At 36.6% G+C, this 70,914-nt stretch overlaps 6 protein-coding genes and 2 long non-coding RNA genes across 13 annotated transcripts; 4 read left to right on the forward strand and 4 right to left on the reverse strand.

The window, feature by feature from the left end:
• Positions 1-2,773: 2,773 nt before the first annotated feature.
• On the reverse strand, positions 2,774-5,971 carry LOC130462011 (uncharacterized). The gene is made up of 4 exons (XR_008922111.1): positions 5,467-5,971; positions 5,335-5,382; positions 4,091-4,595; positions 2,774-3,153 (listed from the first exon to the last, which is right to left on the reverse strand). It is a non-coding gene; the product is annotated as an uncharacterized lncRNA (long non-coding RNA).
• A 2,826-nt stretch (positions 5,972-8,797) lies between these two features.
• On the forward strand, positions 8,798-9,824 carry LOC110793003 (NDR1/HIN1-like protein 1). The gene has a single exon (XM_021997830.2). It carries the CDS (start codon positions 8,956-8,958, stop codon positions 9,583-9,585), a length of 630 nt encoding a protein of 209 aa, XP_021853522.1. The 5' UTR covers positions 8,798-8,955; the 3' UTR covers positions 9,586-9,824.
• Positions 9,825-17,428: 7,604 nt separating this feature from the next.
• On the reverse strand, positions 17,429-18,722 carry LOC110793002 (uncharacterized). Its single transcript, XM_021997829.2, has 3 exons — positions 18,258-18,722; positions 18,038-18,178; positions 17,429-17,939 (listed from the first exon to the last, which is right to left on the reverse strand). Exons 1-3 carry the CDS (start codon positions 18,444-18,446, stop codon positions 17,643-17,645), a joined length of 627 nt encoding a protein of 208 aa, XP_021853521.2. The 5' UTR covers positions 18,447-18,722; the 3' UTR covers positions 17,429-17,642.
• LOC130461364 (F-box/LRR-repeat protein At3g58900-like) lies at positions 18,452-19,136 on the reverse strand. Its single transcript, XM_056829443.1, has 2 exons — positions 18,624-19,136; positions 18,452-18,511 (listed from the first exon to the last, which is right to left on the reverse strand). Exons 1-2 carry the CDS (start codon positions 19,134-19,136, stop codon positions 18,452-18,454), a joined length of 573 nt encoding a protein of 190 aa, XP_056685421.1.
• Positions 19,137-21,628: 2,492 nt separating this feature from the next.
• Positions 21,629-23,126, forward strand: LOC130461250 (uncharacterized). 2 transcript variants are annotated; one of them, XR_008921667.1, is made up of 3 exons: positions 21,629-22,313; positions 22,407-22,617; positions 22,762-23,126. It is a non-coding gene; the product is annotated as an uncharacterized lncRNA (long non-coding RNA). The 2 variants fall into 2 exon arrangements; XR_008921668.1 differs by having other exon boundaries at positions 21,759-22,313; positions 22,424-22,617.
• Positions 23,127-30,835: 7,709 nt separating this feature from the next.
• On the reverse strand, positions 30,836-31,924 carry LOC110793004 (NDR1/HIN1-like protein 3). Its single transcript, XM_021997831.2, has one exon. It carries the CDS (start codon positions 31,704-31,706, stop codon positions 31,002-31,004), a length of 705 nt encoding a protein of 234 aa, XP_021853523.1. The 5' UTR covers positions 31,707-31,924; the 3' UTR covers positions 30,836-31,001.
• Positions 31,925-52,127: 20,203 nt separating this feature from the next.
• Positions 52,128-58,271, forward strand: LOC110793005 (embryogenesis-associated protein EMB8). Of its 5 annotated transcripts, none has more exons than XM_056828857.1 (7): positions 52,128-52,518; positions 53,963-54,067; positions 55,091-55,166; positions 55,490-55,587; positions 55,683-55,777; positions 56,126-56,179; positions 58,070-58,271. In XM_056828857.1, exons 2-7 carry the CDS (start codon positions 53,983-53,985, stop codon positions 58,175-58,177), a joined length of 516 nt encoding a protein of 171 aa, XP_056684835.1. In that variant the 5' UTR covers positions 52,128-52,518; positions 53,963-53,982; the 3' UTR covers positions 58,178-58,271. The 5 variants fall into 5 exon arrangements, 3 of the variants coding, with proteins under 3 accessions (XP_056684835.1, XP_021853524.1, XP_056684836.1); XM_021997832.2 differs by having other exon boundaries at positions 52,142-52,518; positions 55,024-55,166; XM_056828858.1 differs by lacking the exons at positions 56,126-56,179; positions 58,070-58,271 and adding an exon at positions 55,957-56,010 and having other exon boundaries at positions 52,142-52,518; positions 55,024-55,166.
• A 2,260-nt stretch (positions 58,272-60,531) lies between these two features.
• On the forward strand, positions 60,532-61,907 carry LOC130461365 (uncharacterized). The gene is made up of 3 exons (XM_056829444.1): positions 60,532-61,146; positions 61,237-61,394; positions 61,508-61,907. Exons 1-3 carry the CDS (start codon positions 60,532-60,534, stop codon positions 61,905-61,907), a joined length of 1,173 nt encoding a protein of 390 aa, XP_056685422.1.
• The last annotated feature ends 9,007 nt before the right edge of the window (positions 61,908-70,914 follow it).

A 70,914-nucleotide genomic window follows, 5' to 3' on the forward strand; every position in this document is an offset into this window, starting at 1 on the left:
CTAAATGACATATATAGTTAACTAATTCATCTCACAAGATAACTAATTGTTAACTTACCGTTGATCAAGTGCCTCATCATCCAAGAAACAGAAGTCAATTACTTCTTTTTCCAGTCTCCTCAGACGACCGAGGGTCTTCGAAAATCTCTCCATTAACTCAGATAAGCAGAAGACTTCTTCTGTAGCAGAACCAATGGGAAGACTGCTATAGAAACTCCTAGCTTCTCGTTCAGGTTCAGCATCTTGGGGAGCAACATTTCCAGAACCTTCAACATTTTTCTCAATTGGCCCCTTATCACCAGGCCCATTATCACCAGAACCCTTGTCAGCAGCACCAACATTCTCCTGAATTGGCCCCTTGTCAGCAGCACCATCAACAGCTTGAGAAGGAGCATTATCATCAACAGCATTATTTTCGTTTCTCAAGTGTTCAGCATAGGCAACAATTGAGTCAATTATCTCCAAAAACACAGGATCACTGTATCCTGGACTGTCTGATAATTCTTGTCGCCGACTCTTTAACAAATTTATACGGTCCTTATGGAAACTGGACACAACATATAAATCGCGACAATATATTCTCATTGCCAATTGCAACTCCTTCACACAAAAAAAAAGAAAAATATTAAGAAAAGAAAACAATAGCTAAATAGTTAACTAATTGAATTATCTAAACAATTATATAATTCATGGAAAAAGATAACTATTTGATGGAATACATTAACTAATTGCTGTATAAAGTTAACTAATTAAAGGAAAAGGTTAACTATTCGATGAAATAACTTAACTAATTGATGGAATGATGAAACTATTGGAAAAGTTCATTAAAAAATAAGTTCACTTATAGAGATAAATAGTTAACTAATTGATGAAATAAGATAACTAATTGCTGAAATAGGTTAACTAATTCATAAAACAAGTAACACTTGATTAACTACTTAATGGAAAAAGTTGACTAATTGCTGTAAAAACTTAACTAATTTAAGCAAAAGGTTAACTATTGTGAGATAGGTTAACTAATTGAATAAAAAGGTTTACTAATTCATAAAAAAGGTTAACTAATTGATGGTACAAGTTAACTAATTGAATAAAAAGGTTTACTAATTCATAAAAAGGTTAACTAATTGATGGTACAGGTTAACTAATTGAATAAAAAGGTTTACTAATTCAAAAAAAAGGTTAACTAATTGCAAAATAGGAACTCCTTCACACAAAAAAAAGATAACTAATTGATGAAATACATTAACTAATTGCTGTATAACGTTAACTAATTAAAGGAAAGGGTTAACTATTTGATGAAATAACTTAACTAATTGATGGAATGATGAAAGATTGGAAAAATTCATTAAAAAATAAGTTAACTAATTGATGAAATAAGATAACTAATTGCTGAAATAGGTTAACTAATTCATAAAACAAGTAACACTTGGTTAACTAATTAATGGAAAAAGTTGACTAATTGCTGTAAAAGGTTAACTAATTTAAGCAAAAGGTTAACTATTGTAATAGGTTAACTAATTAAATAAAAAGGTTTACTAATTCATAAAAAAGGTTAACTAATTGATGGTACAAGTTAACTAATTGAATAAAAAGGTTTACTAATTCATAAAAAGGTTAACTAATTGATGGTACAGGTTAACTAATTGAATAAAAAGGTTTACTAATTCATAACAAAAGTTAACTAATTGACAAAATAGGTTAACTATTAAAAAGATTCATTAAATATGAACAAAAATAAATATGAACATTATCATGACTTACATCATCGCAGGTAGCTTGAATTTCAGCATCTGTTTGAGCACTTTCCGGAATTTGAAACTCAATAATCCTGCTTCGGTCAGCTTGGGAATTACCCGGTGCACCTTCCGAAGCTTTAGCAGATGCAGCAGGAGCACCAGAAGCAGCACGAGCAGCAGAAGCAGAAGGAGCAGCAGAAGCTTCAGGAGCAGCAGAAGCTTCAGGAACCTCGAGTTTCAGGAACCTCGACTTTGATAGGGTTAAGACCCCCTAACAAATCAGCAAAAGTCTTAAACACGGGATAGCTGGTTATATCAACCAAAGCTACCCCAAAACCCATCATCTCTTCGGAAACCAGACGTTCAGTCACTTGTTCATCATTCCAATGTTGAACAAGTGGGATTTCCTTAGGGGGACTACACCCCGAAATAACGATCTTTGGAGATAAATTATCTCCAAAAATAGAACACGGCCACCAACCTTTTCATTTTTGACACTCGCTCTCCACCTCTCGACAGCAAACCCAAGCTGGTTTAACACGTATTTACACCAATTTTGTTTCACAATCTGTGAAACATCCTCAACAGCCTTCAAAACCTTGATGTCTAACAACCGGTTAGACGTAGGAGCCAAAAATACACCTATAAAAACAATAAGATAATTACAGAAATCAATAAGATAATATGTTAACTAATTCATAAAAATAGTTCACTAATTAATGTAAAAAGTTAACTAAATGATGAAGAAAGTTAACTAAATGTAAAATAGGTTAACTGATTGATGAAAACAGTAACTAATGGATAAAAAAGGTAAACTAATTATTAAAATGAACTAATTATTAAAATGAACTAATTAATGAAAAAAGAAGAATAATTAATAAAAAAAGGTAAACTAATTAATGTAAATAGTGAACTATAAAGGTAAATAACTTGAGCATGATTAATTTAGAAATTTTTACCTAAAACATATACCACAAAGGCACGTTTAAAATCATCTCCACATTCATCTATTTTCAAAAAAGATTCCAACTCCGTCAAGGTGGGTGCCTGAACAGTTGGTTTCTTGTGGAACTTCTCATTCCATCTTTGAATCATTTCATGGTTGGCATCTCCTTCAACCCGCTTTCTTGGCGTCTCTTGAACATCAAAATCCTTGTTCCATGGCAAGCCAAAGACGTCATAGACATCATAATCATATAACTGAACATTTTGTGTTTCTCCAAACTGGAGCATATGACCAACACAATTAAAATGTTGAAGCAGCCATGGAACAAGGCGTGTGTTGACTTCATGAAGTCGAACACTCAACAAACCACCAAAACCTATCTCTTTAATGGCTTTCACTTTGTTTTCATTCTTCTTTATAGAATTAAGAAGATTAATCAACGCCTCTGGTCTACAATTTAGTTTGTAACCCCTACACAAAACAAAAGAATTTAATTAATGAAAATATTTAACTAATTGCTTAAGAAGTTAACTAATTGAAGAAAAAGGTTAACTATTTAATGAAATAGGTTAACTAACTGCAAAAAACTTCACTATTCATGCAATAGGTTAACTAATTGATAAAATAGGTTAACTAATTAATGGAAAAAGTTAACTAATTGCAGTCAAAAGTTAACTAATTATTGAGTTAACTAATTGCAGTCAAAAGTTAACTAATTAATGTAAAAGGTTAACTAATTAGTGAAAAAGTTAACTAATTAGTGGAAAGATTCTTTTTAAAAAAAGGTTAACTAATTACTGAAAAATATTTAACTAATTGTGTTTAAAGGTTAACTAATTATTTTAATTACATAACTACTTCATATAGGTAAAATAATTTGTTTCAAAGCAAAAGTAATTAATTTAAAAATAAATAACAAATAGTCATACCTATCCAACTAATTAAACAGTGATAAATAACAGTTACAAAGATAGGTTAACTAATTGAAGAAAAAGGTTAACTATTTAATGAAATAGGTTAACTAACTGAAAAAAACTTCACTAATCATGCAATAGGTTAACTAATTGATGAAATAGGTTAACTAATGAATGGAAAAAGTTAACTATTTGCAGTCAAAAGTAAACTAATTATTGAGTTAACTAATTGCAGTCAAAAGTTAACTAATTAATGGAAAAAGTTAACTAATTAGTGGGAAAAGTTAACTAATTAGTGGAAAGATTCTTTTTAAAAAAGGTTAACTAATTACTGAAATATTTAACTAATTGCAGTCAAAAGTTAACTAAATTATGCAAAAATTTCACTAAATGTAAAATAATTTATGATAATTGCAAAATCAATTTTTAAATAGTCATACCTATCCAACTAATTAAACAGTGATAAATAACAGTTACAAAGATAGGAGTTATACCTATCCAACTCTACAACTTCCCCGCCATCTTCCGTATATTCTACTTTAACTTTCGACTTCCACTACAAGAATTTGTATCTTTAACGACAACCTAATTACGACGGGTCAATAATCCCGTCGCAAAAGCTTTTTGCGACGGGGCAAACAACCAAACAATGACGGGAATAACCGTCGCAAATGTCATTTACGATGGGTTTACGACGGATTTACGACGGGATTTCTATTAACGACGGCCCCCTTTTATGACGGGTTCGCGACAGGAAATCCCGTCGTTAATCAACAATTATTGGTCTTTCGCGACGGGATTTTCCGCCGTTAATAGTACAATTTCTTGTAGTGTTCTTTGGCCCCCTTCCAATTTTCCTCTCATCTGCACTCAGCTTTGGACTAGCTGGAATATCTTCAGTCGGCCTTGAACTGCCTTCAACATCTTGACTCGACTTCCCAGCATCGTGATAATCAGATGCTTTGTTTGCATTTTTTGACCTCATTATGTGAACTGAAACTATAAATGAATGTAGTTCAATATATTGCAATGCGCAAATAAAAAGAATGTGTAATGAACATAAGCAGTATAAATAGCAATACAAACAAAACAATTTCATTGTGTAACTAATCGCTTTGAATGTTTCACTAACAGGTTAAAATAGTTAACTAATTGGATTATGCAATTAACTAATTGGTCAAAAAAGTGAACTAATTGCTCAAGAAAGTTTGAAATTAAATAAATTAACTAATTCGTTTAATACTTGATTTATGAATGTCAGAATATGACTAATTGCTTTGAAAGAATAACTAATTGGTAAAACTAATTAACTAATTGATTAAAAAACTAATTATTTATCAGCGAACTTCTAATTGAACAAATTGAACAAAAACACCAAAACAAACTTCAAATTATGAACAAATTGAACAAAAAGAAGGAAAAAGGACAAGAAGCTTCAAAAATATTGTCGAAAATGAAGAACAACCAAAAGTATCACAAATCACAATTACAAAACCCTAAATCACAACCAAAAACAGTAAGAAACAAAAACGAACTTCAAATGATAACAAAATTGAACAAAAAGAAGAAAAAATGACAACAAAACTTCAAAAATATTGTCGAAAATGAAGAACAAATGAAATTATCACAAATCACAATTACAAAACCCTAAATCAAAACCAAAAACAGTAAGAAACAAAACGAACATCAAATGATGACAAAATTGAACAAAAAGTAGATGAAAATAGAAAGAACTTACCGAAACTTGAAGTAAATCGGAAAATATCACAATCACACCTTCAAAACCCTAAATCGAACGAAAAAAAAGAGGATAAATCAGTAAGAACTACACACGAACAAAGAAAAACAAGTGAAAATGCAAAAAACTTACAGAAATTGAAGAAATCGAAGAGAAGATCAAAGAGTAGAAGCTTTCTCTCTCCTGAAATGGAAGAACTCGGCGGTTTCTCTCTCTAAAAGTGAACAGTGATTTGAAAATGGGCAAAAACGTGGGAAAGAAAACCTTTTATACTAAACCCGGAAAAATAACCGTTTTCGACCTGATTCGGATTTGACCCGCGTCCTGACCCGCGTCACGACCCGCGTCACGACCCGCGCTGCCACGTCACCCGTCTGACGCTGTCAGTCAGCCTTATTCAAGTTTTTGTATTGTTTTATTTTGTTTTGTAGGAAATAGCTCAAGTTGGTAGACCTCGGAGGAGATGTTGATAGCGTGAGTACGAAAGTACGATGTCTAGGAGCCATCCACGTTTACAAGGTGTTTACGTTGTGATACAAACAAGAGTTCAAGACAAATACAAGATCACCGGGCAGCCAATACCACGGCGTACCCGTGGCCTACTTTACATCCCACACCCGAGATGTGGCACTCTTCTTTCGATCCCGTATTAAACGTTTAATGGGCTAATTACTAGAGTTTAATAGTTAGCATATTTCTTATTAGATTTAGGTATAAATACAAGTAGTATAGAGGACCTAAATCTTCTTCCGTCAATTTTTATCAGAACTGGAACGCCGCTTGCGAGGGTGTACTGCATTTTTTCATTGTTTGATTATTTTTCGTAGATTGACGTGGGTTGTGAGCTTGGAGTCTGATTTTGGTTCAATTACGTAAGTTTGACCTTGTTTCTTGGTTTTTGAAACAAAATTATCATTCAATTCAAAGCTTAATTAACAAGTATTGTTGCTTTTGCTTATATCGTCTATTATTATTAGTTATGTTCTGCTTAATATATTATTTAGTTTGTTTAATTAATATTAATATGTGTGAGTAGATATATTTATAATTTAGGGTTAAGTAAACCCTAGTCATGATTGATGTATGATTTATTCCCTTAAATCCCCGATTTAATTATTTAATTGTTCTTGCTTAATTGATTGTACAATCTCCAATACTAGATTAGGGATAATTAGTATTGTTATCATTCCATTTTCTTTACCGTAACGGGAGTTGGGTTTTGACGGATTTGAATATTTCAATTAAGGACATGAAATTCTCCACGGGAGTAGGTAGAAGGGATTGTTAGGAATTTATGGTATTGAGTTTAATGTCTCTAATATGCATGATTCCACGGGAGTAGGTCTTGATTGAATATTAGGGAAGCCATTGATACTCGGGAGAGGTTTATGGTATTATATAAGTTTTACCTTTCCTCGTGAATATTTATTTAATTAGTATGGGGTAGGAATTAATCTTTGCATTGGTTATGCTAGTGGTGATACTTAACTCTAGGTGTTTTTAATCCTTGATTTCAGTATTATACTATTATTATTAATTACGTCCTTAGTTAGAATTAGTTTAATTATCTATTCTCAATCGTTGTTTGGTTACTTACTTAGTATTAATTCAAGTCAGTTTAGCTAGTTTTTAATACATTAGTCTCTTGGGATTCGACCCTTACTTGCCCGACTACATAGTTAGGAGGTCTAGTTAGGTTATTTTTGATAGGCACGCGACAGCCTTGTCATTCATAACAACTTAAAAGCGATAGCAGTAAAACAATTCATATAGGAAATATATTTTTTTATTAATTACTCCGTATAAAATAAAAACTCGTATATTTTATAGAGAAAGAGGGTATAGTGTTAAATCTTTTTGCGTAAGTCAATTTTAGATTCTAAAAAGGAGTTAAAGAATGCCTTACAACTTACAAGTATTGACTACCCCGTATATTAGTGTTATTTTCTTTCGCTTTTGTGTAGAATGTAGTGTACGTACGTGGAGCTCCAATCCCAAGGTGACTCCATATTTTTAAAATATTAATTTCTTTCGTTTAGAATCATTTGAAGTACAATTAGTAAGCATGAATCATGTATGTGTAACGTGACAAATTGTTACCTAATATTATTGCTTATCTTAAGCCGGTAGTTAACCATCAATCATAAAAAAAAAAAATCAAAAAAAAAATCAAAATAGGCCATCCAAAACCTTGATTTCATAACATTCTTTGTACTATTTACCAACCCATGATGGCCAATGACAAGGAAAATTCTTTTTAGACACCATATATTTTGTCACTTCTGTCCTATATTAATGATTGAGTTTTCTTACTACGTAAATATACACATCAATAATCAAGGTTAATCTTGCCTTTGCTATATTTTTTTTTTGCGAATAAGCCATAAGGGCGGGAATGAGAATAGATCACAGGATCAGCTGGAATCGGGATGAAACCTCTAACCAACTGATCAGTTATCCCTCACTTTCGATCCTACCTTTGCTAGTGTATAAACAAGAAAAATATTATCAAGTGTGATTATTATGTTAGATTTGTTTAAGCGATCCATACAAAATACACTAATACTGATATCGACTAGAACAAGGCGAGATCAAAATTCATTAGAGGAATATTTTAAATCAAAATTGTATGTTCTTACATCTTCATGTGGAACTACCACCAGGAAATAATACAATTGACTCCAAATAGGTGTGTATTAATAACCACCCAATCTGACCGAATCGTCTTTTTACATCTCTCGTTATATGGGATCCTATTCTTTCAAGGTGCATTTTCATAACACCAATTGTTCATCACCATTTTCTTTTTTTAATGGGTATTAATAACCAAAGACGTCTATTATTTAAAGATCGCGAAAAAATATAAATAATTACACGTACATGTACATCTCTAAGGAACGGGGAAATAATTAGTTCTTAAAGAAGTTTACGTGACATGTGGCGCTCTGCATATTAGTCATTCACTCTATGCGATGTTCACATACATGACAAAAATGTGAAATATGGTTTGCATAAAATTTGAACCCCTAACCTTGTATTTAAAGAATATAGCCTTTACCACTAACACATGATATATTTCATGTTATCATTGCGAAAATAAAAATAATTAAATACAAACGTCATTAATGTATTAACCCGGGGCATCGCCCGGGCCCAAGGATTAGTTATAATTGAAAAGTAGATTAATATAATGGTTTACTCCGTAATAGTTGCAACCTACTATTATGACACCATCTCTAATATTTAAAGGTATTGTAATTTAATTTGAATGATAACTATTACTCCGATCCGTATTATTACTACCCATGTTCCTAACAACCATATATTTTGATGAAGAAGTAAACAAAAGTCCACCATTTATCATTAATTAGTAAACAAAAGTTTAATTTCCGTAGGTTTTACACCCCATACACAGTAGTCAACTGTCAACGTACGTCCTCACCTTCCCCCATCAACCCAAAACTCTCCCTATCTCTCTATATTTATGCTTAGATGTAAATTTCCTCCTACACACACCTTAACAAAAATAACACCCATCACTTAGCTTCATTTCTTAGAAACGTCTCCGCCCTACTAGCCACCACCACCACCACCACTACCACCACCACTAGGTATACCGCGATGTCAGTTAAAGACTGCGGCCACCACAAGGACAAGAAAAAGATCCTTCTTAAGAGAATCGCGGCCGGAATATTGACCTTTATCTTCATAGTCCTCTTAGTAATCCTCATCATATGGGCTGTCCTAAAGCCTTCTAAACCTAGCTTCGTCCTCCAAGATGCCACTCTCTACAACTTCAACCTAACCAGCCCGGCACAACTCACCTCCGTCTTCCAGGTGACCGTACAATCCAGGAACCCCAACGACAAGGTCGGAATCTACTACGACAGGATGCTGACGTATGCGACATACCATGATCAGCAGATCAGCCTACCAACATCAATCCCATCCACTTATCAGGATACTAACGGGATGAATATATGGTCACCTTTTCTACAAGGTCAGTCCGTTCCGATTGCTCCTTACATAGGAGCTCAGATCAATAATGAGCTTCAGATGGGAAGTGTTAAGCTTGTGATCAAGATGGATGGACGTGTCAGATTTAGAGTTGGGTCTTTCGTTAGTGGGTCCTACCGTATCCACGTCAACTGCCCGGCGTATATTCCGATTGGGAACCCGAATATCGGGACTATGGTAGGGAGGAACGCCATCAAATACCAGATTGTCCAGGGTTGTGGCGTTAGTGTGTGATCTCTAGTCATGTACGTGGAATATAATGTCATTATTTTCTCTTTTCTTCATTTCATAAAATTGTATAAAAAAGAAAAGAAAAAGAATACGGGGATCATTTTGCAATTATGGGGGAATTATTGGAGTTAAAGGTGCGTCATTTTTCTTGTTTATAATAATTAATCAATTAGCGATGAATATATTTGTAATTGAAGGCGAAGAGTCTATCTACAAGTGAAGAGAGAGAGAAATAATACGTATGTAGTGTAATCTAGTGGCGGTACGTGGTAGGATGTTTACGAAGAAAATTCTATTGTTTTCAATATGATTTTAAAAGTTGTCAATATGATTACGTTTTGTTATATTAATTTCAAAGATGAACGTTGGCCTTAAGAATTATTGGAAATTAATGTTTGTGGAGTTGCGTATGTGGAGGAATTGAAGGATGCAATGAAAGCGAAAGGAAACTAATGCACGACTTACCGCCCACCACTTCCAAACAAATGAAAGGGCCTACGAGAAGTTTAGGAAAGAATGGAAAATGAAGGCCCGTAAAAATGGTATAGAAATTGAGATAAAATTAATCTTGTATACTATACTAGAAAAGGATAGATCTCATACATATAATAAATTGACCGGCCTACTCGAAATAACATTTGCAGTGCAAAAAACAATTTGCGTAATTAGAAGATGTAAATATCTTATTTATGGTTCTGGATAGATAATAAATAATACTACGTACCTCGTAGCACTAGTACAATTGATAAAAGGAGAAATGGATTGAAAATGATAAAAAAATCGATGTATAAATGATACTACATCCGTTTCATTAAGTAATTTACACTTTGAAAAATGTGTCCAACAATCATAACTTTGATCATAAATTCTCACTAGTACATCTATTAAATAATCATGAGATATTTTGTTAGATTTGTCTCAAAATACATATATAAATATCAACTTTTTATAATTTTTTGTCATACAGAATCGGATATATTAACGGTCAAATATTGCACCGGAGTCCGTACAAATAGTAAATGTAAATATTTTTTTTGAAACAGAGATAATACATATTTTACATTTAAAAGATTAGATAAATAATTTATCCTGTTAAAATTTCACCTTTAGGTAGATAATAAAAAGTTTAAAACCTTTAAAAAGAAAATGAAGTGATCGCAAAAAGGTAGCTAAAAGTGTAGGCACTTTCATAGTTTCATTCATTCATACTCCGTATACACTAAATCACTAATGAAGAAATTGCCTAACTAATTAAGTTGGTCGTTGTAATAGTTGCTCAATTTAAAAATTTTACATGTCTAGCTTTGACCCAATTGGTCGAATAAAATCTCAACATTTAGAAATAGAAAAGAGCTTGGCAAGTTAATTACCCTTAGACACGTTGTACACACTTTTTAGAGGGAGTAACGGAGAAGAAAGGGCGCATCTCAACATGTAATTTCCAAGGTGGCCACCGCAATCGAAGCCATGTGGCTTAGTATAGTTTTCATATGGTTTGCGTTTACTTGTACACTCATAGTATAATTTAATAAAAGCATATAATCATTTTCATATAATTGAGAATTGGCGGGATTCGAATTATTAATATATTAGACGGTTCTTTGATTTTATATACCAACCCCGTATAATATATGGTTAGTAGGTTAATTATTTTGAGGTACAAACAAAGCTAACTAAAATAAACGTTGTATTTTTCTCTTATATGTTGACCATGCCTAGTTGGCTAGTTGCTTATCAATTTGAGTGGTCCATCAACCATCATCAACCAATTGCCAATTAGTAATTGCAACTTGAAAATTATGATTTTCCTCACGTTAGCTAAATGTTGTACGTATGCAAGTGTTCAAGTCCCAAGTAAAGAAAGGAAAAAGAAAGGAAAAGAAGTGAAGAGAAAGAGATTTTATTTTCCTGTGTTTGGTTTAAGGGAAAGAAAGGAAGGGAAGAGAAAGGAAATATAATTTACAGCTTTTAATTTTCACTTTCCTTCCAAATTCCTCCAATTTTATGAGGAAAAGAAAGTGAAAATTTTATAAAGAAATTTTCCTTTCAATTCCCTTCTTTTCCTTCCACTTCCCATAAAATTATTTGTATCAAATACAGGAAACCTTATTCAGCAACTTTTCGGTAAGACGGCCTTACGGGCGCGTGTAGGAAAGACCAGATGAGATAAACACGCGCGCGTGGCCTCACGCGCGGTTTAAATAGAGTTTTTTCTCTCTCCTCTCATTTTCTGCAAAAGCGTCTCTAAACTCTCTGGCTTTCGGTCTCTCTCCTCCAAAGCTCTCTGCCTCTCTCTCTCCTCCAAAAATCGGACACGCCGTCGACTCGTCGGTCACCTCTTTGCCGCCGCCTTCTCCTTTCTTCTCGCCGCCGTTGCAAGATGTGTGAATCTCCTGTAGATCGAAGAGATGATGCGCCATGAAACACGGTGAGCTCCGACCACATTTTTGTAGGCGACAGGGAGGAGATTTTTCTCCTCCACCATGATCTCCTCCCTTTTCCTGAGTTGAGGCGTCATCTGCTTGTTGGACTTTTCCGCCCCCAGATCTCGCGAGATCCACTTGTTTGACGCCAGAAATCGGCGGTGTTAGGTTGTTCGTGTTGTTGTTGTGGCTTGTTGATTGGGATCTGTATTGTCCCTAACAACGTCACGTGCCTTTGAAAGCAACAGAAAGGGGAGAAATAGTGGGTTTGCAGCAAGATATGTTCGTTGAATGTAAATGCTCCAATTGAACCATAAACAGTAGCACTACTTTTTGGTTTCACAGCAATAATAATAGCACTTTTAGTCATTGTCATTAATTAATTGGTATACTGCTAATCATGTACTCTATCATTGATATTGAAACTTTAGTGCATTTTTCTCCATTTTTTAGTTATAAACTTATAATTAAGTTTGTTTTGAGTTAATATTTACTTTATATTGAGTTAAGATTTACTTTGTTTTAAGTTAAGATTTAAATTGTTTTAGGTTTATCTTAACTAATTAGTCTCAGTGATTAACTAATACGAGGTAGGATTCAGTGCTTAACTATTTATTTCAGTGCTTAACTAAGTAGTTTAATTGTTTAACTAATTTAATTCTATGCTTAACTAATTTAATTTCTTAACTAATTCGTTCAATTTCTTAATTAATAAGTTCCAATGCTTAACTAATTGAATTAATTGTTTCAATTGCTTTAACTAATCCGTTCTATTGCTTTAATTAATTGGTTTCATTGTTTAACTAATTCGTTCAATTTCTTAACTAATTGGTTCCACTGCTTAACTAATTGAATTAATTGGTTCCATTGCGTTAACTAATTCGTTCTATTGCTTAATTAATTTGTTTCATTGCTTAACTAATTGAGTTTTAGGCTTGACTAATTGGTTCAGTTTCTTAACTAATTCGTTCTATTGCTTAACTAATTGAGTTTTAGGCTTAACTAATTGGTTCAGTTTCTTAACTAATTCGTTTCATTGCTTAACTAATTGGTTCAGTTTCTTAACTAATTCGTTCCATAGCTTAACTAATTGAGTTTTAGGCTTAAATAATTAGTTTCATTGCTTAACTAATTGAGTTTTAGGCTTAACTAATTGGTTCAATTTCTTAACTAATTCGTTCCAGTTTCTTAACTAATTCGTTCCATAACTTAACTAATTGGTTCGATTGCTTAACTAATTGAATTTCAGGTTTACCTAATTGGTTTCGTTGCTTAACTAAATCGTTCCGTTGTTTAACTAATTGGTTTCATTGTTTAACTAATACGTTACATTACTTGACTAATTAAATTTCATGTTTAACTAATTAGTTCCTTGCTTAACTAATTGGTTTCATTGCATAACTAATTAGTTCCATTGCATAACTAATTGGTTCAATTGTGTAACTAATTGGTTTCAATGATTAACTAATTGAATTTCAAACTTAACTAATTGGTTCAATTGCTTAACTAATTGAATTTCATGCTTAACTAATTGGTTCAATTGCTTAACTAATTGAATTTCATGCTTAACTAATTGGTTTCAATGCTTAACTAATAGGTTACATTACTTGACTAATTAAATTCTAGGTTTAACTAATTAGTTCCAGTGCTTAACTAATTAAATTTCTAACACTTTCTTTATATCTGCTTAACTAATTGGTTTAATTGCTTAACTAATTGGTTCCATTGCTTAACTAATTTGTTCTGTTGTTTTAACTAAACCGTACAATTGTTGAACTAAATGGTTTTATTGCTTAACTAATTGGTTTCATTGCTTAACTAATTGGTTTAATTTCATTGCTTAACTAATTGAATATCATAATTAACTAATTGGTTTCATTGCTTAACTAAATGGTTTTATTGCTTAACTAATTGGTTTCATTGCTTAACTAATTGAATATCAGAATTAACTAATTGGTTTCATTGCTTAACTAATTGAATATCAGAATTAACTAATTGGTTCCATTGCTTAACTAATTGGTTTCATTGCTTAACTAATTGGTTTCATTGCTTAACTAATTGAATTTCAGGCTTAACTAATTGGTTTCATTGCTTAACTAATTTGTTTCATTGTTTAACTAAATCGTTCCATTGGTTAACTAATTTGTTTCATTACTTGATTAATTGAATTTCAAATTTAACTAATTAGTTACAGTGCTTAACTAATTGGTTTCACCGCTTCACTAATTAGTTTTATTGCATAACTAATTGGTTCCGTTGCTTAACTAATTGAATTTCAAACTCAATTAATTGATTTCACTGTTTAATTAATTGATTTCATTGCTAAACTAATTGAATTTTTGGCTTAACAAATACTTTCTTTATATCTGTAAACTTATTAGTTTAATCGCTTAACTAATTGATCTCAATGCTTAAATAATTTGTTTCAATACTTGACTAATTTGTTCCATTGTTTAAATAATTGAATTTCAGATTCAATGAAATAAATTTACCGAAATCATGACAAAAACTCAGAAAATCCAGAAATTTAATACTCCGTATTAACAAAGAAGAATTTATTCTCAACTAAAACCAAATTATCTCGACTACAACTGAATTATTCTTAAGAAAATATTCTTAACTAAATATAACAAATGTGTACCTAGAATGAATTTATTCTTAACTAAAACCTATTTAATCATGACTAATATAAATGATACAAAATTGTTACAGAATTGGATATGAATTACATTTCTTTGCAATTTTGTCGCCCTGCCCTGTCTTACTCCTCTCCATGCCGCCTAGAAACACCTCAGCAAAGCACGACCAAAGCACCTCCTATGCGTGTGCTCACCACATCACCAACAGCAACACATAACCAACAGCAATTCACAATCGCGTCAACTCTAGCAGCCACCGGAATGACAACCAGCACAGCACGCCTAGTGGCGCAAGCCTAGTGTCACAAGCACACACAAACCTTGCGGGGCTTCTGTGTCGCAGCCACCAGAAAACCACCAGTCGGTCCAATTCTTCCATCAATTCAACATAACTAGATCCACCAGCAGTAGCATAGCCAGAGTTCAGAGTTCCTCTGAATTTGGCACCATAACACCTAAAAAACACCGCAATAACATGTCCAATCAATTAATCACATTAAAAAAACAAAATCAATAAAATTAAAATCAGGAGGTTCATCCGACATTGCGAAAAACACCAGAGAAATCAAAAGCAGGAGCTTCATCCAACATGACGGGACACTAGAGAAATCAAAATCAAGAGGTTCACATTGTTTCCCTAACAAAATGGACACAATGTGTAGAAGTTCAACAACATCCAAGTGAGCAATGACCTACGGATTCAAAAATCACAAACACCTGAATCGATCACAGCACCACTAATTCACACGAAATTGCATAAAAGAAATTGCATAGAAATAATAATAAAAAAAAGTCAAAAATAAAAAAACGTAAAAGAACATCATCGATTCACTAAAATTATAAAATCAACCAATTAATCAACAAATAAATTAAAAAACTGAAACTAAAACCAAAAATCATGAGATGAAGAGTTAACTGAGTACTTTGAGGCTTTTACTTCGGCGACAACTCGCCACCATCGACTACTCCACCGCTGCTCAAACGAATTGGCGACGCCGATATCCTTGGTTCGAACCACCGACCGAACACTGATGACGACAACGTCGGCGACGACCGGTGTTCCTTGTTCTTCTTGTGGAGAGGTGAGGAGTTGATGGCGGCGGCAATTTGAAAAAGCTAGGAGGCTGTGGCCGGTGTTAGGTTTTGGCAAAGAGGCGGACGGAGGATAGAGAACAGCTCCGGTTAGGAGGAGAGAGAAAGGGGGAAGGAGAGAATTCAGGAGAGATACGAATTAGGTTTTGAAATGGATGAAATTTAGGTTTTTATGCGACCCGAAATTAAACTAGACCCGTATCCGTATGTATTGACCCGCGAAAATACCCAAGTATGAGGTGGTCTTTCCTGTAAGACCGCCTTATACAAAAGTTTGTAAACCTTATTTTATCTTTCCTTTCTTTTCTTTTCCTTTCAATACCTCCCAACCAAATAAAGCCTTAGTCCGCGTTACTATGCAGGAAGAAGCGAGGTTCGACAAAAACTGATTTATTTTTCTTTGTTTGATTTGTTAAGAGGTCAAAATTATTATCTCTTTTAATTATAGTTTCTTAAAGTGGAAAATATTTTTCGATCTTTTTTGGTAAATTTGTCAAAAATGATCTTTTATAACCCAAATTTTACGAAAAATAACCTTATATATATAATTTTTTTTTTTTGAAATCACACCTTAACATAAATCTTTTTGCGAAAGACAACCTAAGGAAAGTTTCCGGCATTAATTGAGTTTTCCGGCCATTGACTTGCACGTGAGCAACATGTGTGGGTTCATTTTGCCACATTTTCAACATTGTTAAAGTGATATTTATTGTGGCAGTGCTCGATTTTGGTATATTGTGTCGTGTTTAAGGGAAGTTGTTTCGTTTCCACTAAACATGCACGTTTTTACAAGTTAACATGTAAAATGAATCCACACGTGCTGCTCACGTGCAAGTCATTGCCTGGAAAAGCTCATTCTATGCCGAAAACTTTTCTTTGGTTGTCTTTCGCAAAAAAAATTACAGTAATGTGTGGTTTTACAACAAAAAAAAAAAAAAAAAAAAAAAAAAAAAAAAAAAAAAACTCAAACCAAACTGGTTCACTATTAAAAAACCCAAACCGGTTCACAATTAAAAAAAACCCAAACCGGTTCACTATTAAAAAAATAACCAAACCGGTTCATAATTAAAAAAAATCAAACCAATTCATTTATTTTTACTTCAAAGTCAAAATAGTAGCTAGTTCCCTCAAAAAAAAAAAATAGTAGCTTGTTTGGAAAATAGAATTTAAAAGTAGCTATTTTGATAAATAAATTTGTAAAAATAGCCATATTGATAAAAGGCCCATAAAATCAGTTGTTTTACACAGGAGCACTAACTTGTAAATCAGTTATTTTAATAAATTCAACTCAATCTTCTAAAATTACGTGTCGGTCAAAGTGCATCTCAATAATATAGTACGTTGGAGTTTAGAACAGTGAAGTTTACGACAAGGTTGCAGCCGGCTAAGCTGAAGATGGTGAGAGATGAATTGGTTGCGTAGAATTCAACCACCTAAGGTAGCCAGCCTGAAGAGTAGCATGAGTATGCCAATTGCGCCACTGGAGAGGGAAGTAAGAGGCGACCTTACAAACGCACACGGCTCGGTAGTCGGTAGTGAGTAGTGACAGATATTTGTACATGTATAAAATAGTGGGTTTCTGGTGAACCTTGAGGCTATAGACTATAATTGATGGCACGATTTGTCAGGAATTACATTTCATTTGTTTTATAAATGAGCTATTAGTCTAGTGGTTAAAACTTATGGCTAATTTGTAATGCTGGCTAATTGGCGCCAGGAAAGACAATGCATTTCAGTTGTTTTTACATAGAAGCACCAAGTTGTAAGACAACTATTTTGTGATGTAGCATTGAGTTTGATTTCCCTATGTTTGCTTGCCAATTTAGAGCACTCAAAGTTAAAGCATATAATTCATCATTGTTACCAGGTATTCTTAATGCAAGCAACAAAATATGCAACTTCAGACCTACAGCAGCTCTACACGACAGTGATCCGAGGTCCCTGATATTCTCAACAATTCCTCAGCCATCCGTAGTTCTTGCTCCATCTTCATATTGCAATCTTTGTACAATACCAACCACTTCAATTCTACGGCATTGTAAAGCAGATACTCCAGCAAAATGAGCTCCCCTTTGTTTCCAGAAAAGTTGTGAACTTGAATAACCTCCACATACAACGAAAATAGCGTAGCCACTCCTAAATACTTTAGAGGCCATTGTTCCAACTCTTGGCAGTCAAATTGATCACTGTGCTTGATTAAGCCCTGCAGAAAAATGATATACTTGGTATGTACTAATAACTAATAAGGGTTGGTTAATAAGTGGTCCTATAATACGGAATGGAGGGAGTATTTATGCATACCTGCCGGAATATGACAGTGTGAAGTCTAGGCGTGTTATCAAAGAAGCCAATCATCTCTTTATATGGTAAAACAGGACACCAATCAAGCTCCAATAATTCCAAATCAGGATATGCTGCTGGCATTCTATTCGCCGCAACAAGCTTCGTCAAAGTAACACTTTTTATCATTTCATGAGCGTTATGAAGAAAATTCAACCACAAAAAAATAAGGGAAATATACCTCTAAAGAGTATCCTTGCAGAGATAAATATGTAACGGAATTACTTTTCAAAAAATCGAAAGCAAGAGGTGGTTGATGGACGACATGGCTGTCGTGGTACCAATATTGTGTACCGTCTAGGTAAATGAATGATACTTTGGCCAAACAAGGGGCATCAATTAGAATCCATTCACCAGAATAGATATCCATAATGGTTAAATCCTCAAGTGTATCAGAATAAATGCAAGCATTGCCTCCTTGAAAAACACAGCCGTCTAGTGTCAGTACCTCAAGCCATAAACAACCAGAAAAAAACCTTTCAACTGATTCTCCGTCAAGAAATGTGATTAATTTCAGACCAAGAACCTTGAGTCTGGGAAAGCATACCAAGTTTGGTACTTGTAGTTCGAAACAACCACTAATTTCTAATACCACCAATGTTTTAGAATTGAAAAAGATAATTGGCAAACTTGGTCGTTCTTTGACAGTTCCAAGCAGGTCAAGATAGAGCTGTTGAACTTTCTTCAGTATTGCAGCACTTACCCATATGTCAATATGTGAATTCTCATAGGTGTTTTGACACTTTAGACTGAATTCCGTAATGGAAGATTTTTGGTGCAATGCCAAGACAAGATACACAAACTTCTTAAAGCTTTCTTTTCGACCTTCTTTTTCCTCTTCGCTTGCATCATTACCAGCAGATGATGCATACGAGTCTTCAAAATAAAGATTGGTGGTTAGCCGGAAAAGATACTTCCATCTGGTTGATAATATGCTCGTACCCACTGCACATTTTGTAGGAAGAAATGAAAGGATGTGACCAAGTACTTCATCAGGTAAACCACTAATCCTATCTAATTTAGTCGCAAGCTTGCAACATTCTCTGTGTCGATAACTCATCAGTGCGCAACACTTATCCTGAAATTACCCGAATAAGAAAGAAAAATACAGCATAATGTAGGAAGAACAGAGCAAAAACACAGCATAATGTAGGAAGCTAAAAGTCTAAAACTTAATTAAAATTTAAAAGTCACCCTTATGAACCTGTGATTACAAAAGTTACTTTTCGCAAAATTGCTAATGTCCTGCTACAAAATTATGCTAGTAGTCATTCTCATACTCACCCGATTTTCATCATCTACGGAGTATAACTCTATAAGACGTACTACTCTATAACAAATATGTTTCAATTCCATACTCGGAAGATTTAACATGTAAATCAATAATCTATTGCAACCAAACATTCACCAGAGTAGAAAGTAGAAAGTAGAAAGTTAGACCTATTAATAGACCGTACATATTCTATAGGTACCCGAATTGGCGAATTTCATCATCTATAACAGATATGTCTAGCTATTATACGAAGTATTTCAGTACTTAAAAGCTACTGCGTACAATTGAAGAACAAACGCAAACAACTTAAAATGAGGGACAACGGAGAGTGTACCTTCTAATAGATCATGAGATTTTAAAACAATATAAGGGGGCGTTTGGTTGGGGGTTTTCAGGAAAGGGAAAGGGAATGATGGGATTTCATTCCATTTGTTGTTGTTAGTTTGGTGGTTTTTGTCATTCCCTTTACCCTATTTTCTTTTTCACTTACCCCAAATCCCTCTACATTGATACCCTACCACCCCCAAGGTTTGCCATTCCCTTTCCCTTGACCACTCTTTATAAATAATAATTAATTATTAATTATTAATTATTAATTATTACTCCCTCCATTCCCTTTTGTTCTTCCCCTAAAGAATGTTGGGTGTGGTTTAAGAAAACTGAATCTTGGTTTGTATTGGGATATGAGTAATGATTGGGTGTAAGAATAATGATTGGGCGTAAGAGATTATATATTTAAAATTAAGTGGAGAGAGAAAAAATATTTTAAAAAATAAGATAAATGGGAGATATTTTATTCTTAATACAAAAAACATCAGATTAACCCGAAAATCAACAAAAGTTCAAACCAGAAAAATCAACAAAAAAAAATCATCAAAAATTCGAACAAAAAGAATCAAGAAAAATCCAGAAAATTAACCAAAAAAACCCCAGAAAATCGACAAATCAACCAAAAAAACCCAGTAAATCGTCAAACCCAGAAAACAAAAAAACCCCAGAAAATCGACATACCCAGAAAATTCAAACCAAAAAATTGACAAAAAAATAGACCAAAAAAATCAGAAAAAAATCAACCAGAAAATCAACCAAGATAGAGGCAAAAATTCGACCAAATCAACCCAAAAATTCGACAAGAAATTCGACCAAAATCAACCCAAAGATTCACCAATAAATCAACCCAGAAAATCGACAAAAATCATCCCAAAAATTCGACCAAAAAAATCAGAAAAATTCAACCAAAAATCGACCAAGATCAAGGCAAAAATTCGACCAAATCAACCCAAAAATTCGACCAAAATCAACCCAAAAAATCAACCAAAATTCAACCCAAAATTCCACCAAAATCAAATTAAAAAAATCGAAAAAATCGACCAAAAATCCCGACCAAAAACAATCCAAAAATTCAACAAAAAATAACCCAGAAAATCGTGAAAAATTAATCCAAAAAATTCGAAATAAGAACACAAAAATAAATTCATACCAACATGATCTCAATATAACGATTTTGAAGATTTAGAGGTCAAATTCGACCATGTAAACTCTAGATCTAGGGTTTTCATGGTCGAATTTCACCATCTAAACCCATAATACGTAGTGGTGGGGGCGGTGGCGGAGTTGTGGTGGTGGTGGCGGCGATATTGAACGAGGAGAGAGAAAAGTGAGAGAGGAAGGAGGAGAGAGAGAGAGAGAAAAGTGAGAGGAGGAAGGAGGAAATGAAGAACATCTTTGATGTTCTTGAGAGTATCAGAAAGAGAAACAGAGAAAGGAAGGAGGAGAGAGAGAAAAGTGAAAGGAGGTTGAAAAAGAAGAGAGAGATATAAGATAGTGACCGGTTGTATTGTAAATATTGGGTGAATAAAATAATGAAAGTGGTGAAATTTAGGTTGGAAAAAGGATAGAATCTTGGGGTTTTTTTTGGTAAATAGTGGGGAATCTTAGGGTAAATTGGTAAAAAAACTATGGCCAAAAATAGTTAATAGTTAATAGTTAATAGTTAGTAATTAGTAATTAGTAATTAGTAATTATTAATTATTAATTACTAATTATAAATTAATAATAAATATAAACAATGAATAACAAAAAATTAGTAATCAATAATAAATAATTAATAATAAATAATGAATATTAAATAATAAATAAATAATTAATAATAATTAATAATCAATAATGAAGAATAAATAATTAGTAATAAATAATAAAAAATAAATAAAAAATTAAAAATATTTATTATTTATTATTTATTATTTATTATCTTACTTAGGAGAGAGAGAGAGGGGAGAAGAATGAACAAACCAAACAACATTCTTAAACAAAGGGTTTTCATTCCATTCTCCTTGATTCCCATTCTCATTCTCATTCCCTTTCCCCTTCTCCAACCAAACGGCCCCTAAATCCTTTCCCAATTTTGTAATACAACTACTCCATATCAATTAGAATGATTATAAATAAACTCTAGCTGAATTTAAAGTTTATCCAGTATCTCAAAAGCCAGCATTTAAAGTACTTCTTAATTTAATTCGTGACAGTTTCCGATGTGCGTTCATGAGTATTGCAAAAAATTGTGAAACTCCCAAAACTCTTTGAAAATTTCTGGAGTAACATTTACTCCCTCGATCTATTTATAGATGTAGATGAATAAGTGTCTTTTGGCTTTACGTTTACTGAATTACAAACTTTTATATAAGGCGGTCTTTCCTGTAAGACCGCCTTGTTGTCACCAAGCTGCCACGTATGAGCTGAGTCAGCGTTTTATCTCCCAAAAAATATATATACATATTTTGCATTTCTTTTTCATTTTTATTTTCATAACCCTAATTCTCTCTCCTCCAAATTTCTCTGACCCCCTCTCTCTCCTCCAAACCTCTCTGATCCTCTCTCTCCTCCAAACCTCTCGGCCAACGCCGGTGATAACCTGGAGAATCGAGGTCGACGGCGGAGGATACCGGCGACGCGGTTAGGGCGGAGGTGAGAATTGTTCACTCGGCCTCCATCTGTCTCCTTCATTTCTCCTTCATTCTTGATTTAGTTAGGGTTTTGATTTTCCTTTTTATTGTTTAGTTTTGTTGATTTTGCAGATTAATTTACCGGAAAGATGAGAATGTGGTGGCCGACGAGCAGCGGCGAAGGGAGGAAGGAGATCGTGCGATGTTCAGGAAGAGGAGAGGAGAGACCGAGGAGGTTGCGCGATGAGTCGTCGTGGCTGCTGCTGCTCCTCGTCGGACAACCTAGTTAGGAAATTGCATGAGGAAGATGAGGTGTTCCTTATGAGGTGATTCTTTATCTTTCACATGTTGATTTGTTGATTTAGATTTGATGATTTAGATTTGATTTTGTTTTGTTTCGATTGAATTGATTAGGTTTTTCCAATCACCTCTTTTGATTTAGGTTTTTTTGATTTTTGAATTACCGGCAGGAGGAGGCGGATTTGCCGCTGGTTGTTGGTGGTGGTGGTTGCCGCTGCCGCAATTAGAGGAAGGAGACGTATCGCCTGATACTGAAGTTGCTCAGTCATGCGGTGGCTGCGAGGCGAACGAAGCGAAGCTGCTAACCTCGCTAGGGTTTCGTAGCTGGAAGGAAGCGTTACTTGTTGGTCGATTATGCTGTTGTTGGTGTTTTAATTTCGTTTTAGTTAAGAATTGTAATGTTTTAGTTATGGTTTTTCTGTATTTAGTTAAGAAATAAATGGTTTAGTTGATTTTCTTAAGTGAATAATTGTTTAGTTAAAATTCATATGAGTTTAGTCAACATTTTCGGAGGTTTAGTTAATATATTTTGTGTTCCATTTGTCTGAGTTTTAGTCGTGGTTTAAGAAGTTTTAGTTAAGAATTATTTTGTTTTAGTTATGAATATTGTCGTTTTAGTTAAGGTTAAATTTATTTTAGTTGAGAATATAATTTTGTTTTAACTAATAATCACTTTTTAGGTTTTTTGAGTTTTAGTTAAGATTCCTTTAGTGTTAGTTACGATTTTCTAGGAATTGGTTAAGATTTTTTGAGTTTTATTTACCTCTTTTGAGTTTTAGACAACGAAGTTCATGATTTTAGTTAAGATGCACACTTTTAAACATGCAATGAAACTAATTAGTTAAGTAATGGAATCAATTAGTTAAACATTGAAATCAAGTAGTTAAGCAATATAACCAATTAGTTAAGCTATGAAAACACTAAGTTTACAGATATAAAGAAAGTATTGTTAAGCCTGAAATTCAATTAGTTAAGCAATGAAACCAATTAGTTAAGCATTGCAATCAATTAGTTAAACAATGAAATCAATTAGTTAAGCAATGAAACCAATGAGTTAAGCATTGCAACCAATTAGTTAAGCAATGAAAACCAATTAGTTAAGCATTGAAACCAATTAGTTAAGCAATGAAACCAATTAGTTAAGCATTGCAACCAATTAGTTAAGCAATGAAACCAATTAGTTAAGCATTGAAACCAATTAGTTAAGGTTTGTCGAACTTTATCTCTCTCCTTCATTCACTTTGGTTTAAGATTTTCAGCTTTTCAAAGACGTGTTCATCTAATGCTCTTTTCCAGTAATTCACCGAATCCATTTGTTTTCGGATTTGATTTTGGTTTCGGATTTGTTTTCTGATTTGATTTTAGTTTGTGGCGTCGAATGCGGCGATTTTGGTTTGTGGCGTCGAATGCGGCGTTTTGTCGATAATTTGGACGATCTTAGTTTTTTTGTAGATCGAACCGAGTTTGTGCTTTGGATGCGATGTTAGAGGATGTTGAGCGGTCGATGGTGGAGATGGTAGTAGGCAGTAGATGTTTGAGGAGAGAGATCTGGAGGAGCTGTTGCAATTGCCAGTGACTGCAATCGCGAAGTAACATGCTTTGGTGGCTGCGATGTTTCTTCAGTGTGGCCTGGTGGTCTTGCAGTGGCTTCGCTATCCCTGCTGGTGGCTGCGACTCGAAGGAACATCAGCTGGTGCAAGGGTTGCCTGAGCTTGTGGTTTGATTGATGATGTTGGTGTTATGTTTTGTTGTTGGATTGAGATTGCTATTCAACAAAAAACAAGAGTTCAAGAATAATTTGTATTTTTTTAAAAGTGTAATTATTAATGGATTTGATGTATTTAGTAATGATTAAATTGCTTATAGTTAATAATATTTTCGTTCTAGTTATATTTCTAATGTATATAGTAATTATTAAATTGCTAATAGTTAATACTTGTAATGTTTTTGTTTTAGTTATATTTCTGATATATATTTAGTTATGAAATTTTAGTTTAAGTAACATTTTTTTTGCATTGAAGTCATTTTTTGTTTTAGTTTTTCTTATGTTATATTTAGTTAAAAATAACTTTGATTTAGTTAAGATTACAATTGTTTTAGTTAACATTACAATTATTTTTGTTAAGAATAATTTTTAGTTCAAACTTAATTGTTTTAGCTAAGAATACATTTTGATGTTTAGTTAAAAAAAATTGAGTTTTAGTTAAGGTTTTTAGAATTTTAGTTATGATTTTTTAAGTTTTAGTTGTGATTCATTTATGACGTTTGGTTATAATTTATTGAGTTTTAGTTAAGGTTTTTTGAATTTTAGTTATGGTATTTTGAGTTTAAGTTACGTATTTCCGAGTTTCAAACAACAAATTTCAGAGCTTTAATTAAGATTCAGAAATGGAACCAATTAATTAAGATATGGAACCAATTAGTTAATAAATGGAACCAATTAGTTAAGCAATAAAACTAATTAGTTAAACACTGAAACTAATAAGTTTACAAGTATAAAGAAAATATTTGTTGAGCGTGGAATTCAATTAGTTATGCATTCGAACTAATTAGTTAAATAATGAAAGCAATTAGTTAAACATTGGGACCAGTTACTTATGCAATAAAACTAATAAGTTTACAGATATAAAGAAATTTTTGTTAAGCCTGAAATTTAATTAGTTAAGTAATTGAACCAATTAGTTAAGCAATGAAACCAATTAGTTAAGCACTGAAACCAAGTAGTTAATCAATATAACCAATTAGTTAAGCAGTAAAACCATTTAGTTAACCACTGGAACCAATTAGTTAAACATTAAAACCAACTAGTTAAGCATTGAAACCAATAAGTTTACAGATATAAAGTATTTGTTAAGCCTGACGTTCAATTAGTTAAGCAATGGAACAAATTAGTTAAACAATGGAACGATTTAGTTAAAGCAATGGAACCAATTAGTTAAGCAATTAAACCAGTTAGTTAAGTCTGAAATTCAATTAGTTAAGCAATGAAACCAATTAGTCAAACAATAGAACCAGTTAGTTAAGCAACGAAACGACTTAGTTAAAGAAATGGAATCAATTAGTTAAGCCTGAAATTCATTTAGTTAAGCAATAAAACCAATTAGTTAAGCCTGCAATTCAATTAGTTAAACATAAAATTCAATTAGTTGAACAATGAAAACAATTAGTTAAGACTGAAATCCAATTAGTTAAGAATGAAATTTCATTAGTTAAGCCTGAAATTCAATTAGTTAAGCTATGAAACCAATTAGTTAAACAATGGAACGAATTAGTTAAAGCAATAAAACCAATTAGTTAAGTAATGAAATCAATTTATTAAGCATGAAATTCAATTAGTTAAGCATTGAAACTAATTAGTTAAGCACGTGAACTAATTAGTTAAGCAATACATAATTCTAGAGATTTTTGTATAAATTAATTACGATAAAATATTTATGCTTCTAAAAACCATTTCAAAACTAAAAAATTACTTAAATGCAAAAAATGTAACTAAAAATCATTTCATAACTAAATATAAGAAAATTATAACTAATTCCATACAATCTTTTACTAAAACCATGAATAACTCAATAGAATTAAAACACCAACAAGTAGTCAATTCCTCCTTCTAAAACCAACCAAGATTAAAAAAAAAAAAATCTGGAACATGATGTTCCCGTCGGTGAGATGGTGTTGATCCGAAAAGCTCCGCTTCTCCTTCCTTTCTCGCTGTTTCCCGGCGGATTGTTCCTTGAGGCAAGCTTCCACCACAACGGTCATTTCACTGAAACCGCGCACCTCCAACAACTCCCTATCATTTCACGAAACCCAACGTCTTCCTAGCAGCACCAGCCACATCCCCACCACCGTCACCGCCCCCTCTTCAATTCTCATGAAATCAAACATCTAAAATATCAACCAAATTAATCAAAAACCTAAATTGCAAATTCAACAAAATCAAAGGAAAAAAACCGAAAACCTAAAACCTCAAACGAAATCCATGGTCGGCGGAGAACAGAGGCTGGGACAGTCGGAATCCATGGTGGTGCATCTTGCAACGGCGGCGAGAGGACAGATCGGAGAAGGAGAAGGCCGGAGAAGAGAGAATGAAGGTGGCTATGGTTTTGGAGGGGACGGCGAGAGTGTTGGAGGAGAGAGAGAGCGGGGCTGAGGGGTTAGGTTTGGTGTTGCAGAAGGTTAGGATTTTGTGTGGTAGAGAGAAGGATGAGAGGAGAGCGTTTGCAGAAAATGAGAGGAGAGAGAAAAATTTTCAACTTATATCGCGCGTGAGGCCACGCGCGCGTGGTTTCACACCCGGTCTTTCCTACACGCGCCTGTAAGGCGGTCCTACCGAAAAGTTGCTGTTACTGAATTATTCATGTCTTCATTCACTACGAAGGGTGATGATAAAGGTCGCAAGTTGTGACAACATTTAGTTGTCGCAATCTTACGTGTCTGAATTTAATTGGTACACATAGGCGCCACGTAGGCTATGCATCATCATATTATTTTTACTATCAATACAATATTTTTACTATGAAAATATGTAACTAAGGTATTCAAGATAAAGAAAGAAACAAATTAGAATATTATGATTTTCCTACTATTTTTTGGAACATGTCTAATAGGTTATATAAAGTAAATATTTTAGTTTCCAATTTAAATCATGACTCATAAGCATGTCATGTCATCATTGTGACACGGCTTAAATGTCGCATGTTGCAACCTTTATCATTTTCGTACTATGAAAAATACAGAGTACATTGAAACAAGTTTAAAAATACGGTCAAAGTTATCTTTGATTTCGTAAAATCAAAAATGTTGCACCTAAAGTTGGTATTTCCTCCTTTTCTTTTTTGTTCTTTAGTTTTTTTGTTTGTGTCTCAAAATGTTTTTTACATTTTTTTTTAAATTATCACATAAATAGTTTAATATTCTATCAAAATTTGTGTCAAATGATTATCTTAACCAATTAAATTGATTGGGTCATTTAATATCTCACACTTTTCTATTGAGACATTAAATTTTTGTCATTTTCCCAATTTCAAAATTTTGATAAGAGTGAATATATTATAAATAAACGTAATTTTTTCTTGTTAAAAAAAAAAAAGAGGAATCTAAATGCACATTAAGTAATCGTTAATAAATATGTAAAAGGTCAAACGTAAAGAACAAAAAGAAACGGATTGAGTACTTTAGGATGAATGGAGTAATATGCCTTTTCAATTGACAAGTTAGGTGTTGTTTGGTTACAAACAACTAAAAGAGTAAGTGTACTTCCTACGAGTTGGACATTTGCCATGTTATTTGATTGACATAAAATAGATAGGAAGTGGCTTATCCACTCTTCCCTTGGTAAGTCACGGTTTTCATGTCATTTCCTAGAAAGTGAAAATTTCTTAGTGCAAAGAGCTTTAGCGAGTTAACTACCGAAAGCTCCGCTTAAGCTCAAAAGCTCGAAGAGCTTTACCGGGTCCACTACTAAAATCTTCGCTTAAGCAACTTTGTTCCAAAAGCTTGGCTTAAATGACTTCTTACCTAATTAGCCCTGGCTTGTTTTATAGTTTAAGGCTGTGGAGTTTTTGGATAGGGACTCAGTCTTGTCATCTGGACCACGAACTTCTATTTATTTTTAGACCATGCGAAGGGGGCCAGTCCAAGATCACACTCTTCCTCTACAAAGTGAACATACGCTCTAACGACTAGGCGTCACTCTCTTTCTGAATCATTATAGCTTAATCATTATTTCGTGCCAGAAGTTCACAAAGAAAGTAACTTCGTATGAAACTAAACTTCCGGCGGGGTATTTAATTTCCATGTCAACCAAACAAGCAAAGGCGGTAGGCCGGTCCTCTTTACGAGCTGAAAATTTAAACTCAATCTCGCTAAATTCAAGCCAGGTTTTGGCCACAAAAATACATTTTTAATTTTGTTTTTCCAAAAACTGAGCTCTACATCACTCCAATTGTTCGATTAAGAGCTCGATCTGTGGGTGCGTTCTATTCAACTTATTTGCCCTGAACTTATCGGATCTAAACTTATTTGATCTTATCTGAACTTATTGGAACTAATTGAAACTTATTATGAATAATAATAATAGAATAACAATAATAATAATAATAATAATAATAATAATAATAATAATCAAAATAGTAACAATGAATAATAAAATAATAAAATAATAAAATAATAAATAATAAATAATAAATAATAATAATAAATAATAAATAATAAATAATAAATAATAAATAATAAATAATAAATAATAAATAATAAATAATAAATAATAAATAATAAATAATAAATAATAAATAATAAATAATAAATAATAAATAATAAATAATAAATAATAAATAATAAATAATAAATAATAAATAATAAATAATAAATAATAATAATAAATAATAAATAATAAATAATAAATAATAAATAATAAATAATAAATAATAAATAATAAATAATAAATAATAAATAATAAATAATAATAAATAATAAATAATAAATAATAAATAATAAATAATAAATAATAAATAATAAATAATAAATAATAAATAATAAATAATAAATAATAAATAATAAATAATAAATAATAAATAATAAATAATAAATAATAAATAATAAATAATAAATAATAAATAATAAATAATAAATAATAAACAATAAATAATAAATAATAAATAATAAATAATAATAAATAATAAATAATAAATAATAAATAATAATTTATATATTAAAAATAATTAATAATTAATAATAATTAATAATAAATAATAAATTAACAATAATAAATTAATAATAATTTAAAATAAATAATAATAATAATAATAATAATAAATTAATACAAATAATAATTATAATAATAATAATAAATATAAATTAATACAAATAATAATGATAAATAATATTAATAATAATCATAATATTATTGTTATTGAAACTTATTGAAACTTATCTGAACTTATTAAAATTTATTAAACTTATCTACACTTATTTGAATTTATTGGACCTGAAACTTATGTTTTTTAAGGTGAACATAACCAATGAGCTTATGAATCAACCAAATTTGTTCCTTTAAACCTAAAAATACCCTTTTTTAGGCAGACATTAGAGCTCAGTGACTCAATACAATTGTGGGCATGACTACTCATGAATCATGATGCATGAGAAATTGTCTTGTTGTTGCCGTGACAAAACAAGTTTACACCAAATTGTAATTATATAAATAAAAAGATCGATATTAGTCAGACAATCTATAAACGTACATAAATTAAGCTAAATAACAACTTAAGATATGTTGAAAATTCTGCAATCTCGCAAAACAAATAAGCTTCCTAGTCCCTTTCAAGGTTCAAGTCGTCGTTTTGATTAGGTCAACTATGATCAATTTAGCACATTTCTTCTTCTTGATTAAGTCATCCATTAAACTACCAATTGTTCCTTCAGAAATCTTTGTTTCTAAGTAATCACTTTGACAAAACTACTCCATTTTTTTTTTATTCTCATTAAAATAAATGAAAATGGAGAGGTGTTTGATTCACCATAAGGTACGGAGTATGTGTTTGGAATTGCCAAACCCATACGGGCCTATACGGCATACCACAAGTTTCATGTTTGGTTCATACGATCATACTTGCATTTATTTTCCAGGCGAAATACCAAGTTTGACTTTCTCCCATACTTTTGTATGTTCTCGACTTTCAAAGTACTCTATTCGTCTCGAAATAATCGCATCGATTTAATTAGATGGTTTTGAGTATTTTTTAAATATAGTTAGTGGAAAATATATCAATTTTTTGAGGGTAGTGGACTAGTGGGGGATGGAGTGATTTTTTGTAAAATATTTTTTAGATGTTAGGAATACACGTGGGACCTTAAGGAAGTAAGGAAATCAATATGAAAAAATATGTCATTTATAAAAACGGTGCAAGTATTTTAAGACGGCTTTATAAGGAAAGCGATGAGAGTATTTCGGGACAGGCAGAGTAGCTTCATAGCTTATGGGCATTGGGCAATGTGTTTGGAATTGCCCAAACTCATCTGGCCACACCGGTTCATTCATTTTTTAAGTCAAATAAGTAAATAACGAACATGAAATATTACAATTTTCAAACCCATTGAGTTGAACCTACGAAAATAATAATGCTGACAAATTAGCCCCACAGAAAAGCAGATTTCCATGAAATTGATGAGCAAGAAATCCTACCGTTATAGACACAATAAACAATGATAAATTAAAATTAAAGCAAACAAATCAACACCAAAATATTAATCAAACCATTAATATTTTTATTAAATTTACATGAATATTAAGTGTGTAACATTTTATTCATATGAAAACCATAAATTCTACTATGTAACCCTCTAAAACAAATCAAATAATCCCCAAATCATCAAAATCAAAATCCAAGAACACGAAATTAACAAAATAGAATCAAAGATCATAGCTGCACTTTGTCCTCTCAAATTGCCCAGAATGTCCTTCAATTGGAACCTTCAAATCACACTTAATCTTAGGCTTCCATGTTCCAGTCTTGAATAATCCAAGCCTAAATCTGACCCTCAAATGCATCTTCAATTGAATTTCATAAAGCCCATCAGTAGTCTGTTTCTCATAATCAGATTTATCACCACTTCCAAGAATAACAATATGTTGTCCCCTGAAATTCACAGGTCCAAAATCTGTTGTATTTTTGTGTCCCTGGTAGAATACAGGCCCTTGTACAGTGCTGAATCTTTGGCCGGCGTAAATCGCATTCGCTTCGATTGAATCATAATAGACTCCGAGGCGTCGGTTCGGGTTTCGGATGCTGAAGTTGACGGCGAGATTGTAGTTGAGATTGTCGTTCTGGGTGAAGTTGAAGGTAGTAAGAGAAGCATCGGAAGCGTGGACTTTGATTTCTTGAGGGCGGACGATGAGCCAGAAGATTAGGATGAGTACTCCGACTATAACTAGGATTGTGCAGAGAATAGTCCAGATGCAACTCATGATGCAGCCGCAAAGGCAGTCAAAGAGGCAGCAGCAGCCGCCGGAGGAGCCTCGCTTCCCTGGCCTGTGGTAAGATCGAGGTTGTTGTGGTGGTGGGATCGAGGGGCCATAGTATGCCCCGTTCAACTCGGGTTGTTTCTGGTAGCCCATTAGCACAAAGTACAGACTGGTATTATCAAATTGGATTGTTTTTGTTATGGAATTAAGGATAAAATGTTGAAAAGATGATGAGATTGGATGGTATGGTGTTATGAGAGGGTGTATTTATAGGGAATTTGAATGGGTGGGCGTTGAGCCGTCAAAGGAATGTTTTGGATTTGAATGGGAAAGCCGGAAAGTGAAAAGAAACTACTGTAGAAATTTTGGGGGTGTTTAGGTTACATTACACGGCAAACAATAACGGAGGCTTGGTTTTAATGGTCGTACGCGTTGATGTCTTTTTACAATTGTAAGACCGTTATGGTTCGGCCCACCAACCTCATGAAAACTCGAAAGCGACGACTTTAACAGTTTAAAGATTAAGGATTAAGGATTTAAGGGGAACAATATTATGCTTTCAATCCTATTTTGATATATTTTTAGCTTGTACGATATACAAATTTTCTTTTAATTAAAAAATACATTGTCAAATTTCTTTGTGCGAGAGAGGAGAGTAGGAATGAAAATAAAAATACTGAAATAACGGTAAAATGATGAGTCTGGGAGTTTGATACAAATTATTCAATTGAAATTGAAATGTGAAACAATTAAAAATAAGAATAAAAAGACATGGTGGTTTAATAAAAATAAATATCAAGGGGAAGATGAAAGATTTGAAATTTTTAAAAAAAAATGCAAATGAGGAGGAGGGAGACACGTGGCATAATGGTAGCAATTTTTTATAAAACTAGTTCTTGGGCCCGTTCGTACTTGTTATACGTTAGTTCTCCTAAATATGGAATACTAAAGAAGTCAAGATACATCCTGGTAGAAAATGTAACCCTATATAGAAGATTTATTGTCCTAAGGATGGTTTTTTCTTTTAGTTTTAGCCTTTTAGGTATACTTCTACTTAAACTTCAAAGTAATCAAATTACTGTCATGAGCATACAAAAGGAAGATATGACAAAGAGGGTTGTCCTCCTATAAATCGGGATGAGAGGCTTAAAAAGTTAAAAGTTGTACAAGGCCACTGTAAAATGCATGGCCGTGCTCGGATGAATCACAGGCTATGATTATCTGTTTATTTGATCAGTTGAACTCTGAAACCGAGGAACACATCTGGACATAATAAGGATGACAACTCTTACCTTATGTTCAAGAACAAGCATCGAGCGACAAAGGAATTAGGTAATGCACACTTGTCCATAAGGACAAGTGGGAGACTGAAGGAAATAGTGCCCTTGGTCCAAGTATGCATATAATATTAAGTCTAATAAATGCGGTTCAGTATTAATTAACAAGTTAATAATTCAGTAAGATCAAGTGAGTTGAATGCCTAGCTAGAGGCCGCTTCAGTTCAAGTGGAATTAATTATATTAATCCACAGCTTACTCTTGACTGAACCCGTAGGGTCACACAAATAGTACGTAAACGGATCAAGTATTTAATGGCATTAAATATTCCATATATGGATATTCGGAATCGACGGATCTTGGTTTCAGTGGGAGCTAAGATCGTCACAAGCAAGAAATGAATACTCCGCAAACGATGATATTGCCGGAAACGGAAATATGGATCGTATCGGAAATATAAATATTATCCAAGTCGTAGATGTTGCCGAAAACGGAAACATGGTACGTGTCGGAAAATATTATCGGAAATGGAAATATTACCGGAATCGGAAATATTGCCGGAAACAGAAATATTGTCAGAATCGGAAATGTTATCGGAATCGGAAAATAATTCCGTAAAATGAAATATTAAATATTTGTTCGAAACGGAAATTAATTCCGGAATCGGAAATATTAAATATCGTTCGTATCGGAAATAATTTCCGGAATCGGAAATTTAATCGGAAGCGTATCGTACGAATTAGCATCGGACGAGGCTCGCTAGACGAAGGCCCAGCACGAAGCCAGGCCATCGCCTAGCAAGCCACACGCATCACCAACACACGCCAAGCCTCGACCAGGCCCAGCCAAGGCTTAAGGCGCGCGCGGGGACATAGGGAGCAGCATGGGCCGAGCGCTGTGCGCTCAGCGTGGGCCGCAAGGCCTGCGCGAGTGTGCGGTACTCGTGCGATGCTCGTGTACGTGCTATAAGAATCCTAAAGCTATCAGGATTCGATATATGATTAAATTCCTAATCCTAAAAGGATAAATTAATTAAATAAGAGTTCTACTAGGATTCTAGTTTAATTAATTCGTATCCTAGTAGGATTCCAGTTCCTTTCCCATACCTCTATAAATAGGTGCCTAGGGTCATAATTTATAGAAATAATTGAAGTATTCTAAAGGTAAGATTTTGAAGAAAAATCGAAAAATCAGCCATACACTTGCACCTAAATAGCCGAAATTCCTAAGCAACCTTAAGGGCGATTCTAGTTGGTCAAGCTTAAGGCGGATCCGGACGTGCTGTGGACTATCTACGGAGGGACGACACTTGGAGTCCTAAAGACTTGTTCTTGTTCGGTTCGGGCGCAGCTAGGGAGGGCACGCAACAAAGTGTATGCATCTGAATTATGCTAAATGATTATGTGTGAATAATATGTTTTCCTGGCTTTATGGTTTTTCCGCATGATTTATGTTTTGTCATATGAATCATAACCTAACAAAAAGTGCAATTAGAAAAAAGATGTCAATGTTTGTAGGAGATTTAGTAATTTACATCACAAAATATATGTCTGGCAGTAGATGGTAAAACTTCAGGCATCAAACTATGATCAAATGGTTAAACATCTCTGTATAGACTACATCAGAAGGCAAATTTTCTTTAGTTGAGTTTTAACCATATAACTTACAAATTGGAAGCTTAAAATAATCATTCCCAATTTTAACCCAAGTCGCCCAACTTATAGACTTCAAGAGATACATAGATAAACCCATCAAGATAATCAACTAAATCACAACACAAAATTCTACTAAAATCCGAAAAATTATTAGAAAACCAGCAAAAAAAACCCATAATTTTTTTATATGGAAAACTCATAAACGTCATGAGAAACTGAGAAAATTTATAGTTGTATTTCACATCTTTTCTTTGGCTTTTTTCTCAGCAGTTTGGTCCATTGTCTGGAAGCTCTATTGGGTCTTGATTAGTACTTGGGCTTTGCTTGTTGTTGGTACTTCCTATATTTTCGTAATGCTAATGTTGAATTTTATTAAAATGTTAGGATATTGCCATATAAATAATACACATCTAGTATATAATAAGTACTATGTATTAAGTGGTGTGGTAAAAAACACGTGGAAACAGCCTAGATTTCTCTCTCATGGTACGAGGCGCACGATAAGGGTTATATGCTATCTTGCACCACCTCCATTGATGGGGAGAAAGAAGTAGATGTCGGCGGTTTCTACTTCAGGAAATAATGGAGATTCTTCTCCTTTGGTTGGAACTCATGAATCTGCTGCTCAAGTGTCAAGCTTGGAACCCACGCAACAGCTTACGTATGTTATGGTGGAAGAACTTCTTGCTGAACCTTCTTCCATGGCTGACCCGAAATTGGTTCACCCAAGTGCTGGACCAAGAGGTAATTAGAGAACATCATAACTCGCTTTTTTCTGCTTCAAAATCGAATCATGTGGTTTCTCGATCTGGAATGTTAGATGCAATTGCTGAGAAACGTAGCACTGTTAATACTGAATATATGCGTATTGTTAGTAGAAATTTGCATATGGGAGGAGAATATGGTGTTCCTGCAGGTGATAAACCACAAAGCTCTTGGGCTAACAAGGTTAGGGGTAGTTTACTTTCTACCAAAGGGAAAGCATTAAGCTATGTTGCCCCTGTTTGTGTTGGTGATTAGATGATTCCACAACTGCAGCAACCTGAAATCGATAAATGTAATGCTCAGTGGGTTAATGTTGTAGTAATGTTTGTGTTGGGTGAAACACCAACAATTGCTTATGTACTCAGGTTTATAGCTAAGGAATGGAGTCAAGTGGCAACACCTAAAGTATTCCTTCATGATGAAGGTTACTTTGTGGTTATGTTTAACTCTCTGGAAGACAGGAATTCCATTTTATATGTTGGACCTCAGTTTTTTTATGGTAAACCTGCCATCATTAGGCAATGGTCTCCACACTTTAGCTTTCATGAGGAAGTTCTGAAAGTCATTCCCTTATGGGTGAGGTTTCCCAACCTTCCTTTGAACTGTTGGGGGGAGGATTCTTTGAGCAGGATTGGTAGTGTTAGTGTTATTAGGGTTCCCTTGTTTGCTGAAAAGTGCACAACTCAGCAGTTGAGAATCTCTTTTGCTAGAGTTCTGGTTGAAGTGGATGTGACAAATCCTCTATCTAGTACCATAACTATTGCTGACCCATCTGGACAAGAGTTTGAGAAAGTTGTTTCTTATGATTGGAAACCAGATTACTGTTGTAGACACCTACTTTTGTCCCCATTCCCGCAAGGGAAAGGTTCGATGATGAAAGCATAGAAACTCCACTTGACAACGCATCTCCTATAAAATAAACGAATCTCAATTCCCCTTTTCATTTCACCCGAAACCTGCTATTTATGGAAACCTGCTAAAAATAGTAACTGCCGTAAAAGGTAGCTTCTAAAAGTGGCAAATCATAAAAGATAGAAACCTGTCAGAATTAGGTGTTGCATTCCAACATAAATCCTAAATGAGATAGAAAACTGCGAGGATCCTATTCCTAATATGATTCGGAAATAAGAGTTACGTATTAATTGAAATCCTAACGAGCCTAGAGTTCGTAACGGGCCCAGACGCATTCCGTCATAAAATTGATACGCGCTAAAAGACTCGAATTAATCTCAAACTCTACGGATTTCAGGAATCCGAATCTGACTAAAGAAAACAGCCCAGACCCTATTTTCAACGCCTGGCTCTGGGCGCCGAAATCTTCGGCGCCCAGGCCTAGGCGCTGAAAATACCTGGGTACGTGTTTTTTCCTAATTCTTTATGGATTAGAACTCTGAAATTCTATCTTTCCACGAACTCTTCCCTATAAATAGACCCCTAATTCGACGTGAAAAGAACACAACAACACACAATTATATTCTGAGTATTGACTCCAACCCTTAGCCTAAGCCTCTCGCTGCGAAACTGTTCACGCGTTCTGTCGCAATCGATTCATAAATCGAACAGAACGTATCCTGTCCCATAATTGAGATTCGTTAAATAAAAAGGAGAAATAGAAAAGTCAAAGTGGTTAGTTTTCTGAGAACCGTGACGCACCTCTCAAGGGTGCGTCGTAATGTGTCCCTTTTCGATGATTTAACTGCTTTCCTCGCCCTTTTTATGAACTGTTAAACTAACTAAATCTGATTGTTCTATCACGCCCAACAAATATGATATTTTTGGGAAATCGGATTATCATGCTAGGTCCCTTAATGCTATTTAAATCAGATAATCACGATCGAATTAGTATTATATGTTGCATATTGCTAAAATCAACTCAGATTAGTTTAATAGTTAATGCATGTCCCTTCAATTATTTATGCTGAGCTAGTAAGGATATCCTGCCTCTGGAGTTATCGACGAGCGAAGTACTCCTCTCGGTAGTTACAGTCCCCCGAACCCTCAATCTCTACCTTGCGGGTGTATGTTGAGAGATCCCCACACCAGGGATCACAAGGGAACCTACGACCGTCGTGGTCAAACATAATTGCACTCCCTTTATGTCACGATAACCGGGTTTTGTCAGTTTTTCTCATTGTCGTTAAAAACTGAATGGCGACTCCTATTTACTAGTCAATTGGGTGTATACTCACAGGAAATCCAATTACACTTGATTGAATAAAAAGAATCGTCACACCCACGAGGGACGAGGTCACGCATTAGCCTCGTGCTTTTTCGACCCCCTCACAGTGGCGACTCCACTGGGGATAGTGAAGGAAATACTCGTGCTTGTAGGTAATCAAAATAGCCGAAGGGTGAAACGATCCTACCCCGCGTTTATTTCCCCATCAAGTTGGGACGACCTGAAAATCAGCATATTAATGTGAACGGGCAGAACATCATAACGAATCTCGGCTCCCTCGGGAGTTGGGACTAAGGATACCTTTTTTCGCCAATAGGGGGGTGCATACGCCGCACATGTTTCCCACTCGGTACTTGTGCAGGTAGTACACCTATCCCAAACCCAATCGCTCGCTCATTAGGTCCCTCTCGCCTGCATGCCCCCTTGGCTTGCACTTGCGGGTTGGCCTCTTGAGCGAAATTCGTCTGTTGAAGACACTACCTCGACCGGGGCATGTGTTGGATCTACGATAGAAGCGGTACCAAGCCAGGCGCAAATAAACTACCCATAGAAGCCTATCATAAACTACGTGGCATATTTAATTTTCAAATCCATGTTTGTAATGTAGTTATGTGTAGCGAAATATGTGATTGTGTGTGACAAACTATCCTAGAAAACCAACGACCTTAAAAATTGCCCAAACATTCATAGACTAATTTGCCAAAGAGTTATACCGAAACACGTGTTCCGCAAACCCAAATGATCGCCACAAAATAAGCGACGCTCGGGATGGCCTGTAACGAATCCCACAAACACTGTTACGCGTAAAGGACGTTATTAGGCAAGCACGCAAGTCGAAGTCGCATAAACAGAAGACAGAAAACGAGAACCAGCCAGGGACGAATTTTCAACGCCCCTGGCTGGGCGCCAGAATTTCTCACGCCCCTCGCTGGGCGCTGAAGTTGCTGCTTGGCCTTCTGGTCAGGCGCAGCAGCCTCGGTGCCCGCGCGAAAGGAAAATACGTAGCGCAAAAAAATGTTCATAAAAAGAATTGCTACGAGGGCGTAAGAAAAGCACTCGATTTCAAAAGCGACTCGCAAAAAATTAATAACTCTTTGTGTCGTTGTTAGGCCTCCTACGACGACAATACCCGACACCAAAACCGAACGTGCTAATAACTATGAATGGCACACGGGCAAGTGTTTCGAAAATCCAAAAGAATGACCAAAATCAAAAAAAAAACCAAAAAGTGTACCGACAAAAGAAAAAGTGAAAAACCAATTTAGAGAGTTGAAGTCTAGACTAAGTAATGCTTGAAACATTGGGAACCTAAACTTTAGCTTATCTTATACCTAGGACTGGTCCTGCCACTTGGTGCCGATCAGGGAATCAACGGTTAGTGCGTCTCGAAGATACATCGCCAACACCAGGTTTAGTAACTCCAAGCTCCGTCCGTCGTCCCTCATTTCAAGGATCTCCGCTTCCCCAACCTCGATTCGCACCTTCAAACATGTCCATCGAAGATTTGCGAGACCAGATGGTCCAAATGACCCAACTTATGGGCCAACTGAAAATGGAAAATGAAGCTTTAGCGGCTGCGCAAGCCAAAAATGACCTCGATAACGAGAAGAGGATCGAAAAAATGGTCCTACAGCAAACCATGGGGAGCAAATACTTCTCTCTCGATCCTGAACCTTTTCCTGGCAAATTACCAGAAAAGTTCAGTTCATCTGACTTACCAAAGTTCAAAGCCACGGACAACCCCCGTGATCATCTACTGAGCTTTGTGAATACCATGAACTTGAAAGGCGTGGACAAGTCCATGTACTTACCTGCCTTTCCTTTGTCCTTGGAACCTGTGCCGCTCAAATGGTACTACCACCAGGACCCTAAGCTCTTCCCCACTTGGGAAGACTTTGTCAATGTCTTCATCAAGCAATACTCGTCGAACATGGACTTCCAAGTCACCATGCGCGAGCTGGAAGTTCTCTTCCAAAAGAAAAATGAGGGTTTCACAACCTACTTTGCTAGATGGAGGGACCAGGCGGCCCAGCTAATCAATAGGCCTCCCGAAACAGAATTGGTCCAAAAATTCATTGACAACCTGGACCCGGCTTACAGACAACACCTTAGGTACCTGGGACTCGACACTTTCAAAAGAGTTTATGATGTGGGAATAAAGATCGAGGACGACCTCGCCAAAACCATACAGAGCAAACCCACATATAAGACCAACACCTATAATCGGGGTAACACATCCCAAGCCCAAGAAGTCCATGCTGTAGAAGAGACTCCCGCCCGAAGAAACCCTGCAAGATGGGTCCGAGACCGAAAGTTTGCCCCACTCGGGTCAACTTTGGTACAAGCCTTTGAAAGACTAACCAATCAAGGAAAGTTGAGACCTATAGGCCCTACCCGTGACCCTCCTGTCAAAAGCAAATATTGGGTCGAAGGTACTTACTGCAAATTCCATCAAGGAAATGGGCATGACACTGAAAACTGCTGGAATCTAAAACATACGATCCAGGACATGATAGAGGATGATGTAATACCTCTCCCTAACGTTGGCAAACCCAACAACAACAAGAGCCCACTCGGCTCTTGTCACATCTCTCTCGACCAACCAGAGAATTTTGACCCCACGGTGTATATTACACCTCAAGGTGCACCACTCGCTGTGGTCCCTATGGATCGAATCGAGAGGGAAGTGTGCGGTGTATGGAACGATGATGCTGAAGATATTTACCTATCTCAAGTCTCGAGCCAGGACTTCTTCACTGAAACTTGGCCCGGGTATGCTCTCATTGACACCACCCCTCAGGAGCCCGAGGTCGACAACCTCACCCGATCCGGAAGAATATACCAACCGGATATTCACCCACCTCCTATGGACGACATCCCGGTTAGGCAAACTCCTGAGAATGGACGGCACGCCACCGTCGCGGAAGTCATTGAAAATCCTCTCCTGAAACAACTAAAAAGAACCAAGGCTGAGATTACCATCTAGGATCTTATGTGTACTTCAAAGGAACATCGCGAAAAGCTTATTCGCTCACTTGACCTCATCTTAGTACCTACAGATATCACACCTGGCTCATTGGTTAGCCATGTCACGGGAGATGCCGGAGAAAAGGCCATAGTTTTCACTGATAAAGACTTACCCAAAGAGGGGGGTGCTCACAATAAAGCCCTTTACCTAGTGGTTGGATGCAAAGGACAAAAAATCCCCCTAATGCTCGTAGATAATGGTTCGGCGGTTAATGTCTGCCCATTGCGAACCGCCCATTGCTTGGGGCTAGGAAGCGATGACTTCCAAACCTCCACGCAAGGGGTACGAGCTTATGATAACTCCCGAAGGCCTGTTTTGGGGAAAATCAACCTTACCATACAAACCGGGCTTGTGGCACGCACCACGGAGTTTCAGATAATCGACATCAAACCCACTTTCAACCTCCTCTTGGGGCGACCTTGGCTCCATGACTTAGGAGGTGTGGCTTCTACCTTGCACCAAATGGTTAAACTTAACCATAACGGGGTAATACTAGAAATCCGCGCCCCTCCTCTCGACGTCAGTTGTACTATGGTTGGAACGGCTGAAGCTGCAGACGACCTTTATGGGTTTCAAATGGAAGAAACAATCCAGTTCATCGAAGATTATGATCCAGCATTCCTAGACCCGCATGCATCCCGAGTCATCCCTAGAATGCTGTTAGCTCAAGGCTATTTTCCAGGAACCCCATTGGGCATAAGGAAGAAGGAATGCACATTCCATCCTTTTCCCGACAAACCTACTCCCTTTGGCTTAGGTTATGAACCAACGGAGGAAGATATTGCTGACCGCCTATCTAGGCTACGCCTTAACAAAACCAAACAAACCACCCTCCTTCCCCCATATCAAAGGACCCTTAACGGGATGTTCATTCGGGAAGGAGAAGAACACCCATGATGTGATTTCCCTGAACCCTTCGTTTAGGATGGCTTGCTAAAACCCGGATTTGAAATTTTCCATGACTGCCACACCTTGGATGAGGAACCCCACCTCACCAAGACTAAAACAGCTGAAATATTGGACAACCAGGCTCTATGGACATTGTTTAACGAGTCGAGGCCTATGGAGGACGAGACTGTGATGACTACCCTAGCTTTACAAGATGAAGGTTTCGATCCAACCCGGTTAATCTCTCCTGCATCAACACTAGAAGAGGTCGAGAACGGATGGGTGAAGACATATCAGTGGGTCAACGCAAAAGGAATGGAATTCAAGATGAGTACCGGTGAAGGACCGAAGTTTTATGAGACTAAACCCCAGGCTTGAGCCACATAGAGCACCATTAGTAAAAAGCGCCTAGTAGTTCTTTAGATTGATAGAAAAAAATAATAGAGACTTTAGATGGTCCTAAGGCCCTTTAGAATATGGGTCAGTTTTATTTCAGTGTGTTTTCCTTACTTTTCGGATCAATAAAGGCGTAATATTTCTCCTAAAAATTTTATTCTAACACTAAATAAACACCAAATGTACTTGCAAAATACAAAAATAAAGAGACGGCCCACTCTAGGCCCAACAAACAAAGCCCACTCGGTTTTGAAATAGTGTCATGGGAACCAATTCCGGAAACCCACAAAATAAACCACACTATCCCATTCATATCCCCAAAACCTAAAAAGCCAACCAGTGTCATCATAAGAGCCAATCCGTGCAACCCAAAATCAAAGGAAATCAAAAATTTAAAACAATGCAAATGTTACCAAAAAAAAAAAAACAGATTCATAAAACATAGATTCCATCATACCCTTCACTAACAACCCACCTCCAAAGCCTACACAAAGATCTTCATAACTTCCGCACCCTAACTCCATTTTCAAAACTATTTCAAGTCACCAATAGAAAAAAATTAATCCAGACAAAAGTGCATTTCACGCTAACAGTCAAAAAAAGCCTCCAAAATAGCCTCAAAATTAACTTTAAATACGAAGCACAATATCAAGGCAGAAAAAAAGGGGGAATAGAAATAAACGCAAGAACATGTGAAGCAAAGCGTCAAAAATTGACCGCCCAAGTCATTTTCAGCGCCCAGGGCTGGGCGCCGAAATTTCTGACGCCCCAGCCTGGGCGTTGAAACTCTCTGCCTGCCAAAAGTTTTCTTCTTGAAAGTGCTCGTCATTTTATCCGCACACAACGGAAAAATAACGAACACTTGGGGGGTAACAGTACGTATCCAAATAGGTTTACCAAGAATATAGCTATACAAATTAGTCGAATTTTACGCAACCTATGGCAAAAAAACGGCAGATGAAAATAATGATAAATACTTCACTCATTTGACCAATTAAGTAATATGTTTCCACTTCAGGACATATCCACCGAAATCCGGCATACTAGAACTTATTCTAAAGCTAGAACTACGCGTGACCTGATTCTGACAAGATACGTAGGCAATCCTTACCAAGGATTCGGTCCAAATAAAAAATAATATATTCTTTGTAAAAAAAGTGTTAGACATATAAAAAAAATAAAAAAGAGGAGAAACAAAAATAAATAAAAACTAAAAATACGCCTTTATTAAAATATAATAAGAAGGAAAACAGAGTGCTAAAAATAAAAACAAACACGACTGAAATAAATAGAGGGCACCTACACCCTAGCAAGAACTACACTACTCTAGTTCTTCTGGATTATCAAATAAAGTCTTGTAGAGGGCAATATTCGCAGGATCCACTCCCACAGTCCTCTGCGCTGCCCCAATGTCAATCTCCATAAGAACCGGCTCCTGGACACTAACTTCCAAAGATGCCAAGGCTTCAGAAACGTTCTCAGTTATAGCCCGCTCAGCCTCGAGGGCACAGCCAATGATGGGAGAAGGATTATTACCATCAACTAGACTAGCCGCTGTTTCTACAGGCGGCTGAGCCTTCCTAACCCATACATTGTTCCGGCGACGATCTCCGCGAGAGCTTGCATTTCTTTTAACAACAGCAGGCCCCTTCATGTTAGGCATCTTTTTAGGCCTGAAACTGGAACGGGGAGGAACTTCCTTTCGCTTTCGATCAGGACGGGCTTTCACAGTCTTAACACTATAGGTACGAGGTTTGGCAGAATCAGGACCCTCATACTTAACACGAATACGAGGTATCAAAAGCTCAGCCGGCTCCCCATTACGAGCCTCGGTCCTCACATCTTTGTCATCGGAGCTCATCCACAACTTGTAGTTTTCAGAAAGACCCACAAAGCCATTTGTAGCTACGGCCCAACGCGGGAGACCATCATAATACTTAGCCCACGCTAAGACCCGTGTTTGTGAAAAGGCCGCTACCTTAGGTGGTACTGTATCAGAAAAGGGGATAGTCTGCCTTAAACCATATTGACGCATGACTCGGTAAGGGAAAATATAAATGGGACGAGATAGCCCCAACATAGAAACATAAACCGATACATCAGAACCCCCTGTCATAGTAGTCAAACCCCACCATGGTACCACCCACTTAATAGAACAAACGCCATAAGTAAAAAAGGAGGTCCATTCGGCCTCGTCCTGGCCTTGGTGCAAGTATTTTCGGTTACCCAAAGCTATAGGGCGATAATGTTTAGGATCGGCAGGAGCTTCCAAAAGTCTAAGCCGTTCCGCAAGCCAAATCTGCAAAAACAGGTACGATCGAATCAAAAGAATGAAAAGAAAGAAAAAACGGTTCCTGGGGCGCAGTTTCAACGCCCAGGACCAGGCGCCGAATATTCCAGCGCCCAGCCCTGGGCGCTGAAACTCAGCCCCAGGCAAAAAGAAATATATGCAAAAAAAAACATACATGTGCGCAAGGAAAAGATCGATTACCTGCAGCAATAGGGGGCTCCCCTTAAAATATTCAGATTTGGCGCCCTTCTTCAGTTCATCCGCACTCAGCAAAGTCTCAGCAACAACCAACGGCATAATAGAATAGCAACTTTCCATCTGGCTAATCAAGGGGATCAACCTTATGTCACCGAACTCACCATTATTATTCGACGGCAAATAATGATTCAACAAGCAAAATACAAGGGCTCGAATGTTCAATTTTTGTTCGGTCATATTCTTACTAGGCCTAAAGTGATGTTTTACAAGTTTCGCCAAGTTAACCTCATCATCTACAACAATTTCAGCAAACATGTTATCATCTAGCCCTAGGAAAGCCCTTATGGTTGTTTTACCCTCTTCAATAGTGCCAGGGGTAACAGGAGTAGCATTGGTAGGATAACCAAGGATCGCAGCAAATTCATCAGGCAAAGGACATATTTCATTGCCCCGAAAGGCAAAAACATGATGATCGGAGTCCCAAAAGCTTAGGGCAGCATGCAGAAAGTTATAATCAATATTAATTTGTTGTAAACCTAAAAGTGCCTCTAAGTGGTATTCTTTTAACAAAGCTTTTTCTGTGGGAGTAAGCGCCCGCAGCCAACGTCTAACAGTCCGTTGGAGTGAGAAAGTAGGGATCGACATGGCAAAAGCAGTGAATAATTAGAGCACAGCAAAAGGAGAGAAAGAATTTGAGAGTGGTGGAAAATAAGGACGTATCTAGCCCCCTATATATAGCTGAACGCACCCAATGACATCGTGATCCCATTCGGAAACATGTTAGGAAATACGAAAATCAAATATTACCAGGAAAGGACTTTCAGCGCCCACGCCTGGGCGCCGAAATGTTTAACGCCTGAACTTGGGCGCTGAAAATGCAGCCCAAGGCCCAGATTTCACAAAACACGGAACAGGAAAGGACTTAAGACCGTGTTGCTAAAACACGAGGCCCTATTGCAAGTAGGATCAAGCCCAAAGCACCTTTAGCTCCCAAATAAGCAAGAAAAAATAAAAACATTAAAACTTGGTCGAAACTTAGACTCGTCTCAGAAAATTCTTATGTACACTTTCAAAAAAAAAGCAAGTTAAATATCATGGTCATTCTTCGAAACACCAAAAATATGTGTCGTCAAGTCATTGGTTTTCCAAATAAAAAATGTTTGTCTGTCAAAGGGTTAATCCGGGCCAAGCTAAAACCGGATGTCGCCTGAAAACTAAAGTCGCACTCCACGACTTCGCTAAAGTAGCACACTACTATAGAAGGTCGCTCGCACATACGAGCATGACCCCAAACATGATTACAAGATGCAAAAAACAACCGACGAGCCCCAGTGCTTGGGGGCTCGCGAAAAAATAGACTCCAACAAAGAGCGCGCGATCAAAATCACATTCCCAGACTGCGCCATACACCATATCATGTTTGGATATCTCGAAAAAGAACAACAATAGGTTCGACCACATCGAAAGGACGTCACTGACACTTGTGCACGGTCCTCTGATCAAAGACCAAGTCGAGCCGTAAAAGACTAGCTCAAAATCACGAAAGCGGACTGTCGCAAGACAAAGATCCGTCTGAACACGTTGTCAGCCCACGTTCAGGTTACAACTAAATTCGAGCACCCCTCGAAAGAATTCACTCTTGCAAGAATGAAAAAAAGAAATCACAAAAGAAATCACAAAGAACCAAAGAAATAGGAACTTGCCCATCTTCAGTCGGCAAGAATCGCGTCACAAACCGCGCGAGTTCCCAAATCGAAAAGAAAACGAATTCAGGGACGTCCACCCTCAGCGGACAGGGCTCGCCCACCCTCAGCGGGCGGGGTCTGCGTCACTAGCCGCGCAGGTCCTCAGTTTTCGAAAAATAAAGTCTTCAAATTTAAAACAGGCTTGCCATCTTCAGCCGGCGGGGTCTACGTCACAAACCGCGTAGGTCCTTATTTTCAAAAAGCGCAAACAAATTTCAAAATAGATTCGTCCACTTCTATAGGGCGGGGTGTCCACCCTTAGCGAACAAGGTTCGCCATCTTTAGCCGGCGGGGTCTACGTCACAAATCGCGTAGGTCCTTATTTTCAAATTTCAAAAACAGATTCGTCCACTTCTATCGGACGGGGTGTCCACCCTTAGCGGACAGGCTCGCCATCTTTAGCCGGCGGGGTTTGCGCCATTAAACCGCGCAGGTCCTTAGTCGCTGCAGCGATAACTTTTGCTGGATTTTCCTTCGTTTTACGTCCTATAAAAACAAGGGTACTGGATTTTCCTTCGTTTTACGTCCTATAAAAACAAGGGTGCTGGATTTTCCTTCGTTTTACGTCCTATAAAAACAAGGGGGTTTTCTCGTTTAGCTAGCCCTGAAAATGAGAATCTTTAAAAAACATTTTTACCTCGTGATTGGGCTTGGCCAGGCCCAATTACACTTTACAGCTTTGATTTCGAAAAACTCTGTAGCTACTCCCAATGACAAAGTGAGGGAGTTTCTACAAACCTTTAGATCCTTCCAATGACAAAGTGAGGAAGTTTCTATACTATCAGTTGACAAATCCCAATGACACGTGAGGGATATGTCGACACTTCAAGTGATGACCCTTAAGTCAAATGTTATCACTCGGGGGCTCGTGAGACCCTCGAAAAACAGGTCACATACACCATGGCTTGTGTGACGCACTCCGTCTAATACTTTGACCATCGTCTTACTCCAAGACTCAGTCAAAGTTGGGGCTAACTGTAGACACCTACTTTTGTCCCCATTCCCGCAAGGGAAAGGTTCGATGATGAAAGCATAAAAACTCCACTTGACAACGCATCTCCTATAAAATAAACGAATCTCAATTCCCCTTTTCATTTCACCCGAAACCTGCTATTTATGGAAACCTGCTAAAAATAGTAACTGCCGTAAAAGGTAGCTTCTAAAAAGTGGCAAATCATAAAAGATAGAAACCTGTCAGAATTAGGTGTTGCATTCCAACATAAATCCTAAATGAGATAGAAAACTGCGAGGATCCTATTCCTAATATGATCCGGAAATAAGAGTTACGTATTAATTGAAATCCTAACGAGCCTAGAGTTCGTAACGGGCTAGACGCGTTCCGTCATAAAATTGATACGCGCTAAAAGACTCGAATTAATCTCAAACTCTACGGATTTCAGGAATCCGAATCTGACTAAAGAAAACAGCCCAGACCCTATTTTCAACGCCTGGCTCTGGGCGCCGAAATCTTCGGCGCTCAGGCCTGGGCGCTGAAAATACCTGGGTACGTGTTTTTTCCTAATTCTTTATGGATTAGAACTCTGCAATTCTATCTTTCCACGAACTCTTCCCTATAAATAGACCCCTAAATTCGACGTGAAAAGAACATAAAAACACACAATTATATTCTGAGTATTGACTCCAACCCTTAGCCTAAGCCTCTCGCTGCGAAACTGTTCACGCGTTCTGTCGCAATCGATTCATAAATCGAACAGAACGTATCCTGTCCCATAATTGAGATTCGTTAAATAAAAAGGAGAAATAGAAAAGTCAAAGTGGTTAGTTTTCTGAGAACCGTGACGCACCTCTCAAGGGTGCGTCGTAATGTATCCTTTTTCGATGATTTAACTGCTTTCCTCGCCCTTTTTATGAACTGTTAAACTAACTAAATCTGATTGTTCTATCACGCCCAACAAATATGATATTTTTGGGAAATTGGATTATCATGCTAGGTCCCTTAATGCTATTTAAATCAGATAATCACGATCGAATTAGTATTATATGTTGCATATTGCTAAAATCAACTCAGATTAGTTTAATAGTTAACGCATGTCCCTTCAATTATTTATGCTGAGCTAGTAAGGATATCCTGCCTCTGGAGTTATCGACGAGCGAAGTACTCCTCTCGGTAGTTACAGTCCCCCGAACCCTCAATCTCTACCTTGCGGGTGTATGTTGAGAGATCCCCACACCAGGGATCACAAGGGAACCTACGGCCGTCGTGGTCAAACATAATTGCACTCCCTTTATGTCACGATAACCGGGTTTTGTCAGTTTTTCTCATTGTCGTTAAAAACTGAATGGCGACTCCTATATTACTAGTCAATTGGGTGTATACTCACAGAAAATCCAATTACACTTGATTGAATAAAAAGAATCGTCACACCCACGAGGGACGAGGTCACGCATTAGCCTCGTGCTTTTTCGACCCCCTCACAACTATAAGAAATGTTGTCTGGTGGAACACAATTGTGATGCTCAAGATAAGAAATACAACAATGTTAGACCCCCAGAGAAGAAGATAGTGAAGAAATGGGTTCCAAAAAAGGTTCAACAGGTTCCACAACTAGACTTGGTACAACAGCAATCCCAACAGGCCACTCCTATTGGCACTACTGTTGTTGTTCATTCTGATGATGATGTAGTGTAATCCCCCGTAAATTTATAAATTTTATTAATATATTTTAACGTATATTATTTATATTTAAATAGAATTTATGAATTTTAGTAATGAATATATAATTAACGTATATTTATTTTATTTTAAGTACGTTCTAAATATTTAACGATTTTTGAACTTTATTTATATATTAATATATATTTAATTCTATTTAAATATATTCTAAATATTTTAACGGTTTGTGCAATCAAAAATAATTTTAGAATTTTATGTTGAAAAGAATTTGAATTAGGAAAACACGTTGAATTCGGAAAAACAATCCTATTCGGTTTGACTCAAACACTAAAACCCAAATCCTAATTCTAGGCCCAATTGGGTAAAGCCCAAATCAATAAACCCAAAATAATCCTTCTTCCTCTTTTCTTTTTCACGTGAAACCAAGAAACCCTCATTCTTGCTTTAGACTTCACGTGAAAACACAACTCAAAACCTTGCAATCTCCTTGCTTCAGGCCGCCGTCAACCACCTTGCCTGACCGCCGCCTGTTCCTCCGTCGTAGTCCCTCTCCGTCGCCGCACGGTAACATCTCATTCTCTCACTCGTTCGTTCTCCTTCCCCTTCGTTTTCTTGCCCTTACTTGTTTCGGTTTCTCGCAGCAACCATAGCAACCACCGCCTCCCACCACCGTACCCACCACCAGTCGCACAACCACCTTCGTCGTTCCCTCCACGTTGCGCCGCCACCTGCAGCGCCGCTGCTGCACTGCACCCACCAATTCTCTCCTTCCTCTTTCGTTGCTTGCAACCACCCGCAACCACCAACACCAGTCGCGCCGCCCAGTCATGTCGCCACCAGCCGCGCCTCCGTCGTCGTCGTCGTGCCTGCACCAGCCGCCGGCAGTCCCTCTCTCTTTCTCCTTTTGGTTATTTCTTGAATCCTAAGTTATTTAAATGTTTTAATTAATTTAATTAATTTGAATTTATGTTTCTCGAATTAAATTTATGATTTTTATGATTAAGTTATGAAATTTCAGATTATATGTTGTTGAAATTAATTTAATTATTTTCAGATTTATTAACTACGTTTAAGTTAGGGTTTTAATGAAGTTTTATTAATTTAATTCATGTTTATTGAATGTAAATTATAAGTTATTATGATCAAGTTATATTTTCAGATTATATACTATGTTTAAATGATAAATTTAATTTTCAGATTATGTAATTGAATTGAAATAAGGAATTTAATTATTAAAGCATGGATTTTTAAGGTTTTAATATTCTAAAATCATAATAGAATGACTATATATTATTAAAGCTATTATTTTTATGATTTTAAGAACGTTGATTATGTTTTGTGGACGTTTGAAATTATTTTATATTGCTGGAAATTTTAAAAGGATGTTTTATTAGAGTTTAGAACGATTTGGGGTCATTAGTTTAATAGTTATTATGCTTTGGAGGATACTTAGTTAAGTTTCGATATTGGGGATGGTTCAAAATATGTTTAGGATGTATTTAGAGTACTTTAGTATTGCTGTAAATTGTTGGATATTGATTGGGGAATTTTATTGGTTGTTTTTAGGCGGAGAATTCTTTGTAGGCGACTTTTGAATTCGTTAAAGTGGCCTATCAGTTTGTTTACACAAGGTACGTACATACCTGTGTGCTTGAAATGTGTGTGATTTGTTGAAACCATGTTGAAATTGTTGATGAACTTAGTTATGTTGAAAGTGCATGTTTAATATTGTTGGATGGACATGTTGATCATATATATTTCGTTATGAGAATTATAGCATGTTAGTACGGATTATTGATGCAAGCATGTCAATTGGGAACTTTATTTTATATACATTGATTCAGATCGATTGATCGTTGTTCCCTTTTAGTTTTTCACTACTTTATGAGGGCCGAGGACCTTGTTTAGTAAGTTGAAACCTTATGCCCATATAGAGGGTTGATCAGTATTAAAGGAAAGGTTGAATTAATTGGAATAAGTCTTGATTGACATCTCTGTGATCACTTACTTAATTCCAAGATAAAAACAGTCGTGAATAAATGTTGTTTGTATGCCTTGTGTGATTGTTGAGTCACAACATAGTTTAATTTATAAATCATGTAAAGTGAAACTGAGTAGCAATAGCTTTAGACTGTGCACGTCTAAAGTGACGGACAATCAGGAGTTGGGGTCATGGGTAGCCTATGGCTTTTTCTGGGGCCGGATTAATCACCGGTTCTATTTTATTCAAAAGTCCCTCGATATCGCAGGTCATTGGGATTTACGGAGTCGCGCCCGTACCTCGTCTTCCTTAGTGAAGAAGAAGAAGTTTCTAGTAGAAACTCGGTCCATTGACTATTTCAATTAAAATAATGTTATTGTTATAAAAGTCTAGTCCAGTCTAGCCCAGTCTAGTCAAGTGTGGTATTCAAATTAATATGTGTTGTTTGCCCTTACTTATCGTTTATTAGTATCATGTTAAGATTGTTTTTGTTTTAGTATGTAGTACTCAGCTTTGCTGATTACGTGCTTTTGCTTGTGCATGTTGATCATGGATATGCCTTATTGATCCTGTGATGACCCAATCTTTGGTGAGCAGTCTCTAAGGATCAATAAGCGTTGTCCATCTACAGGTTTGAAGATGATGCATCACGGGGATCGGGATTAGAGAGCTTGTATTTAGTTTTGTTTTGCTAAGTGACTTGGTTTGTTAATTTGGACTTTAAACTTGTCGTACTATTTATATTTCCTTAGTTTCGTTGATTGGTTTTTGGGATTAAACCTGTAATCGATTATTTATAAACCTAAAGTTAGTTTTATGTTTTCCGCTACAAAATTCTGAATAAGCCGTTACGTTTTCACACGGGCGATAATGCCTTGATAATTCTCTACGTTTTATATTAAAAAATTATTTTAGAAAAGAGAGAATTGTCGGGGTGTTACATGTAGGGTGGAAAGTTGATGCTAGGATAAATAAACACAGAGAAGTTCAGCAAGTTAGAGCTACAACTCCAATTCAGAATTCATTCAGAGTTCTACTTCCCGAGCATGGTGGCATAGAAACTTTGGAGGAGGAAGGAGAGGATCAAGGGGAATCCCCTAGTAGCACTGACTTCTCTCCTTGATGATAATCTGTTCATGGAATGTGAAGGGTCTTAATGATCCTAATAAGACAAGAGCATTGAAAATCTTTTTGTCAGTGAATAAAGTTGATGTGATTGCTATTCTAGAAACAAGAGTAAAAGAGAACAATAATAGTAAAATCTAGCAGAAGTTAGGTGGTGGTTGGTCTTGGCATTGCAATTCTTCCTGTAATCCCAGAGGAAGAATTTGGGTGGGGTGGAAGGGTATTAATGTTACTACACTAGTAGAGAAATCGTCATTTGCAACTCATCAATTACAACTCACGCAAGTCATACGAGTTGCAACAAGGGTTTGGTCAACGCGGGTCAATGTTTTAATGAACTATTCGCAGCAACTTCAGTGACCAAGCACTGCGAAAAAGCTTATTTTTTTTTGAAAGAGGATTTCGCAGCGCGGGAATCATGTACAAGTTGCAATTAAACTCATTAATCGCAGCTTGTGGCCGTAATAAATGCTGCAACTCATAATATTCGCAGCCTCCATGTCTCGAGTTTGATACAATTCAAGGAAATTTTTTCGGAAAATATTCAATTCGCAATCTCGATCTATCTTCTCAACCCAGCCACCACAGATCTAGAATTCGCAATCTCTCTCCTCCGCATATTCTCCCAATCTCCATAGCCACTCGCTACTTCGCCGGAAAGTTTCCTGCTCTATCGGATCTGCAGCTCGCTCCTCTGCATCTTCACCGCCTGCGTACCTTCATCTTCTCCTCTGCTCCACTACGTACCTTCCTCTTCTCCGCTGCTCCACCGTCTGTTCTTTTTCGATCTGTTCACGGGAAAGGTAATCGATCTGTTCTTTTTCAATTCGGTTGTTATAATTTCTTCAACGATTTCTATGACTTAATAAAAAAAAATATTCTCCCAATTTTAATTTTTTTGAATTAATTTCGCAAAAATTTGTATGACCTAATCAAAAATAAAATGAAATTAATCAGGACAACCGACGTAGCTGATACCAGCGTTCTGTTTTAGTGTTGTTTCTTTGGTCTATCGTAGTGACACAGAACATCTCTGATACCTTGCAAGCCTTTTTCTATTTGATGATTCCAATATGTTTCATGTTTCTCATTTGCTGTTTTTTTAGCATTACTCTATAAATTATTGTCCAATTTTTACATTTTTTAAAGTCTGAATGGTTTAATCAAGAAATTTCAGACTTGAGATTTTGTTAATCAGCATAAGCAACCAAAATAAAGGGCGATTTCTGAAAGAGGTAGCTTGGTGTAATAAGCTGATGTGATGTTAGTGTGTGTTTAATACTTCAATGCAGAGTGGGTATTGTTGAGCTAGTTAAATAATTTTCCTATGAATTCTCAATCTTTGAGTATATGTTTAAGGCTTGCAGTAATGTCTTTTGGTTAAACATCAATCATTTATGAGTGTCCATTGGCTAATGAAAAACTTGCTTGAATGTACAATTGAAAAACTTGCTTGAATTTACAAATGAAAAAGTTAAGCAAAGTCTGTAATTCTGGAGTCTTGTTTTTACTTGGTGGATTTCATTTTATCTTTTGAGCATTCTTGTTTACTACCAGTCAATCAGTCATCTTTGAAAGGATAATTGAGTTGGAATACTTCAAAGCCATAAGCTCACTGTCATCGTTAAATGATTATTAGACATCAGTTCCTTAATAACTATGGCTCACTGGCATTTAATCCCAGCTCCTACTATCTCTTATTGGGCAGAAATTGCTCTGTCCAGAAATTAATTGACTGGGAATTGGGAAAATGTTTTGCAATCATGATTAAAGGTTATGGATTGACATTTGCAATAAAGTTTGCAGAAATTGAATTTCCCATTTCCCTAAACAAAAGCTGTTTCTATGTAGGGATTGTTAGGGGAGGAGTTGCTAGTAATGCAGGGAGAGGGAGACTAAGATTTTTCTTCTGTATTAGTAGAATACTCCAGTAGATATTAATATACTATCATGAGTGACTTATGATTTTTTTTTTCTTTGTTCATGGATTCATGGGTGTGTGGTGTGTCCATTACATTCTAGGTGTTGTATTATTTGCCCAAACTTCCTGATTTTTGCATGTAACTTACGCTAAAAGTATAAGTTGCTTGATATAGTTACAATTTAATATACCTGTTGAGAAGTTGAGAAAATCTGCAGTGACTAGTTGTTTTCTTGCCCCCTCATTTGTTCATTTATCTTCCTCTTTAGCCTGGAAGAAAAAAAGTTATTTTCTGAGGCAATTTTTTTGATGCATAATCATGGCAGATCAGTGAAAGGGACATAATATGAGCTGCTTTGGCTGTTTTGGAGGAGATGCAGCCCATAGGCCTGCAGACAACGGAGGTGGTTACATGCCCAGAAACTTGGCAGGTATAATTTTAGTCCATGCAGCTTGCTTGTTTATTTGTAAAAATATGATGCCTTTATGCATAGAGCTGAGAAGCACAGACAACCCCCCCCCCCCACCACACACACACACCTTATAATCGAATAAAAGAGATGTAACTGTGAATTAGAGTTTTACTCAGTGTTACAAGGAATGTGGTACAAACCCCATTCCGCGATCCGGATTCGGACATTTCCTAAACGCATGTGGAACCGACCAGATCCACTGAACCTTTTGAGCCGGCTGAACAAGCCTATGACCCAAGTCATTGAAGATTTTTTTGCTTCTTTTTTGGCTTCGTCAAAGCTTAGCGGAGACTGAGGGAAGGGAGGAGAATGAAAGCATCAAAAACTGAGTTTCCTCTTTTCTTTTGCTTTTCATTTCGTTTTGGGGCGTACCCGATTCACTAAGGGTTGCGTTCTGTGTTTTCGATCCCGTACAATGAATTGTGTCGTACCATGGAACCTTGGTTTTACTTGTCTTACTACTGTTGTTTACTTGTTTTACTCACCATAATATTGAAGATCATTATGAGTTCACTAGTTGTCTTGTCCCAATTGGATTGTCTTAACTGCTGGGGATGGGGAACAAGTTCTCTCTCAGTATGAACTCACGCTAACTCACTGGTTTCAGTGGTTTCTTGAAAAGTTGAATCTTAAAAATACATCGTATATCATACTGAACAAAACTGGAAGTCTGTGAGCAGTTGTTTCTGTTTCTATTAATACCCACACGCACATGTGTATGTAGTATAGAAGATCGTGAAAGTGTTTACTATCAAAGTTTGTCAAATAGAATCACAGCATACCTTGGCCTGCTTCTTTGGAGTTGTTAACATGGATCTAATTAATGCCACTCTTCTGTGTCTTTCAGCAATATCATTTCTGTGTTTTGGTTATTCGGAGTTTCTCTCTCTAATTACCTTGTCATCCTTTTTCAGGAATCACATAACTGCTCTCTCGCTGGAGCTGTGAGCTTGTGTAACCCTTTTAATCTACCAATTGCAGATGAGGACTTCCACAAGGGCTTTAATAACACTTATGACAAAGAATTAGCAAGCAGCCTTCGAAGAATATTCAAGAAGTAATGACAACTTCCGACTTTTATCTATCTCTTAATAGTTATACATTTATTCCCTCCTCCCAGAAATAATATTCACATACTACTATTTTGTTTCTCTCTGAAAAAATTGTCACATGTCCTAAATTGAAGTAGACTATGGTTAGATTTCCAAACATAACCCCATTTAAATGTAGTGGTATAGAGATAATGATGAAAAAAGACAACTACTTCGTATTGTAAAGGGCTTTTCTAGTGAATTCATGATGACTGAATTTGTTGGTGAGCTACTTTTGCTGGTATTTTGTCTGGATTTCTTATATAAGACCAGTTTGCTTGCTGCTCAGGCATGGTGCTCTCTTTGAAGATATTGGTGGGGAGTATAACATACCAATGGCTGAAAATGCGAAGACTGTAATGGAGTTTGATGAAGGGCTAACTCGAGGTCAATACAATTCTCATCTGAGTCTGTGCCACAGAGATTTCTTATGGCAATTTGTTATATATGTCTAACCTGCCTGGTTATCTAACATTTTGTAGTATCTTTTGGGTTCAAGTCAGCTGACGACTACTACTTGCATTCAAGCAGTTCTGATTCAATTAAGCATGTTTGTACACCATTGCTTTGTATTCAGGTAGTAATTTATTAACAACCCATGCCCTTCATCTGCATATGCATATGTCAAGCTCTTGAAATTTTAAAAAACATAAATCAAAACAACCGAAAAGTGTTGGGTATCTGAATTTTCTATTAACATTAAACAAATCAACATTGGGTTTATGTAACCTTAGCTGCAAATCTGCAATTGCAAAGTACAAGTATTGTACTTGTATGTATCAGTGACAAAGGAAGCATATTAGGAATGTATATTCTCTGTCGAACATATAAAGCTTGAGCAAAGTTGAATGAGGACCAAAGGATTACTCTTTCAATAACGGACTTGATAAACAATCTCAAATATCATTGTTTGCATGATTTGAAGGCTGCTAATGATCCCATTGCACCAGCCAGGGGAATTCCTTGCAAAGATATTGAGGTTCGTGATATTCTGCTTATTTTTATTTATGTTTTAGTTCTGATGCTTAATTCTTTTAAATAAAAAAGTGTACATCCTATAAAAAACTAATATAACATGTAATTAGTTTAAAATGAATCATTAGGCTTATTAGTTCAAAAATAGGAGCGAAAATGTCTCATTTTAGCCTAAATATGCCCATAACGACCCAACAAGCCTAAAACGTGCATAACCATATTGGAATGAGTCTTAGAAAGTTTAAACAAAGCATATAAAACATGTAATCAGTTCAAAATGAATCATTAGATTCATTAGTTCAAAAATGGGAGAGAAAATGTCTCATTTTAGCCTAAATATGTCCATAACGACCCAACAAGCCTAAAACGTGCATAACCATATTAGAATGAGTCTTAGAAAGTTTAAACATAGCATATAAAACATGTAATTAGTTTAAAATGAGTCCATAGGTTCCTGAGTTCGAAAATGGGAACGAAAATATATCATTTTAGCCAAAATATGTCCGTAACGACCCAACAAGTCTTAAACGTGCATAACTTGATTGGAATGAGTCTTAGAAAGTTTAAACATAGCATATAAAACATGTAATTAGTTTAAAATGAGTCCTTAGGTCCTTTAGTGCAAAGTTGGTAGCGAAAATGCCTCAATTTGGCCTAAATATGTCTTATAACGACCCAACGAGCCTTAAACGTGCATAACTAGATTGGAATAAGTCTTATAAAGTTTAAACAAAGCATATAAAACATGTAATTAGTTTAAAATGAGTCCTTAGGTTCATTAGTTCAAAAATGGGAGCAAAATTGTCTCATTTTTGCCTAATTTTTTCCATAACGACCCAACAAGCCTTAAACGTGCATAACTAGATTGGAATGAATCTTAGAAAGTTTAAACAAAGCATATAAAACATGTAATTAGTTTAAAATGAGTCCTTAGGTTCATTAGTTCAAAAATGGGAGCGAAAATGTCTCATTTTAGCCTAAATATGTCCATAACGACTCAACAAGCCTAAAATGTGCATAACCATATTGGAATGAGTCTTAGAAAGTTTAAACAAAGCATATAAAATATGTAAATAGTTTATAATGAATCATTAGGTTCATTAGTTCAAAAGTGGGAGCAAAAATGTCTCATTTTAGCCTAAATATGTCCATAATGACCCAACAAGCCTAAAACACGCATATCCATATTGGAATGAGTCTTAGAAAGTTTAAACAAAGCATATAAAACATGTAATTAGTTTTAAATGAATCATTAGGTTCATTAGTTCAAAAATGGGAGTGAAAATGTCTCATTTTAGCCTAAATATGTCCATAACGACCCAACAAGCCTAAAACGTGCATAACCACATTGGAATGAGTCTTAGAAAGTTTAAACAAAGCATATAAAACATGTAATTAGTTTAAAATGAATCATTAGGTTCATTAGTTCAAAAATGGGAGCGAAAATGTCTCATTTTAGCCTAAATAAGTCCATAACGACCCAACAAGCCTAAAATGTGCATAACTTGATTGGAATGAGTCTTAGAAAGTTTAAACATAGCATATAAAACATGTAATTAGTTTAAAATGAGTCCTTAGGTTCTTTAGTGCAAAGTTGGGAGCGAAAATGCCTCAATTTGGCGTAAATGTGTCCTATAACGAGCCAACGAGCCTTAAGCGTGCATACCTAGATTGGAATGAGTCTTAGAAAGTTTAAACAAAGCAAAGAAAACATGTAATTAGTTTAAAATGAATCATTAGGTTCATTAGTTAAAAACTGGGAGCGATAATAACGGTATTCAAGTCACTCTATGCCTATACAGCCGTCTATACATTTTGATTTACTAATAAGACCCAGTGACCTTATTATAAATTAGTTTTCGAGTAATTAATACCAAGTTTTTGTTTTTTGAAGGGTTATGTACAAATAGAAATGCCATATTCTGATGAGGAGTTAGAAGAAACTCGAGAACAATGGGCAAATTATTTTAAGGACAACTATTTGATGGATGTCGGCGAATGAGTTTGTTGTCTAGTAATGTTATGTTTTATGTTTTTGTTATGTGTTGGATATGACGTTGGATGCTACTTGGAGCATATATATGGTTGTTGGAACATATATGTATGTTATGTCTTATATACAGGCCTTTATAAATTCCCGTTTTGTTCGGGTTTCGCAAATTACAAGGGAAATTATGGAAATTTTTTTGCAACCTATTAAACTATTTATAATGTTTTTATTATAATTTTTTGTCAAAATAATAGGATTGTCTAGGGATAAATATATAAATATGCATCTGATCGGAGCTATTATATTTATTTATTTATTTTTATAAAAAAAGGATTAATTACAGCGCGTGTACTAGCACTGAGCTGCAAAATGACAACTAATCGCAGCGCGTATTTCTCAACAAGGCGCTGCAACTACTTTTTATTTGCAACTTATAGGGGTCTAACCGCGCTGCAACTAATACACTATTTACAACTTGTACAGATCTACCCGCGCTGCAATTAATCTATTATTTGCAGCGTCTATGTCCGCTGCAAAAAAACTTATGGTATTTGCAGCCCTCACAATTGCAGCGCTCGAAAACGCTGCAAAAAGTCCGTTTTACCCGCGCTGCAAATATGATTTTTTCTACTAGTGCTATGAAAATATTGATTACTCATGAGCAGTTAGTTCGTGGGGAATTGGTAGATAGCAAAGGGGTTTCTGTATGTTTCATTACCTTTGTTTATGGGCTGCATACTGTTGAAACCAGGAAGGCTTTGTGGTCAACTCTTTCAGGGATTGCTGCTATGGTTACTTCCTCTCCTTGGTTAGTCCTTGTAGATTTCAATGATGTTCTTGCTAGCAATGATAGGGACAATGGAACTAGTGTTAGCAATTATGAAACTCAGGATTTTGAGGCTTTCCTTCTTAACTCTGGTGTGAATGAATTGAGAAGCACTGGTCACTTTTTCTCATGGAGTAATAAGGGTTTGGGTGACTCAAGGGTGACTAACAGAATTGACAGATCTTTGGGAAATGGATGTTGGATGCTGAAGTATGGGCACTTAGCTGTGGATTACCTTAATCCCTCTATTTCAGACCACTCCCCCCTATTGTTAAAATTTGGGGATGATCATAAAGAAGGGGGTAGGCCTTTTAATTTTTTTAATTTTCTGGCAAGCCACTCTCAATTTGCAAGTGTTGTTGCTCAAGATTGGGTTAAGCCAATCAAGGGAACACCTCTAAGCAAAATCCGGTTTAAGCTGAAAAGGCTGAAACATCAGTTGAAGACCCTCCACAAAGAAGAGTTTGCAGGTATAGCCGTGAGGATCCAAAAGGCTCAGGAAGACTTGGAAGAAGTTCAGCGTCAGCTTAGTACTGACCCTACAGATCTGTTGCTGCAAGTTGATGAGAAGGTGTGCACTGAAAAGCTCAGGAAGTGGTTATCTGTGGAAGAATCTGCTTTGAAACAGAAATCTAGAATCCAGTGGTTAGCATATGGGGATTCTAACTCTAAGTTTTTCTATGCTTCTTTCAAGCAAAGGATCTCTTTTCTGTATACTGATCAAGGGCATAAGATTGTAGACCCATGAGAGATTACTTTGGAGATTCAAAAGTTCTATGTGAATCTTTTAGGCACTGCTGCTAGTCACATTCCTAAACCTGATCTCCCCACTCTTAGATCAGGTGCTAGGTTGTCAAGAGATGCAGCTCTTTCTCTGTGTGTTCCAGTTACTACTGCTGAGATTGATATGGCACTCAAAGCTATTGATGATAGTAGGGCTCCAGGTTTGGATGGCTACAATGCTGTGTTTTTCAAGAAAGCTTGGCCCTGGATTAAAAAAGATGTGTATGAAGCAGTTAATTTCTTCTTCCAGAAAGGGGAGATTTACTCTGGCATGAATTGTACATATGTCACTTTGGTACCCAAGGTAACTAATGTTTCTTGTGTTAAAGATTTTCGTCCTATTGCTTGTTGCTCTACCCTTTACAAAATCATTTCTAAGATTCTCACTGCCAGGCTGCAAAAAGTGATTACTGAAGTGGTTAGTGAGTGTCAATCAGGTTTCATCCCTGGGAGGTACATTGCTGATAATATTTTGCTGGCAACTGAATTGATTAAGGTTTATGGCAGGTCTCACTTATCCCCTAGATGTTTTCTAAAGGTTGACCTAAAGAAAGCTTATGACTCTGTTGAATGGAGCTTTCTTCAGACTGTTTTACAAGAGTTGGGGTTTCCTCAAATGTTTGTGAAGTGGATTATGGCCTGTATCACTACTGTTTCCTACTCTATTCTCATCAATGGCTTCCCTAGTAAACCATTTCAAGCAAAGAAAGGTCTGAGACAGGGGGACCCCCTATCCCCTTTTCTTTTTGCTATATGAATGGAATATCTGTCAAGGTGTATGAACCAGCTAAAGTCTAACCTTGATTTTAACTTCCACCCTAGATGTGAGAAGCTCAATATAACTCATCTGATGTTTGCAGATGACTTATTACTATTTGCTAGAGCTGATAAGATTTCTGTAAAACTGCTGCTTGATGCTTTCTCCAAGTTTTCTTCAGCTTCAGGTCTTGAAGCTAATATGGATAAAAGTAATATCTACTTTGGTGGTGCTTCAGTGCTTGATAAGACAGATATCCTAGCTGGTGAGAAAATCTCAGAAGCATGTCTTCCCTTCGGATATTTGGGGGTGCCTTTATCTTCCAAGAAGATGTCCTATCAACAATGCAAACCTTTAGTTGACAAGATTCTTGCTAGAGCTAAGGTGTGGTCAACAAAGTTTCTTTCTTATGCTGGTAGGTTGTTTCTCATTAAAACAATCTTGTTTGGCATGCAGACCTTTTGGTGCCAAATTTTCATTTTGCCTAAAAGAATCATCAAGGAAGTGGAAGCTTACTGCAGGTGTTTTCTCTGGACTGGTGACACCGCAGCTTCAAAAAAAGCTTTGGTAGCTTGGGATAAGCTGTATTTGCCTAGAAATTCTAGTAGTTGGAGTGTGAAAAACATATCTTTTTGGAATAAAGTAGCTATTGGAAAACTGTTGTGGGCTCTGGCATTTAAAAAAGATAAATTGTGGGTGCAATAGGTTGATAGCTTTTATATGAAAGGGAAAAACCCTCTTCAGGTTCCTACTCCTGGTTCTGTTCTTGGGCTCTTAAAAAGATTTTCAACAATAGAGAGATTATTCTACAGATTGGTGGATGGGACAAAGCTACTGCTAATGGGAAATATTGCATTAGTAAGGTTTACAGATGCTTGCAGGGTGTTGTTCCTAAGGTGACCCGGTGGAGAGTAATGTGTTATAACAAAGCTAGCCCAAAGATCTTGTTTATAACTTGGCTGGCTATTCTTAACAGGCTCTATACTACAGATAGACTCCAAGCTTGGGGGATTCAGTGTACTGATAAGTGTGTGATGTGCTCAGTTGGGAAAGAAACTGTTGAACATTTGTTCTTTGATTGTTGTTTTTCCTCTACAGTCTGGAATAAGGTGCTGCTGCAGATTGGTATTCATGGGAGCAGTACTGGTTTTGCCTCTGAATTGCATAAAGTTGTGAAGAGAATCAGGAAAACTGGTGTTGTTGATAAATTGTATGTAATGTGCTTCACTGAAGCCATTTATAGTATTTGGCTTGCCAGAAATGCTGTAATTTTTAAAAGGCCTACCAAGAGCATAGAAAATATAGCTAGGGAAATCCTGTTTAGAGTTTGTTGTAGAGGTTCTGAGGAACTTAGAAGTAGATTGCTACACAATTGAGTATGTGTAGGTTGAGTTTTGGTGGCCTGGTTTCCCTGTATCCCTGAGTGTTTTGCTCAAGTCTTTGGTTATTAATACAATTATTAATTGCAAAAAAAAGGGTACTATGTATTTGTTTGTGTTGGTGCATATTGCATTTGAGTATTGATAATCTCATTACCTGTTCATTTTCTATTTTTTGTTTGGTGTTGGGCCTCCTTTTTGTTTCTTTTATTAGCTCCTTCCCTTGCCGTTTTGCTGTTAATTTTTCTATGACACTCAAAATGAAATTATAACTTAGGAATATGAGCATAAGGCATAAACATCTATTTAAGCTATTAAACATGTTAGATAGTAGTCGGAGTCACTCAAAAACTTTAGGATGGTAGTCTATACTCATTTAAGAATTTATTACAATTTGTTAGGTACTCTGGATCACATGTATAGTTTAATATTTAGAGGTTCATTCAAATCCAATACTTTAGATAGTATTTGTCTAGCAACTGAATTGCAATGCATACTTAAACTAACCAGTCACTGTGGTTACTAAGCCTAATACTTTAACCAACTAAGCTACTACTTGGATGACATCTACTTGGTATTTTAAAATGTTAGGGTGCTAAATTTTACACATAATGCTATAGTAGAAAGGGAGGCTTGAGATCCCCATATTGAGCCTTTTGTTTTTTGATCTTGTCTTCTTAATGTAGGAACTGATGAAAGTCATTTTGTCATGTTAAGAGGTATGTAGGCTTTTTAACTGGTCCAGATCTTCCACTGGATGTGTTTACAATGATGGTATCACACTGACGAAATCTTAAATCTGAATATCATTTCTAAACAGATAACTGAAGAGAGGATTAGAACATGTTGGAATTTGCAGGCATGGAGGCCGGTTTGGTTTCTGATCATTGTAACAACATGCATTGCAGCCCTGCTTAAAGCTTTGGTTTCCTCGGTTATGTCCAAATCTAAATAAAAAATTCCTCTTTGTGAAACTAAGACTTATTCATTTTGGGGATGAAAATTGGTGATCCTAAGATTATAAGAGAGAACTACAGTTCTGAAAGTGGATATTATGTTTAGGTGAGAATTCCAGACCAATTAGGGTGATACAGATGATTGGTGTAGGGTCATGGTCAGATCAACTCCATGTGTCTGTGCACAAATAGGAATAAATAACAATTTCAGCAGCAGGATTGATGAAGAAAGAAAACACCAGTTTCCAGTATGAGCATTCTCTAAATTCCATCCTAAAGCATATAAGCCATAGACCAATACGGGCGTACAACAATACCATCATTCATATAGAATAATTTAAAAGTTTCCCTCGATAACTAAACCCAACGTACTCTAGAAAATTCACTTTGAATTCCTCATAGTAAAAAGCTTGGGGCATGAGATCACTAAGGTTGAGCAACAAACACCAAATGACATTAATATCTTTTGAACATCAAAAAATAAATTATTAATAAATCTACAGTCCACAAATGAAATAGCTGAAACAACTCCTGTTAGGTAGGGGGGAGATAAGGGGATCCCAAGTACCCAACTGACAAAGAAACCCCAACCATTAACTCAAAAAACTCCCAACAGAAACTACCACATTTTCTTTTGACGGGGAAACCACTCATTAACATCTTCAGAAGATCAAAAAACATTAACATCTTTGAGACATTTGTCTCAATGATGTGGAGATATACATTTTAATTGCTGGAGTTAAAGAAATAGTCACATTGCAATCCCAGGTGTGAGGGGGTCGAAAAAGCGCGAGGCTAATGCGTGACCTCGTCCCTCGTGGGTGTGACGATTCTTTTTATTCAATCAAGTGTAATTGGATTTCCTGTGAGTTTACACCCAATTGACTAGTAATATAGGAGTCGCCATTCATTTTTTAACGACAATGAGAAAAACTGACAAAACCCGGTTATCGTGACATAAAGGGAGTGCAATTATGTTTGACCACGACGGCCGTAGGTTCCCTTGTGATCCCTGGTGTGGGGATCTCTCAACATACACCCGCAAGGTAGAGATTGAGGGTTCGGGGGACTGTAACTACCGAGAGGAGTACTTCGCTCGTCGATAACTCCAGAGGCAGGATATCCTTACTAGCTCAGCATAAATAATTGAAGGGACATGCGTTAACTATTAAACTAATCTGAGTTGATTTTAGCAATATGAAACATATAATACTAATTCGATCGTGATTATCTGATTTAAATAACATTAAGGGACCTAGCATGATAATCCGATTTCCCAAAAATATTATATTTGTTAGGCGTGATAGAACAATCAGATTTAATTAGTTGAACAATTCATAAAAAGGGCGAGGAAAGCAGTTAAATCATCGAAAAGGGACACATTACGACGCACCCTTGAGAGGTGCGTCACGGTTCTCAGAAAACTAACCACTTTGACTTTGCTATTTCCCCTTTTTATTTAGCGAATCTCAATTATGGGACAGGATACGTTCTGTTCGATTTATGGATCGATTGCGACAGAACGCGTGAACAGTTTCGCAGCGTGAGGCTTAGGCTAAGGGTTGGAGTCAATACTCAGAATATGAATTGTGTGTGTGTGTTCTCTTCACGTCGAATTTGGGGCTGTATTTATAGGGAAAAGTTCGTGGAAAGATAGAATTGCAGAGTTCTAATCCACAAAGAATTAGGAAAAAACACGTACCCAGGTATTTTCAGCGCCCAGGCCTGGGCGCCGAAGATTTCGGCGCCCAGAGCCAGGCGTTGAAAATAGGGTCTGGGCTAATTTCTTAGTCAGATTCGGATTCCTGAAATCCGTAGAGTTTGAGACTTAATCGAGTCTTTTAGTGCGTATCAATTTCATGACGGAATGCGTCTGGGCCCGTTACGAACTCTAGGCTCGTTAGGATTTTAATTAATACGTAACTCTTATTTCCGAATCATATTAGGAATAGGATTCTCGCAGTTTTCTATCTCATTTAAGATTTATGTTGGAGTGCAACACCTAATTCTGACAGGTTTCTATCTTTTATGACTTGCCACTTTTAGAAGCTACCCTTTACGGCAGTTACTATTTTTAGCATGTTTCCATAAATAGCAGTTTTCTATAAATATCAGGTTTCAGGTGAAATGAAAAGGGGAATTGAGATTCGTTATTTAATAGGAGATGCGTTGTCAAGTGGAGATTTACGCTTTCATCATCGAACCTTTCCCTTTCGTGAATGGGGACAAAAGTAAGTGTCTACAGTTAGCCCCCACTTTGACTGAGTCTTGGAGTAAGACGATGGTCAAAGTATTAGACGGAGTGCGTCACACAAGCCATGGTGTATGTGACCTGTTTTGCGAGGGTCTCACGAGCCCCCGAGTGATAACATTTGACTTAAGGGTCATCACTTGAAATGTCGATATATCCCTCACGTGTCATTGGGATTTATCAACGAATAGTATAGAAACTTCCTCACTTTGTCATTGGAAGGATCTAAAGGTGCGCAGAAACTCCCTCACTTTGTCATTGGGAGTAGCTACAGAGTTTTTCGAAATCAAAGCTATAAAGTGTAATTGGGCCTGGCCAAGCCCAATCACGAGGTAAAAATGTTTTTAAAGATTCTCATTTTCAGGGCTAGCTAAACGAGAAAACCCCCTTGTTTTTATGGGACGTAAAACGAAGGAAAATCCAGCACATCGTTCTTTTTTGGAAAAACGGAAAACCAATCCTTTAATTTTTGGAAAAAGGGAAAACCGAAAAAAGTTATCGCTGCAGCGACTAAGGACCTGCGCGGTTAGTGACGCAGACCCCGCCGGCTAAAGATGGCGAGCCTGTCCGCTAAGGGTGGACACCCCGTCCGATAGAAGTGGACGAATCTATTTTTGAATTTTGAAAATAAGGACCTACGCGGCTTGTGACGTAGACCCCGCCGGCTAAAGATGGCGAGCCTGTCCGCTAAGGGTGGACACCCCGTCCGATAAAAGTGGACGAATCTATTTTTTGAAATTTGAAAATAAGGACCTACGCGGCTTGTGACGTAGACCCCGCCGGCTAAAGATGGCGAACCTGTCCGCTAAGGGTGGACACCCCGTCCGATAAAAGTGGACGAATCTATTTTTGAATTTTGAAAATAAGGACCTACGCGGCTTGTGACGTAGACCCCGCCGGCTAAAGATGGCGAGCCTGTTTGTGTTTTGAAGATCTCATTTTTTGAAAACTGAGGACCTGCGCCGTTAGTGAAGCAGACCCCGCCCGCTAAAAGGTGGGCGAGCCCTGTCCGCTAAGGGTGGACGCCCCGCTCGCTGGAGGTGAGCGAACCTGAATTCGTCTTTTTTTGATTAGGGAACTTGCGCGGTTCGTGACGCGATCTTGCCAACTGAAGATGGGCAAGTTCCTATTTCTTTTGTTCTTGTGATTTCTTTGAGAATTTCTTTTCTTATTCATTCTCGCAGGAGCGAATTCTTTCGAGGGATGCTCGGATTTAGTTGCAACCTGAATGTGGGTTGACAACGTGCTTAGACGGACCATTGTCTTGTGGTCATCATCTTTCATGGTTTTGAGCTAGTCTTTTCGGCTCAATTTTGCCACTACTGGGGTCCTTGATTAGGGGACTATGTATAAGTATCAACAGCGACCTTTGTCTTGAGGTCGTAAACCGGTTTTAGTTTTTGAGACATCCAAACACGGGACTTCGTACAGCGTTAGTCTGGGAATATTGTTTTAATTTTTCATACTCTCTTTTGAAATATATATTTTCTTTCGAGCCACCAAGTACTCGTGCTTGGCGGTTAGTTCTTGTCAAAGAGGTTCTTTGGGGATACGCATTTTGTAATGTCCTTGATTGCGTTTGGGATCGTGCTCGTAAGTGCGAGCGACCTTCGTAGTGGTGTGCTACTCTTGACAAAGTCGTGAGGTGCAACTTTCAGTAAGGAAATTGGCAATTTTCGAGTCAAATGGATGCGGTAGGGCCCACTAGAAGTTAGGGCCTTTTCGAGCCTGGGTTCATTTTCGGCGCCCAGGCCTGGGCGTTGAAATAATTCACGCCTAGGTAGGGCGTTGAAAGTGTTGTTTGGGCTGGTCTTTTGATGACACAGTTGGCCTCTTGTTCATTCGTTTATTTCACTTGGAAGTTCTATGTATTCTTTTCTCTTTTCTTTTTTTCTTTATTTTTAGAACGTGATGATTTTCTTGAGAAGCCGTAGCCGATTGGTGGACTACGGTGTTTGTCGCTTTGGGGCGCTTCTTTAAAGGAACTGTTGCTCTTAAGGCGTGCAGTCATTGCAATATTTGGGCGAGTCTATATGGCCCGAGGAACATACCTTGAGGTGTAAGACTTTGACCGCCCTTATATTTTTCTTTTGAACGTATTCGTGAATGTTCGATACTTAGAATGATGATATGTATGTGCGAACGAGCGTTCATAGAATGGCCGTTGTGTGCGGTCCATTAATCAGTTTGCTTGAATCATTTTTTTTTTGAGCAATGACTGATTTTGAATAATTTGCTTAGAAGCTTGATAGGGTTCAGGCCCATTCATGAAGTGGGCTCAAACATCGTACCCTTTCGATTGTTCAAACATTTTCTTCGAGATTTTTTTTTATTTTGCTACGGTTGTTTCGTAGCTTGGAGCCCCTAAGTATGCATGTTGGGATGCTTCCTTTTGGCGTACGATTTTTGTAGGTTCTTTCGAGACAGATGCCCTGGGGTTCCGCTCGTGTAGGTGCGAGCTATCCCTTTCGTGGTAGGTAATATTTTGCTACTTTCAATCCTTAATGTAGAAGTCGTGTGGCTTGCATTTTGAATTTGGGCGATAAGTAGTCTTTGCCTCTTTTACACGTGCTCTTGGTCGTGCCTACATTAGTGCAATATGCCTTACTTTTTTTTAGACTTGTACCGTGGGATGGTTGAACTCATGGTGCGACGTAGGCTTGTGTGGCCTAATAGCGTGCCTTAGAATATTCCTCCAGGTGTTGGGATATCATTATTATTTTTGCATTGGAGTACTTCATCAAGCCTCGTTCAGGTGTTCGAACAAGTGTAGCACCTTCTGCGTGGGCTTGCACGGCTTATTACTTCGTTCGATGCGAGGATTCATAGATGTTTATTTCTTGTTTTTATATCTAGGCAAAATTTGGCTAGCAGAAAGATTCAGCGCCCAAGCTGGGGCGTTAAAGATATCGGCGCCCAGCTCTGGGCGTTGAAATTGATTTCTGGGCAGAATTTTGATAGTTTTTTCTTTCTTGATTTTTTCTTTCGCTTTTGCTTTGGAACGACTTAGACTGTGTAACGGGCGCTTGTAGGGCGAGCGTTATGTGCAGTAGTTTGATCGAAGTTTTGGTGACTCGCGATTTTCAGTTACCCTTGATAGTGGGGTGACTTTATATATTCTAAGTAGTGCTTAGAATTTGGGAGGGGTTGTAGCCATTCTAAGGTTCGTTTTACACGATTAAAGCTTAGGATTGTGCCCCTATGACATATGTATAGCATTAGCGTCGAGAATTTGCGATGAAATCGTCATTTCGAGCATTTTTAGAGTGTTTTTCTCAAGCCCCTAATTGTAGCTACGGGATTGGCTTGGTGCTATAATGCTTTGCATACGTTTTTATGCATTCATGGAGACATGGATCATGAATAGTTTGAACCAGACTCGTTTAGTGCGAGGTACGTTCGAGTAGTGATTTTGCTGCTTCTCTTGTAAATGTCGTATTGTGCGACATTGCCATGGTCAAGGTAGTCACATGTTGAAGTGTGCCTTGTCCAAAAGCTAGGTGCCTTTCTTTACCCATAATCATATTTGGAAATCTTTTGACTCACTTGCAAAATTGAGATAAACGCATACTTAGCTTAAACCAACGACACTTTATTATATTCGAAAAAGTCTTTGAAAATTATTTGAAAATTATTTAAAATCCGAATCCTACTGTGTACAATCCGAGGTGTCCTAAGTAATTTGACTTATAGAAGGGTTATATGAATGAATCAAAATACTGTTACGTTTTTTGGAATGCTGTTTAAGGATTTGCTGGAAGCCAGGGTGCAGGCGTCAAGATATACTTGTGCCCGTTTGGCATATGCTTTCAGGCTTTTAGGGCCATCTTTTCCAGAATTGCGGGAATATAAACCGTTTTCAAATCGACTTAGATTTACTTGGTGTATGTCCGTACAAAAGGTCAAGGTATACTTAGTTCTTTCCCTAGCTCTTTCATTTCAATTTTTAGCCCCCAGTTGCTATTATGTCTTCCCATTAATGATGCTTTCATATTTCGATTTTTAGACGCCCGTGTCATATGTCTGAGTAGAGTGAGCCTTGGTTAAGTGTCAAGTCCTATTGACAATTTCTGATTTTTTTTCAAAGGGAATTAGCAAGCATTTGAATTACCATGAACGGGTGCCCTGAGTTCGAAGGAACGATGGGGCGATGCCGTAGAACAATCGTTTCCATTGCAAGCTTACTGCCTTTACTACTTGTTGGCGATCATGACTGTGTCTAGTGGTGAAAGAAGGTCTTTAAGCGAACGACTATGTCTAGTGGTGAAAGAAAGTCTTTAAGTGAGTTAGTTCGCTTTAGGGAGGGTCAAGTCGAGTACTTTAGAGGTCATGGACGCTTGCGCTAGCCCCTATTCAATTGAGGCAAAGCGATTTTTTTTGAGTCTTGGCTAAGTGCCTAGGAGTGTGAGTGCTCCTTCTGGCAAGGGTACGTGCCATTATTATTTTTCGATGTGTGCTCATTAATTTTGGCATCTTGATGACTTGGATTCTTCCTTTGACTTAAATTTTTCTTTCGACTTGGATTGCAAGTAATTAAATTTCAATAAGGGACTCTATTTCTTATTCTTGTTTTTCTATAGGCTTTAATATTCTTGCAAATTGGTTGGACCGAATCATGGATTGCCTACGTATCCGCCTTAAATAGATTTAATTTGGAATCAGGTCTTGCGTAGTTCTTAGCCTAGAAAATGGTTTCTTAGAATGCCGATTTTAAACAAGTATGTTCTGAGGTGGAAATTAACATATTATTTGAAACGGTAGAATAAGTGAAGTTTATTATTATTTTAATTTGTTGCCTTGCCGTAAGCCAAAAATTTGTTTTATATTTTTGAGTACATGTATTTTCTTTTTATCTTTTCATTTTTGGTACGTATACCTGAATACGTGTTGTACCCCCCAAGTGTTCGTTATTTTTCCGTGCATGTGCGGATAAAATGACGAGCACTTATGGACAAAATTTGGCAAGCAAAGAGATTCAGCGCCTAGGCTGGGGCGTTATAGATTTCGGCGCCCAGCTGTGGGCGCTGAAAATTATTTCTGGGCGGATCTTTTTGGTGCGCTGAATGCTTCTTTATTTTTCTTTTTAGACTAACTTTAGAGGCGCTTTTGCAAAGTTTCTTTTTTATTATTCACATTTTATTATTTTTTTTGCACTTTTCATTTGTTTCCTTTTTTTTGTTTGTGGCTCAAGACGGCTTGAAAGATGGGTTGAATGAGTTGTATAGGTATTAGTCAAGCACGAGGATTACATCAACCAAGGCCAATGAATAGCATGGGGACGGCTCAAGGGTATATCAATAGGATGTATCCAAACAAGTTATATGGTCATTATGCTAATGGTGGCGTAAGAATGGGTTTGGGCTTTGGAAATAACGGGTATGACGCATGTGTCAATGGCCGTGCGTGGTTTGCGGTTGACAACAAGTTCAAGAACAAGAGTCGAGGTAATGGTTTCTTGGGTTATGAGAACATGGATGGGTTAAATGAGCTGAACAGGGACCCCAGAGCGAAGGCGTCTAAGAACATAAGGATTGGAAAGGGTAGACATCGTAGAATTTTATGATTTGGATTGGTTGACTCAATTCTTCTCCTTCGTTTACTTGGGTAAATTTTGCACTTTGGGAGGTACGGGCTAACTCAATTCTTTCCCTTCGTTTTACTTGGGTAGATTTCGTACTTTGGGAGGTACGGGCTAAGTGTTTCATGGCTTGCTCTTTTCGCTCTCCCTTTTCTCTTTCTATTGTTTCTTTTTGCTCGGGATTTCTCCCCAACATAAATCATTCAATCAATTTTTTGT

Source organism: Spinacia oleracea, chromosome 5 (assembly GCF_020520425.1).
Source record: "Spinacia oleracea cultivar Varoflay chromosome 5, BTI_SOV_V1, whole genome shotgun sequence".
In the NCBI taxonomy this organism is placed as follows: domain Eukaryota; kingdom Viridiplantae; phylum Streptophyta; class Magnoliopsida; order Caryophyllales; family Amaranthaceae; genus Spinacia; species Spinacia oleracea.

Bases quoted from the DNA above. Each gene is read 5' to 3' on its own strand.
- LOC130461364 (XM_056829443.1), bottom strand. From the start codon at position 19,136: ATGAGTTATCGACACAGAGAATGTTGCAAGCTTGCGACTAAATTAGAT. The intron at 18,512-18,623 runs GTATGCTTTCCC...TACTGACACTAG, and splicing joins AACTACAAGTACCAAACTTG to ACGGCTGTGTTTTTCAAGGA.
- LOC110793004 (XM_021997831.2), bottom strand. From the start codon at position 31,706: ATGGGCTACCAGAAACAACCCGAGTTGAACGGGGCATACTATGGCCCC.
- LOC110793002 (XM_021997829.2), bottom strand. From the start codon at position 18,446: ATGGATATCTATTCTGGTGAATGGATTCTAATTGATGCCCCTTGTTTG. The intron at 18,179-18,257 runs GTATATTTCCCT...ACTTTGACGAAG, and splicing joins TGCAAGGATACTCTTTAGAG to CTTGTTGCGGCGAATAGAAT. The intron at 17,940-18,037 runs GTATGCATAAAT...ATTTTTCTGCAG, and splicing joins ACACTGTCATATTCCGGCAG to GGCTTAATCAAGCACAGTGA.
- LOC110793003 (XM_021997830.2), top strand. From the start codon at position 8,956: ATGTCAGTTAAAGACTGCGGCCACCACAAGGACAAGAAAAAGATCCTT.
- LOC110793005 (XM_021997832.2), top strand. From the start codon at position 54,011: ATGCAGCCCATAGGCCTGCAGACAACGGAGGTGGTTACATGCCCAGAA. The intron at 54,068-55,023 runs GTATAATTTTAG...ATCCTTTTTCAG, and splicing joins CATGCCCAGAAACTTGGCAG to GAATCACATAACTGCTCTCT. The intron at 55,167-55,489 runs GTAATGACAACT...CTTGCTGCTCAG, and splicing joins CTTCGAAGAATATTCAAGAA to GCATGGTGCTCTCTTTGAAG.
- LOC130461365 (XM_056829444.1), top strand. From the start codon at position 60,532: ATGGAATATCTGTCAAGGTGTATGAACCAGCTAAAGTCTAACCTTGAT. The intron at 61,147-61,236 runs GTGAAAAACATA...TGGGTGCAATAG, and splicing joins GAAATTCTAGTAGTTGGAGT to GTTGATAGCTTTTATATGAA. The intron at 61,395-61,507 runs GTTTACAGATGC...TATTCTTAACAG, and splicing joins GGAAATATTGCATTAGTAAG to GCTCTATACTACAGATAGAC.